This window comes from Impatiens glandulifera, chromosome 4, assembly GCF_907164915.1.
Source record: "Impatiens glandulifera chromosome 4, dImpGla2.1, whole genome shotgun sequence".
In the NCBI taxonomy this organism is placed as follows: Eukaryota; Viridiplantae; Streptophyta; class Magnoliopsida; order Ericales; family Balsaminaceae; genus Impatiens; species Impatiens glandulifera.
This window is the reverse complement of record NC_061865.1, coordinates 6,780,630-6,851,987: the sequence shown is the minus strand read 5'-3', so window position 1 is coordinate 6,851,987 and position 71,358 is coordinate 6,780,630. Positions and strand designations below refer to the sequence as shown.

The following is a 71,358-nucleotide window of genomic DNA, read 5'->3' as shown; positions in this document are numbered from 1 at the left end:
AATATGCTCCTTTTGTAACTATACTAAATCGTCGCGACCAGCTATAATTTGATGTCCATAAGGTGACTTTGGAATAGAGAGGGCCCAGAAAATCTACGAGACAAAGGTTGTTGGTGAAGAGGCGGCGACGGCGACTGCTGGTGAAGAGGCGGCGACGGAGACTGCTGGTGAAGAGGAAGAAGGTCGATGATGCGGCTGTTGTTGGTGAAGTAAAAAAAATTTACTGAGTTTAGGTTTGTTTGAAATGAAAAAAAAAACATTAAAAAACTTTAAAAAAATATATATAAAATATATATGTAGATGCCACGTGGATACAAATCTAACCCCGTTAGATGACTTCTGTTATCTTATTTATTTTTGACACTTTTTGACAACTTTATATACAAAAATAGAATTTTGCAACTTTATAAATAAATTTGACACCTCGTTCCAACTTTATAGATAAAATTGACATTCTTCCCTATGATCTTTCGGTTTTATCTTTGTTTTCTTCGGTTTTATCTATGTTATCCTCGGTTTCCTTTGATTAATTTCCAGTGTGTTGGTGCATTAATGGAAAGTAATATTTAATTAATGAGGTAACCCCCAACCACCTGAACAATTACTATCCAACCAACTTGGTCACTTTACAACCAAATCCCACCTCGAGCTCCGCATTAAATTAAAAGTAACTCCTTCCCAATGCGTTTTGGAAACATAAATATTCTATTTCTTAATGAGACAAAACTGACATTCAATGCTCATATTTTCCCTCCAAAACCGACCCTATATAAAGGGCCATCGTCTAATCAATCCAACACATCCTAAAACCAAAACTATCTTGAAATCTCTTAAACTAACTTTATCTCTCTCAGCAAAGCCGTAATCATGCCGAGCCGAATCTTAGGAAACTTCTTGAGCGTCGATTTCGAATCATGTATGGAACAGTGGGACGGAGATCATGGAAAGGAGATCATGTTTGAATCTCTCATTGACACCGGCCTTCGAACCTTTCTCGAAGAATCCGGTCCCATACTCATTGAGGATGTCAAGACGTTCTTCAGAAGCGCTTGCATTAGAGGTAACTACATCGTCTCTACGGTGAGAAACCATACTTTCTGGCTTGATGAAGCCGAATTTGCCCACTTGCTCAACTTGCCCACAGAAGGGTTCTCTGACTTTCCAACCCAGGAGGGAAGTGCGGCATATGAACACGCACTATTCTTCTCTGGAACCGATGTTCCGGTGGAAAACTATGGGTTAAAAACCCGCCTCGCTCATCACACTCAACTCCTTCTTGAGATTGTGACCCGGTCTATTATCTGTCAATCTCCAAATCAGCGGTACTCTAAGAACACATACAACATCATGACCCATATTGTTAGCAAAACGGCCATAAATTAGTCAACGGTCATTTTTCAGAACCTGAAGAACATGGTGCTAACCAAGAAAGGTCTCGGTTATGGCCCTCACATCAGTAAGCTTATTCTCAAGTACCGGCCAGAGTTTGGACCGGGCACACCAGCATCTCCCTCAAACATCCTTGACATGGATGCGGTGGAAGAAAAGTTTTCTAAAGTGGTTATTACATAAGTTGTATCTTTCCATCTTATGTATGTCTGTTTTCACACCGATCTATCTTTCGGTTTCTATTCTGTAATGTTTCTTCAATACAATTCTATTTCAGTTTAAATGACCGGGTCATCTTAATATTTTGAATATCTATCTAAGTAACCGGTTAACATTGTCAAAATAACCGCGCTCTTATCCGGTCTTAAAGAAAACCGCTTAAACTCAAAAGATTGCAAAATTCTGCTTATTCAAAATAACCGGTTAACTTTTGATAAGCAAACTCTCCAGTTACATTAAGAAAAACTGCAGCATTAAACGATTTCAAAGGAGAGATTACGTCATCAAAGTCAACATCAAAAATTTTGGAGGGAAATCTCCTGCTCAAAACTTCCCACCTCATGGCTTACCGCCCATTCAATTGTCGCCGTTTCGATTACCGCCGTTTGGTTTCCCGCCCACGGTTTGCCGCCTATTCGGCTTGGAGGGAAAATTCCCGCCAAATGTTGATGGGACGGTTGGGTTTCCAAACCGCACTTATAAAAGGGGCTCTTGCCCATTTCATTCCACTCTCACGCGAAACAGCTTTCTCTCTCTATGCTCTCAAATTCTCTCAGCGGTTATTTACTCTCGTGTTTTTCAAAACTCTCTCAATCATCTAAGATGGGGCACAATTCGACTTTGTTCAAACACATGACTCAGGTGGATTTCGAGGAAATCCGACAAAAGGGGACGCCTGCAGCAAATGACGTTCTTAACCGGATAACCGAAGCCGGACTTGAGTACTTTCTCGGCGGTCCCCATGTTCTATATAGAGAGGCGTTTGAAGAATTCTTCAACACCGCAACTCTATCCGGCGACAAGATCACCGCGACTGTCAGCGGTACTGAATTCGAGTTAACCGAAGAATCGGTTGCGGAGAGCCTACGCCTTCCAACAGACGGCCAAAATGCAGTGTTGGATCTAGAACTAAAAACGTTCGAGGCAACATGCCAGATTCTCTCAACAACCAAGAAGGAACCGGTGAAAATATCCGGTAACAAAGCGACACTACGACCGGAGTACATACCGCTTTGTGACATCTTCACAAAGTCGGTTCAGGCAAGAGGCGGAAATTACAACAGCCTCACCAAAGCCAAAATCGAGATGTTAGTCGGTTTGATACAAGGTACAAAAGTCAACTGGGCGAAGGAAATATTCCACAACTTAAAAGACATGGTGAATCCGGACACAACCCGGTCATGGGGATACGCCATCCCCCTTGGAAAAATCTTGCTCCATCATAACATCAACACCGGTCCTGGTGTCATTATCCCATCAGGAAGGTTAATAATATTCAAACACTTCCTGGAGAGGAAGCAGCCGGCCCCCGGTTCCACAGGTAGCCGAAAGAAGACATCCGCCAAGAAATCGGCCCCGGCAAAAGAAAAGACCGGAAGCAAGGGCAAGGAGAAGATGGTATTCTCGGAACCGCCAGCACAAACAAGAGAGGAAGAGTCGGCTTCCACGTCTGAACGAACCGACTCTGAGAAAACCGATGATGAAAGACCGAATGATGAAGAGCATTCGGGTCCAAGTCTCGATAATACCGGTACGGGCGCAAATCCTGAGAACGACGAGGCCGATGAAGAAGGCAGTGAAGAGGAGGAGGAGGACGACCAGACGAAGGCCGATATTATAGCGCGCCGAATCCTGGAGGCCATTGAACTGCGAGTTCAAGCGGTTGGCGAATTATACCAGGAATGGCACGAGCACCGATTCGACAGACTTTACAAACACATGTTACCGGGCCTAACCGACGAAGAATGTTTCCGAAGGCTGAAGGAAATAGAGGAAACAGTCATGAGCCTCACAAACGTCGAAACTATTCACGAAGCCTTGGGCCGAACCACCATCATAAGACCGCGAGCCCGGCTACAGAAGCTAACCGTACGAATCCTGAAGATTAAGGAAAGGTACGTCGAGGGAACACCGGAGGCTAACTTACAGCTCTTGGTGTTAGAAAAACTTGAGACAGCGAAAGGGGAACTCGCTGAAGAAATTGATCGGCTGGAGGTGGTGTACAGACAGCGAGAAAGACCGCACTCTCCAGCTCCTCAGACCGATAACGGTCAAATTCATGGTGCAACACCTCCTCGGGCGGATCCGGTGATAAACGAAACCGACAAAAGGATAGAAGCTCCCTTCACCGAGCAACCTGGAGTCTCCGAACCGGGCATTACAGAAGAAAGGGTTAGGTTCCTCCTTCAAGAGTTTGCAGACTCAACGGTTCACCCATTAGAGGAGAAAATGAAGAGAACCGTGAGCATGGCACTCCGGTTCGCCAACAATATGAGGAATAAACTCGTAATGACAAATGACCGGATCTCACAAATCGAAGCTGACTACCGGGAAGAAGCGGTTTTGCGCAACAACCATCTTCAGCGAACCGAGGCCTTGGAGGTAAAGACCTCAGAGATAAAGGATGGCTTGGATCGGCTTGAAAGGCAAACCGATCAACGATTAATAGAGGTCACTGAGGATCTAGTCGGCTCAACACTTGACAGGGTCTCAGAACTGGAAAAGAAGAATGCGGGTCTTGAAGACCGCAACAACAAACTCGAGGCCGACCTCAAGGCGCTCACCGCACAAGTTGATGAATTACTCAAGGCTAAGGTGAATGCGGATATTGCGGTTGTGGAGGCAAATGCCCGAGCGGCTAAGGAAGTCCAGGATGCGCTGGACGAAGAAGCGAGAAGAGAAAAGGAGCCACCGCAACTTACTGAAGAAGAAAGAGCCGAGCGAGAACGAAGGACAGCGGCTAAGTATCCAGACCTTGCAAAGTCCATAGCGGTTCAAGCGGCCAAAGATGCAGAGCGGCTAAATAATGAAAGACAAAGACTTGAAGACTTTGCAACCGCTCACAAGAAGAAGAAAACGACGGCCCCTTCCTCTTCGGTTCCGGCAAAACGGAAAAGGAAAACTTCAAAGAAGGCTCAAGTAGCCGGGCTGCTGGATGGGATCACTGACACGGTTATTGAAAGTCAACCGGACCAGGCTACTCACACCGAAGATGAAGATGAAGAACATCTGACGGAGCGTTCTACAAGACAACGAGTATCCGAATCGGCCAGTCAACCGCAACCGGTTAAGAGAAAACGGAACAAGGATATGATGGCCAGCTTCAATTTCTCCGACTCAGAATAGGGGCTCCCTTTCCTTAACTATGTTTATCTTAGTGTTTATATATAACATTTTCCCTTTTTCGGTTATTTCTCTATATATATAAAGTTATTTTTGAAACCGGCCAATACTTGCATTTCTACATGGTTTTGATAATTTTAAATAAAATAATCAAAAAGGGAGAAATTGATAAGATAAAAGATAAGACTTTTCCAAAATTTTTCCAAATTTTTCGAAAAATTCTCCCAAGTCAGTTTCAAAAATCCGGTCAAAGAAAGAACCGGCATACGTTTGCAAACTTACATGGTTTTGATAATTTTAAATAAAATAATCAAAAAGGGAGAAATTGTTAGATAAAATTAGACCGGTTCACAGAACTTAACATAAATAAACCTTCCATTCAGGAACAAGGAACCGGACCGGTCAAACAAAAGAACCGGCTAAGAAGACTAACCGGTCAAGCTACTAAACTAACCAGGAACACTTGGAACATGACCGCACAAAGAAAGGATCGGCCAAAGCTAAAAACCGGAAACATCAGACAGCCGATCAGCCACAAGGCAAAGGAATAACCGGAAACTGTCCGGTTAAACCAATCACACCGGAAGCCATCCGGTTAAGTCAAATAACCGACCAGTATAAGAAGACAAATCGGGTATCTGTTGAGTATGATACCAAAGGAATAGACTGAACATTTCCATATCTATACAAGTCTGAGGAAAGTCTGCAGGCTGCAGAAAACAGTCCTATAGAATCTTTCCACTTTCAGGATAAATCTGAGGCAATCTTCCAAGTACAAGCAACTGTCTAACCAACAGTTACCACATTGAGTAAAAGACAAACCTAGCAGGTTTGACTTACACACCGGAAGAACAGACTGCAAAGTTTGCAGAGTTGACCGCCAGGTCTGAACAGATGGCCGCAGAGTCTGAATCACTGAACCTCTGCTCCGCCAATCAGATTCAAGAAAGTGAAATATGACCGTTGACATATTTCACCTATAAAATGAGAAGTTGAAGAAGAGTAAATGAGCGACACACAGAGAGACACAAGCAATATAGCGAGCATTTAATTTACAAGTGAAAACAGTGTGTTCTATCTCTAGAGAAAGCCTAAGTGCTAAAGTTGAAGTGTGTATTTTACAATTTCGGTGTAAATTGTAAGGGTATTATCGAGCAGGAAATAAGTCTCGATCGGATTGTACTTGTATTCCTTAGTGAATATCCTTCTCGCGGTTTCGAGAGGAAGGGGTGACGTATGAGCTTTATCTCCGAACATCCATAAAACCTGTCTTGTTATTTACTTTCTGTCGGTTCCATTTTCTAACCGACCCGTACTAACTTACCTACACCGCTTTAACCTACTTAACTCTATCTAAACCGGACCGCCAGCTTACAAAAACCGACCCATCAATCTTCAAACCTTCATCATCCGAAACTGGTTCTGCCTATCATACTAGTGTGCTGCTTCAACCTGAAACAAACCTCTTCCGCGCTTGAACCTAGTTCAAGGGTTTGTGACAGTTTGTGTAGTATTGAAACCCCGGTATTAATCTCTAACAGGATTAATCACCACCCTTTGTGTGAAACCCACTAACCGGTCCAACCTCGGTCCTCCAGCGGCGACCTAGATCCTAACAGTCCTGATCCATCTTGTGAATCTTATGTTGACCAAGATATGGTAAACCTATTGACAACTGATGATGATAAATGAAAGTATGCACGTTATGTTGTTCAATCTTATGTTGAAGACAATCATAGGTAATTAATATGTTCATTTGTATGTTATTATTGTGTACATTTAATTAGGGGTGATCAAACTGATTAACCTAACAGATTTTGTAAAATTAGAAAATATTAATTCAAGATCTACAAACATGAGTGAGAAATTTGTGTGTGAGAGAAATGAACCTCATATTTCTACAAGTCAAAAAACACTGAGGCATCCTTCCTTTAGTGATGTTTATTCTTCTAGTTCTAGTTGTGATAATAAGATAAATAATTCTATTTGGTGGTCTCATTGGATAGAATGGATGATATAAATTATGCAAAATGCAAATATTGTGTTACAAAATTTAGTTGTGCGACAAAAAATAGAACAACTCCTTTAGCTAATCGTATCAAGAGATGTAAGCAATTTCCTGCTAATATGGATAAGAAGCAAAAACTTATGGGAGTTGAAACAAAAATTATTGTCCGTGATGATGATGTGTTTAAAATAACCATTCTTCCGTCTTGTTAGCAATTTGATCAAACAACTTGTAGAAAGGCCCTTGCTAAGATAGTTATCATGGATGAATTGCATTTTGATTTTGTGGAACATGAGACATTTATATACTTCTGCAAGTGTTTGAATCATGTATTTTCAATTTTATCACGCAAGACCATTGCTAGAGATTGTTATAGTTTTTCATTAAAGAAAATCGAAAGTTGAAAGTTATTTTTAAAACACTCTCTTCTCGAATTAGTTTGACAATAAACGCATGGACTTCCGATCAAAACTTGAGTTATATGTGTCTTACCGCTCATTTTATTGATGACAATTGAGTTTTAAATAAAAGGATATTAATTTTTGTCCTCTTGTTGGCCATTATGGGCATTTGACAGGTTGAGGTGTTGAAAAGTGTTTGATTGATTGGGGACTTAAGAATATTATGACTATGAATGTAGACAATTCTAGTTCTAATGATTTGGCAGTTGATTATTTGAGAAGAATACTTAATCATTGGGAATCTAGTATTTTGGATAAATAATTTCTACATATTCGTTGTGTTGCTCATATCTTCAATTTAGTTGTAAAGGATGATTTTAAGGATATAGATGCATCTATTTTGAAAGTCCGTACTGTATTGAGATATGTTAGATCTTCTCCTACAAGACTTCAAAAGTTTAAATCTTGTGTAGAAAAAAAAGAAGATAGAAATTAAAGTTTTGTTTGTTTGGATGTTGAAACAAGATGGAGTTCAACATATTTGATGTTTGAGTGTGCTGTGAAGTTTAAGAAGGCATTTGATAACTTGATATTTAGGGAGTCCTCTTGCCATAAGGAAATGATGAAGGTGGGTGGAGGTCCTAATGATGAGGATTGGAGAAGGGTTGGTCATTTCTTTCCAATTTTGAAGGTTTTTATTATGCTACTTTAATGTTATCCAGTTCTCGTCATGTCACTTGTAATAGTTGTGCACAAAATGTATTTGTCATTGGTTTAGAGATTTATAATTTGTGCAAAATTATAATGAAGGATGTAGGAAAATAGCACAACAAATGAAAGTGAAGTATGATAAGTATTGAGGTGACATTCTTAACATCAATTATTTGATATTTATCTCTATGTTACTTGATCCAAGGCATAAGATACATCTAGTTGACTGGGTTGTGCGTAATTTCTTTGATGATACCAAAAGCACACAATCTTGATTTTGAATGTGAAGCTTCTTATTGATGAAATGTTCAAGCTCTAAACTTCTTCAATACCTCAAGATGATGACAAGCAAACAAACTCCTCTTCAAATAGTGCATTGGAAAATATGAATGAAATCGTCAAAGGGAAGTTATGGATTTTACAAAGTTGTTGACTTCAAGGTTTCAAATGGAGGTTGGTTTTGAACATGCTCAAAGGAACAAATCTAAGTTGGATAAGTATCTAGAAGAGACGTTTAAGAATAATTGTGAGAATTTTATAATTTGCCTTGGTGGAAGGATAATCAAAGGAGATTTCTTATTTGTAATGATGGCCCGTGATGTACTTGTTATACCTGTGACAACTATTGCTTCTGAGTCGGCTTTCAATACCGAGAGTGACGTTCTTGACTTATTTCGTACTTCTTTAATCCAAAAATAGTTGAGCCCTTATTTGTACCCAAGATTGGGAATGTACAAGTATACAACAATGGATTGAGGAAAGTTTGGCATCATTAAAGCAACTTGAAGAAGGTTTAATCTTCTAATTATTTTATTTAATTTTTAATTGATTAATATCTTTTTAAATTTACTAATATTGATATTTATAAGTTGTTCATTGTTGAGTTTTTTTAGGAATGAAAGAGTTAACTATAGAGCAACCAAATTTTATAATTGATGGTGATTATGACTTAAGTCTATCATACTAAAACTAAAAAAAATCGAGGTACATAACATTAAATGAATCGTTGAGGTAAAATAGGTGAGTTGTTGTGATATTGTGCCGTTTTGTTTATTGAATAATATAAGCTCAAACATTTTGGGACACCCGGAGATGAAGCCACTAGAGTAGACGGAACTTGAAGCCATTGCCCACTAGAGATTGCAAGTATTATTAAATATTGGGTCACTTAGGTGGATCAATGTATTTTTGCTTAAAAAAATATTAATTTCATTTTGGCATTTGATTATATTTTTTTTTGTCTGTATTACAATTATGAGTTGAATTCATAACTGAAATCCTTAATAGATCAGTTTCTAATTTTTAGCATATAAAAATATTAAATATGGAAAAAAATATCAAATAGGGGTATTCGGTTGGTCGATCTGATCCGGTGTTTTTGGATCGAATATAAGGTCGGATACAGATTGTAAATTTAAAAAAAAAAAGACAACTTATAAGGAGAGAAACACAACTTATAAAATATTATTTTAAACTAATATTTGAATATATAAATCATTTACTAATTAACTTATTTATATTTAATAATTTTTATATTAAAAATATATTCTTAAATTTAATTACTTACAAAATTAATATAATTAAAAAGGTTTGGATAGATGAGAGAAAAATATTGCACCAAAAATTACAGACCCTAATACTATTTTCACTTCATTTTCATAGGTTATTTAATTATGTATTTTTTTTTAATTATAAAAGGTTAATAAACACTAATAAAATACATGTATTTACCTATATAAGAATATGAGAAGTTGGGTCGGTATAAACCGAAAATAAAGGTAGATTACATTTGAGTCCGGTTCGGGTGTAAATTAGGGTTTGTTTGCCGCCCCCTGCTTCCTCTCTCCTTGTACTATATAACTCTGCAATTCATCCATACCGATTCAATAATTCTTTCTCTTTCCTTCTATCTGAATCTGATCTTTCTCTTTGTGTTTATTATAGTTAAGCTTCGCTATCTGATCGGCGAGATTTCTTCAGTTCTCGATCGATTCGTTCCCTTGAAGCTATATGAATCTGTGTTGTTCTTTCTTTCCATGTATCTCCTCCATTTGTTTACATTCAATTCAATGGAGAAAGAACAGTTGGGCAACTACACTTTCTTCTATATCTTGTTTTGGAACGGTGATGAGCCAAACAGACCTGTAATGATATGCGGCAATGATCGCAATACATAAACATCTAAGGGACTGAGTTCCGTTGCTTGTAGCTCTGTTTTTCATAATGATTTTTCTTTAGATTGTTGCTTCATGTGATTGAAAATATTGAGCTTGACACCCTAAAATGTGTGTTTGGCAACTGTAATTGAAGCTATATAGACTTGTTCCTCTCGCTATCCAGTGTTGCAATTTAATGGAGCATTTGGACGTTGGGGAACTACATTTTACTTCTTTCATGTTTCTTTTTTATCATAATGATCATCTTATACTATCAGGTTGGAAATTCTATCATATGGGTTTGAGCATTTGAGATTATATATTCGATTTGGAAAGAGGGTATTGTCTTCATGGATGAATTGAAGAAGCTTTTGAATGTTGTAATCAGGTGATGTAGAGAAGGTCTGAGTGATTCTATGTTTAACATGTGGAAGAAGTTGTCTGAGCTTGAAAAGATGAGCATTTGGATGTTGGGGAACTAAGTTTTACTTCTTCCTCCTTGTTTCATTTCGATTTGAAGTGTCATTCATTATTATGATCATCTTATACCAGGTTGGAAATTCTATCATACGGGTTTGAGGATTTGGGATTATATATTGGAAAGGGAGTATTGTCTGCATGGAAGATTTGAAGAAGGTTTTGAATGTTGTAAAGAAGCAGTTCTGTGAGTTATTTGTGTTTAAGATGATTTATAAGTTGTTTGAATTTAAAAAGATGATGGAAAGATTGCAGTTATTTTTGCCACCATCTTCAATTGTTTTACCTATGTTTGATGATGTTGGGTCGATGTTTTTAATGATATTTGTATGCTTGAAACATTGAGATTCTGGAATGCATTTGGGACACCTTCTGCTGCTGAAGTTGCATCAAAATCATTGGCAGCAAAGGCTAACCCTGAGCCATTTCCAAGATCAAACCGAATTCGTTATGAATCTAGATGAATGAACTACTACACTGTTTGTTTATTGAAAGTTCGGATAGATGATTACAGTCTTACAGATAATAAAAAACTAGTTAAGTGGGTTGACAGTATTCTCTCTCCTATTATTAATTATTTTCTCTCTCCTATTATTAATTATTTTCTCCCTTATTAAATAATTTCTATCATATAAAATAATAAAAATAAGAAAAAAGAGACCATAAAAAATAAATAAATAATATTTGATAAATAAATGAATTAAAAAAGTCATAAAAATAAAATAAAAATAAAAGAGATAAATTCATAATTTAACTAATCAGAGTGATATTAATTAGGGTTTAGTATTTAGTATTTAGGGTTTAGAGTTTAGGGTTTAAGATTTAGGGTTTAAAACCGTTAAATGAGAGATAATAAATATCAAATAAATGAGTAAAATAATAATCGTGAGAATATAGATAAATGAGATAATTTAATTTGTAGTGATAGAGAGATAAATTAATTAATAAGAGGAGAGAGAATATTTATTATTATTATATTTTTATTTATTTATTAATTCCACTTGTCGGCCACATACACCATCGCGCTCCCAGTCGCTGTCTCATAGTCGCGCTCTCTATCATTCCTCTTCATCAAATAAGGGTTCATTTGACTTTACTTACATTGGTAATATTGTATGTTATAAAATTTTGAAACCAAAACATAATTACTATTTTTCATCTTTATTTGGTTATGAGAATCCATAGATAAGGGAATCAATCTAATAATAGATTACTTTTCTTTCATCTGTCACAAAATGGTCTTTGCTCGAGACTCCTCAATGAATGTATAGAAAAAAAACATTGATTTTGTGGCCTTTCTCTAAAAAAAGAAAACAATGAAACATTGATAATGTATGTGTACCATGTTAAAGAAATTGATGACTCGTTTGAAAATACTTTTTGGCATGGTCTAGATCCGAATCTAGATAATTAAGAATTCATAAAAAAAAGTTCTAATATATGTCTAACTAAATTATGTTTTAAAATAATTTTATTTGGATTTACATTCAGACAAAATATTTATAAGAAAAAAAAATATTGATAATGCATAGTCTCAAACCACGTTGTAATCCTCCCATAAAACAACTCAATTCCTAAATAAAAAACATATACAGAAAAAAGTGTAATAAAATAGGATTGTTGTGAAATCTTATCTTAAGTGAGTTTGTTAAGGCTGTCCGTCACGGGAAAATACAAAAAGCATCGCTAAAAGTCATAATATAGTCGTTAATAATATTAGCTTCGGAGAACAAAATTGTCGTCATTCGTCGCAAAAACGTTTGTCATTAAAAAATAATGGATTTTATCGACGGCGATAGGTCAACGTTGATAATCAATATATCAATGACGGTGAATGGAAAATTCCGTAACTGATAATTTTAAATAATAGTGACTGCATTGTGTTTACGTCGTCATTCACTTTTTGAATAATAGCGACGACATTGATTGAATAATAGCGAGGACATTGATTGAATAATAGCGACGACATTATGCTATGCAGCCATTTATATTTTAATTAATAGCGACGGAATTCTTCTGTCGACGTCGTTATTATTAACGTCGGCATTTCCTTAATGCCGTCGCTGATAGTCATTGCTATTGAGTTTTTGACGTATTTCTGATTCTAGTTATCAACATCGGTATTCCCTTAATATCGTCGTTGTCATTGTTAATTTTTTTTTTTTTTTTTTACTAAATTACTCTTCCCCTCTATATTTTGTTTAATAATTTATTAATATTTAAAAAAAGAAAAAAAAAATTGATATTTAGATTAATAAAATGATTGATTAAATATTTGATATAAAGTTGATTTTTGAGATAAAAATATGATTTTATCTCAATAATTAAATATCAACTGGACCAATGTTTACTATTAAGATTTTATCTCAATAATTAATCAAATTTCAACAAGACCAATGTTTACTATTAAAATATATTATCTTTGCACATGGAAAATGAGAAGAATATTAGGCATGGGCTAAAATGTGTATTGAATTGAATTAAATCAATCTAAAAAATATATAAATGAACCTATTTAATTGAATGAAATCAATGAAATAACCAAATAATTTCAATTATTATTCCTCAATCTAATAATCGAGAGAAAGGCAGTATGTCATGTACTCATGTATGACGTTCTCCTCTGAATTATTTCACCTTTTGCTTTGTTTATTATTTGAAAATGAAGATAAGGTCTTTTTCCCAAGGCAGGATCCCATATAAAATCTCCCATAAACCACACCAAAAACATCAACATTTGTATCAATCTCAATAATTGATTAATGGCAGTTAAAGGATCAGTAAAACTTCTGGGTTTCTCAGTAAGTCCATACGTAAACCGGGTTCAGATTTCCCTCAATCTCAAATCAATTGACTATGAATATCTGATAGAGGCATTCGGCACAAAGAGTGAGCTTCTTCTGAAATCAAACCCGGTTCAAAAGAAAGTGCCAGTGATGATCCATGACGACAAACCCATATACGAATCCTTAATCATAGTACAATACATCGACGAGCAATGGACATCCGGTCCGACCATCCTCCCAACCGACCCATATCATCGAGCCATTGCCCGTTTCTGGGCTGCCTATGTAGATGACAAGGTACATTTTTAATGCATTATTATACATTTAACCCATTACTTACTTTTGATTAACTTTGGCATGCTTCAGGTGTTCCCTTCTTTGGTAGAGTATCGCAAGGCGGCGGAGGAAGAAAAACCGGCTGCATTGGAGAGGGTGAAGGAAGGGTTTGCTTTATTAGAAGAAGCTTTTGTGAAATCAAGCAAAGGGAAGGCGTATTTTGGAGGGGAGAATATTGGGTATTTGGACATTGCCTTTGGAAGCATATTGGGATGGGTGAAAGCAGGGGAGAAGATGGCTGGTTTGAAGTTTCTAGAAGAATCCAATACACCTAGTCTTGTCTTGTGGGCTGAGAATTTCCTTTCACATGAGGCTGTAAAGGGTGTCATACCCGAGAATGACGCGATTATCGCTGTTGCAAAGATGCTAGACGGATCCAAGAATTGAAGAAAATATGGCTTTGTTTTGCAGCCATGGCCAAGTCTCAACTTAAAAATTAAATAAAATGGTGTAATTTGCTTCTATTTTAATTGCAGAGTGAGCTCTTTCTTGTATCCTTAATAATAAGGAAATTTGATGATGAGGTTATTTGATCTGATGGTAAATTGATAAATTTATTGCGCTCGTGGTGATTTTATTTTTTTTGACGATTTTGCCCTTGTCGCGAAACGCTAAGTCACTTAGCGTTTCGCGAAGTGACGACATGTGAAATGTCCAAATTGCCCTTACTATTTAATATAACCTCCGTACTTTTTTTTCATTTTTTTCTTCTCCTTCTCTCTCTTCCCGCTCTTCTCCTCCTTCTCTCTAAACTCCAGCGGCGGCGGCGGCGATCTCGTCGGAGATCTCGGCGGAGAAGTTCGTTCGAAATCCACTATGAGCTCGACGACGTGCACGAGCACTGTTCCAATAGGTACGTCTATTTGAAGCATGTTTTATTGATGTTCGTTTTCTGAGATTGATTAGGGTTTACTTCCCGTTTCGCTAAGTGCCCAGCGATTCGCGAAGGACTTCTCGTTTCGCTAAGTGCCTTACGATTCGCGAAGGCCTTCCCGTTTCGCTAAGTATTAATTATCCGTCTCTAAATCAAATCATGTTTTTATATTGCAACTGAAGTTTTCGTTTTCTATAATGGAGAGTGGAAACTTGATGCTGATGGAATACTGTATTTTGATGCATCTTCAATCAAAACATTTGATTTACCCCAAAATACTCGTTATGCTGAATTACTTGATATACTCTACGATAGACTTAATCTCCAGATATCAGCATACGATTTAGTGCTCCAAGTGAAGTATGATATTCCGAATATCAGAAATCCAAAACCTGTTTTTATTGATAATGATGGGGATTTGAACACATATCTATCACGCTTGATTTTGGGTCGAACAGTGTCACCATTGTGTGTATCTGTAGTGGAGAAGTCAGCGTTTACTAAAGAAAATATACCACTACTTACATACCCAACTCAAGAAAGTATACTACCACCACAACTTACTCAGAAATTTGTTCCACCTGTTGTACCCTTGGAATTCTTTGTTGAAAGTCAAAATGAAGCCGGAGAAACCTCTTTGCCTCACATCCCACTTACTCAGGACTTGCATGTTAATAGTGGTGAAAAAGCATCAATACCTATACAACCAAGTGCAAGAAGATCATCATTGGGTACACCAACTAGTGCAAAAAGGCATCAAATGGTACACCAACAAGTGCAAGAAGATCATCAATGAGTACACCATCTAGTGCAAGACGATCTTCAATGGGTACACCATCGACAGACCCGACAGACACATCACCGCCAGACCCCACATTTGCGATGGCATTAACTAGTGAAACCGTATTGGAAGTTGGTTCGTTCTTTGAAAATAAAAAAGAACTTCAACTTGCTCTATATAAATATGCGATGGCCAATCATTTTGAATTCAAAGTGGAGAAGTCAAGAAAAAATCTTTGGGAACTCAAATGTTTGGATGAGACATGCAAGTGGAGTTTGCGGGCTGTGAAAGGTAAGTTTTCTGAGATGTTTGAGATCCGGACATTTGAGCATCAACACTCATGCTCAACTTTGTCGAGGCCCAAGAAAAAAATGTAAACACCAGCATGGGTTATTGGGCAGTGCGTGAAGAGCAAGTACATGGACCATCATCATAACCACTTGCCTAAGAAAATAATTGAAGACATGCAGACAACTTATGGGATATTTTTGACTTATAATAAGGCATGGAGGGCAAGGGAAAATGCTTTAATAGCGGTGCGAGGGACGGTAGAGGATTCTTATGGAATACTGCCATCATACCTTTACATGTTGGAGAAGTGTAATCCTGGTACCATAACCGACATACAGACAGACGAGCTCGGTCACTTCAAGTATATGTTCATGTCCCTAGGCCTCTCAATTAGGGGTTTCAAATCCTTTTGCCGTCCTGTATTATGTGTTGATGCTAGTTTTCTTAAGCACAAGGTGGGTGGTCAATTATTGGTGGCTATTGCATTGGATGCGAATGAGCAACTATATCCTGTCGCATTCGGCGTTGTTGATTCAGAGAATAATAACTCCTGGACTTATTTCATGCAAAAACTAAGAGACGCAATTGGATTAGTTGATGATCTCGTCTTCGTATCCGACAGACACCCAAGCATCGCTAATGCCTTGTGTGTTGTTTTCCCAGAAGCAGACCACGGTGCGTGCACATATCACATAAAGATGAATATTGTGGCCAAATTCAAAAGTGATAAGTGTCATGCGGAGTTTGATTCGGTTTCAAGGGCATACACTGTCCACGAATTTAATCGTTGGTTTGAGAAAATCAAGGTTAAAGATCACCGGATTGCTGCCTATTTGGAAGAAATTGGGTTCCCAAGATGGAGTAGAGCATTTTTTCCCGGTAAGCGATACAATCAACTGACAAGCAATTATGCTGAGAGTTTCAATAGTCAGAGCAGGGAAGCCAGAAAGTATCCCATTTCAGAAATGGCTGAGTATTTAAGATTCACAATACAACAATGGTTTAACGATAGAAGAGAAAGAGCGTCTAATCACGAAGAAGTTTTATCTCCAAATTATGAGAAGGTGTTACGTGAGGGATTCGAGAAGGCCAGATTCTATACAGTCCAATTCCTTAACCGATTCGAGTTTTATGTGCATGACAATCAGTCCCATTTCAAAGTCAATTTGAAAGACATGAACTGCACTTGTAGAGTATTCGAAGTTTCGGGACTTCCTTGTACGCATGCAATGGCTGCTGCCCGTAGTCGGAATTTGGTTTCTTATGACTTCTGTTCAAGGTATTAATATCTAGCTCACGTGTTCATTCTGTTTAACCAATTAATAATTCGTTATATTTTCCCTACACACAGGTATTACACAACTGAGTGTTGGATAAATTCATATGCCGAGACATGTTATCCTCCCGGTGATGAAGAAAATTGGGATGTTCCCGAACATATCAAGCAACGTTCGTGTCTTAAACCAAATGTGAAGGTTAAGAAAGGCAGGCCACAAACAAAGCGTAGGTCATCCCAGGGTGAGGTCCGTAAGATCCCGAGACGATGCAGCTCATGTGCTGGGCTTGGACATAATAGGGCAACATGCAAAGCAGTTATGCCTGCACCATCTACTGCACGAGCTTCATCATCTAAGCAGCATGACTCATCATCTAAGCAGCATGACTCATCATCTCAACAATATGAACCTTTAGTTTGATAGATACTATGTTGTAATATATGTTGTTAATTGAACTATGGTACTGGTATGTTGTTAATTCAGGTTTAATGTTTATGTTGTATGTTCTAGTAGTAGTAGTATATGAGTAGGGAAACGATGAGTATTAACTTAGCGAAACGGGAGGCACTTAGCGAATCGGGAGGGACTTAGCGAATCGGGAGGGACTTAGCGAAATGAAAAGTACTTGGCGAAACGAAGAGTACTGGGCGAAACGAAGAGTACTTGGCGAAACGAAGGCTACTAACTTATCTTTTTTGTAGGTTGAAGGGTCAATTTACAATACATCAATTTACACAAAATAATTTACAATACATCATCCAACTTCCAAAATATTCATCAAGGTTTACAATACATCAAAATAAGTTATCCAATTTACACAAAATAATGTTTAACACATGTTCTCTTCATAACCATGAAGTGATGTAAATACCTTGTCAAATGAAGTTCATGATTAACTATAAATAACAAAAAATCTTGATACTTAGCGAATCGCGAGGTATACTTAGCGAAACGGTAAGTCCGTAGCGAAACGGTAAGTCCGTAGCGAAACGGTAAGTCCGTAGCTAGCGAAACGGTAAGTCCGTAGCGAAACGGTAAGTCTGTAGCGAAACGGTAAGCAGATCTGAAACGGAAACACATACGCTCTTATCAGACAGAGATTTTCTGCAAATATGAACAGATAACAAATAATAACCTAACGAAATGCTCAAACATGAACCAATATGAACCATATAAGAAATAAGAATCAACCAAAACGGAGAAAATGATAGACATAAAGGAAATATGAAAAAGTTTTTGAAATGAAGAAAATGTAAACAAGAACATAACTGTTAGAATGAAGATCTACCTCGACGCCGTTCAAATAGTTAGAATCGGAGAACTCACATAAACCCTAGTATAAGAAACCTGCATGCAAAATAGATCTAGGGTTAGAAATCGGCAATAGATAAACATAAATGAATTAGTTAGGTTAGAAGAGCTTTGATCGGGTTTGATTGTATGGATATTGGAGGAAACAGAGACGTCGTCGCCGCCGGCCGCCGTCGTTGCCGGCCACCGTGAGTGAAGGAGAGAATTGGAGGAAGAGAGAGAAAAAAATTTAGGGAAATGAAATTATTTGGGTATTTATACAAACCTCTAATCCACTTCGCGAAACGCTAAGTGACTTAGCGTTTCGCGACAAGGGCAAAATCGTATAAAAAAATAGAACACCACAAGCGCAAAAAAAATTATAAAATTCCACCAGGTCAAATAAACAAGTTTGCAAGGTCATTTCGTCAAATTTCCCTAATAATAATAATAATAATATTTGTTTCTATGTTAACTGTTTCTTCAAAATAAATATGCAAATGAATTTGATTGTGTAGACTATGGTCAATAGATTTACCAAATAAGCCATCAAACCAACATGATGTTTCTTTGATTTAATCTTACTTACAAATTGAATCATCCTAACCAACCGGTTAGATTTTGGGACCATACTATCTTATTTAGGCATTTAAGGGAGAAGATAGTTACATTTTCATCACTAAATGATAGTATATTTATTACAAATATAAGTTAAAAATATATTGATAAGGCATTTAAGGGAGAAGATATTTTTTTAACTTATATTTGTAATGAAGCCGTAGAACCTACCAAAGAATAAACCTGATAGAACATTTCACTCTTATCTTTTATTTTTCATTCCTCTTTCTCCATAGTAGGAGGGGATGATGGGTGGTATGGACACAAAATGAAAAATGGAGATTTAGAGCCACTAACTGTAGCGAATGACTAATACTGTAGCGTGGGAATGACTAATGACAATTTGAGAAATTCACAAATAGACCTGGAAAATGGAAAGACAAATGGTGATTTTTGTTTGGGTATGGATCTGTAAGGATTTTAAAAATGCTTCGGGTATCTAAACTTTTTTTTGTTCGATCCGGAAATTCGGTAAAAATATCAGATCGGATCGATATTCGAATTCGATCAATTGGATTCAGATTTTTTCGGATCGGATCGGCCGGATAATCGGATTAAATTTTTCGGATCAAATTTTTTGGTCAACCTGTTTTTTGACCGAGATCCAAGAACTCAACTTCCAAGATATTTATTTGATAAAAGACTTACAAAAATATTAAAATAAAATAATAAAATATAATATAATAATTTAAAATAGAGAATTTTTTTAATATTTTTTAATAAATTAAGTGTTTGATAGATGAAAAAATAATTAAATGATATTAGATTAGATTGATTTATTTAAATAATTCACTTACAGAGATTAATTTAATTTTTTTTATATATTAAAATAAAGATATTTAAGATAAAAATTATTAAATTTATTACACTATTTATAAGATTAGGCTTGGATTAAGCTACATATTTATGTTAGGTTTGTGTATGAAACCCATCCCTAAAAAATAAAAATTATATTAAAAATGTGATATAATTATATAACCTTCTAATTTTTTAATTTAATTCACTTTTTTTTAATTTATAAAAAATGAAACAAAATTTATGTTTATCGATTCGTTTTATTTCTATTTTTTTTAATTCATCTTAAACAAAAATTAAAACCCCTGAATTTTTTAATGCATAATGACTGTTTCGCTACATAAGAAAAAAAAACTCCTAAAAAACATTATTAGAAGAGAGTAACGTTATGAGGTTCTAGTTCAAGTTTTCTTTTATATATCTAGAAAAACTTAGAGCGGGAAATTGGATGAAATGACCCTACAAATAAGGCTATTTGCATCCGTGGTAATGTTTAATAATTTTTGATCTGATGACCACTTTTTTTTTTGACGATTTTACCCTTTTCGCGTAACGCGAAGGGACTCCGCGTTTCGCGAAGTGAAACGGTATTGATATATATACTCAAATTTTTTCATTTCTCTCATTTTCTTTCTCTCTCCTCCTTTCTTTCCTCCGGATTTTGTCGCCGGCGGCGTAAACTCCGGCGACGTCGACTATTATGAATGAAATCTACAAGATAAGAAACCTAATCCCCGAATCTATGTTTATATAACAGATTTATGTTCTTATTTGTATTTCTTAATGAAACCCTAACCCTAAATATGTTCTTTTTGGTGATATTTGTTCATATTGAATCATATTTGTTCATATTGGGTTATATTTGTTCATATATGTTCATATTTGTTCATATATTGGTTTATTAGTTCATATTGGTTCATCTTATTGATTGTTCTTTTGGCTGTGATGATATTTGCAGATGATATCGTTTCTGCTAGTTACTTAACGAAGCGTTAAGTACTTAACGAAGCGTTATGTACTTAGCGAAGCGTTAAGTACTTAACGCTTCGTTAAGTACTTAACGCTTCGTTAAGTACTTAACGCTTCGTTAAGTACTTAACGCTTCGGCACGCGCGCGTAGGAAGACGAAGAGGCGCGCGTATATGCACGCGCCATACCATATATTTTAAAAAATAAAACATTTGGACATTCATTTCTTTCCCTCTTCTATCCTCTCGATTCCTCTCTCTCTACAACCGTCTCACTGAAGAACACATTGACAAGGCCGATCTTCCCGTCCCCCTCGTGTCCTCCCTCTCTATCATTTATTCCCCATAAATCTCAGGTTAGTTTTATTTTGGTTGTTGCATGTCTTTTTTTGGTTATGGGTTTTCATATTTGCATGTTTAGTTTTAGGGTTTTGGCTGTTTCAGTTTATTTGGTTAGGTTTAGCGTTTAATGTTTGTTTCTGGTTATTGATTATTGCATTATATTTGCATGTTTGTTTCTGGTTGTTGGTTATTGTTTCTGGTTTAGGGATTCGCGAAGTACTTAACGAAGCGTTAAGTACTTAACGCTTCGCTAAGTACTTAACGCTTCGTTAAGTACTTAACGCTTCGTTAAGTACTTAACGTTTGATGTGGTCTATGTATATGATCTTACATTTTTGTTGTTGTTCCTTTTGTAGATGGAAGAAACCACCGTTCCTGATTTCCCTGGACGGATTTCTTGGAAAAGCGCCCTCTGCCTTAAGAAGATTGTAACGAAGTTTGAGGAAATGGATCTTGTGGAGAAGGTGTACAATACCCAATTCCGATATATAGTCTCTGCGCCAGTGTTGGAGTTCTCAGGAACTATTGTACATCACATGTTGCTTAGGAGGGTAACCTCAACCTCCAAGGAGATTACTTTCAATATCAATGGGCAAGAACTTGTGTTTGGTATGAAAGAGTACGCCTTGGTGACGGGCCTAAACTTCGGAAGGTTTCCTGAGGTGAACGAAGAAGAATGCCGAGGTTGTCCACCTCTGTTGGTAAAATATTTTAAAGGGAAGTCGAGTGTAGTAATGCAAGACTTGGAGACTGCTTTTTTGAGATGTAGAGATAAGGAAGATGCCTGGAAGATGGGGCTGGTATGCTTGATTTGCCTGTACCTATTTTCATTTGACCCAAGGAGGGTGGTATTTGCCAAAATCCTCCACATGGTCGAAGACGAGGAAAGTTTCCTCCGATTTCCTTGGGGGAAAGTGACCTTTAGAGCCACCCTCAAGGGTTTGAACAAGAACATGAGACATCTCAGTCACAAATATTATAAGAAGAAGAAGAAGAGTACTACTGATCCTTATGCTCCTTTTGCTTATAACATTTATGGGTTTGCACTGGCATTTCAAGTGTGGACATATGAGGTCATCAAAGGTTTTGTTCCTAAATTTGCTAGAAAGAATGAGCTTAATGATCCTCTACGCCCAAGGTTGTTAGTCTGTCATTCCAACAGGAAGAACACCTTGATCGAGATAAAGACTATCCTGGAGACAACGGATCTGACTGAGATGGAAGAGTCCTCCATGGAGAAGAGGTTATACAGTGGTGAGGACTTTGAACAAATAGATGAGTCAACTGATGAATTTTTTGAGGGATTTACAGAAGGGAAGTTATTGAAGGAGGATTATGATGATGAAGAGGAGGGAAGTGAACCTGAGGATGAACATGAAGAACCTACTTCCAAACCAAACACCCGGAAGAGAAAGGCTGCGCTTAATCTCAAAGAAGCCGTAAACCTGAAGAGGAAGCTTGCTTATGAATCTAGTCCTGCCCACATTCCTAGCCCTCCATCCGCTACTAGTCCTGGATTACCTCCAACATCTTCTGTTGGATGTAAATGTGAAGAGCTGAAAGAGGAGGTAAAAGCGCTGAAGGAGGAACTCATCAAAGAGGTGAAGGAGGAGCTCAAAGAGATGAAAACAGCTTACGAAGAAACTCAAACAAATCACAAGGCTTATATGAAAAAGTTGGTTGTTAGTATGTGCGAACAGTTATTAGCCAAATCCAACCAAAGGATGGCCACTTTAATTGTCAAATTAGATAGTATGGAGGAGGAGAGGAAGAAGAAGAAGAAGAAGAGCAAATTGGAAAAGAAGGGCAAGACTGAGGTGAGATGAAGATACTTATCGCTTCGTTAAGTACTTAACGCTTCGTTAAGTACTTAACGCTTCGTTAAGTACTTAACGCTTCGTTAAGTACTTAACGCTTCGTTAAGTACTTAACGCTTCGTTAAGTACTTAACGCTTCGCTAAGTACTTAACGCTTCGCTAAGTACTTAACGCTTCGTTAAGTACTTAACGCTTCGTTAAGTAATTATCTTTTGTTGTTCTTAACTAACCACACTGTTGTTTTATTTTTGCAGGAAGGGAATGTGGAGGAGATGAAGACGAATGACATGGAGATGAAGGATGGGAAGGTGGAGGAGGAGAGTGAGAAGGTGGAGGATATAACTGAAGTAAGTTTTACTTAGTGAAGTCAAATATTGTTTCGGGAAGTAAACGCTGACCACACTGTTGTTTTCTTTTTGCAGGATGGGAAGGTGGAGGAGATGATGACGAATGAGATGGAGATGAAGGATGGGAAGGTGGAGGAGGAGAGTGTAAAGGTGGATGGTGGGGAGATGTTGCTCTCCGATATGATGCAAGAAATAATTGAGAAAAAGAAGGATAAGGTCAAGGTTGAGAAGGTTGAGAAGGTTGAGAAGAAAGCCAAGGTTGGGAAGGTTAAACTCAAGGTTGGGAAGGTTGAGAAGAAAGTCAAGGTTGAGAAGGATGCCACGGATGGGAAGGATGAGAACGATGGGAAGGATGGGAAGGATTCGAGGGCTGGGAATGATGAGAACGATGATGATGACTTCCAATTATACAACACTCCACCTAAAGGAGTAGTTCCCAAAAAAAGAGTGAGGAAGCAGAAGAAAGATGAAGACTACACCAACCCTTGTTTGTCAAAACAGCCAAAGACGAATGATCCATTAACTATCAATCCCCTTCAAAAATTTGATGATGAGTTGTTGGTTCAATTACAGAATTGGTTGAAAGATGAAGCTACCAATGATGAGACAAAGACTGTGTTTACTTGCGAAGCACGAAAGAAGTTGTTTGTTAGAGTTCTAACAAAGTCCACATGGCTTAAAGATCCTGTAAGTCTTGCATTTCATATTAATTCTTTAACTTATGAATAAGGTTTTTGATATATGCTGCCTTTTGTAGGAAATCGACGCAGTGTGCCACTTGTTGCGCAAAAGGATTGAGCAATATCCCAAGACATATAAACATTGTAAAGTATCAATAGGGGATTGCTTATTAGCAGATATGATGAGGCGAGAGTACCCGAACTATAAAAAAGATCCTGAAAATTTTCCAATATCAGACGTCTTTTCTCAGTACTTCTGGGGAGCGCCTCATAGACATATGCCAGAATGGCCACACGTAGACGATATTTACGTGCCTTTGAACATTGGCAACAAGCATTGGGTACTGTGCGTCGTTCGTGTACAAGATAATCACATTGACGTTTATGACTGCGACTCGAGTATTTATAGGAATCTCGATCCATACATGAGACCTTTGTGTGAGATGTTTCCACGAATATATGCAATGGGAGCCAGTGATGCTGAGCTAAAACGGTATCCTAATTTCAATTTCCAGAAACTGACATATAAAAGGTTGCCACACCCAGTCAAAAATGCAGTCGCCAAAAATGGGGAAGTCCCTAGAGCAGAAGAAAGTGGGGATTGTGGTGTATTTATGCTTATGCACATGGAATACTTGACTGCTGGTTTAGGTGTAGAGAAGGTGACTTCCAATGAAATGGACTTTTTTCGACAAAAGATGGCGGTCCGGTTATTTCATCAAATTACAGAACCTTAGTTTGTATTGTAATCGTTTATTGATTTTTGGATAGAACTTGACTTGTGCTTATGTATTCTGAACTTGTATTACTTTTTGGGTAGAACTTCAACTTAAGTTACATTTCATGTTAAAATATTTTTAGTTTTAATGTAGTCTGGTTTGTTGGTAGTCTGATATTTTAAAAACCAAAGAATTGAACATATAAATCAATGTACCAAGTAACTAACTTAAACTCACTTAAACCCAGTTTTACTTAACGAAGCGCTTAACGAAGCGTTAAGTACTTAACGAAGCGTTAAGTACTTAACGAAGCGTTAAGTACTTAACGAAGCGTTAAGTACTTAACGAAGCGTTAAGTACTTAACGCAGCGTTAAGTACTTAACGAAGCGTTAAGTACTTAACGAAGCGTTAAGTGCTCCTACAGTAAACAGATAAACTAGATACAACATACAGATTACAACTTATCCGATTACAACTTATCCGAGTTCAACTTATCCGAGTACAACTTATCCAAAACATAATACAACTTATCCAAAACATAATACAAATTATCCAAAACATAATACAACTTATCCAAAACACTTATACAACTTATCCCAATCCCAATCAATCTAAAGGCTCATATTGTTGAGATGATGGCTCGTGCTGTTGAGAAGATGAGTCATGATGCTTAGATGATGATGCTTTTGCAGTAGATGGAGCAGGCATGACTGCTTTGCATGTGGCCCTATTATGTCCTAGTCCACCACATGAGGTGCATCGTCTCGGAGCCTTACGTACCTCACCTTGAGATGACCTACGCTTTGTTTGTGGATGCCCTTTCTTAACCTTCACGGGTGGTTTTAGACATACTCGTTCCTTGATCATTTCGGGAATATCCCAATCGTCTTCATCACCAGCAGGGTAACATGTCTCCGCATATGCATTCATCCAAGATTCAGTTGTGTAATATCTGTAAGATTGGAAAATAAAACGATTAAACAATTGGTTAAATAGATTGAACATGTGAGCTGAATAATACCTTGAACAAAAGTCATAACAAACCAAATTGCGGTGACGGGCAGCAGCCATTGCATGAGTACAAGGAAGACCAGAAACTTCAAATACCCTACAAGTGCAGTTCATGTCTTTCAAATTGACTTTAAAATGAGACTGATTGTCATGCACATAAAACTCGAATCGGTTAAGCGATGATACTGTATAGAATCTAGCCTTCTCGAATCCCTCACGTAACCACTTTTCATATGTTGGAGATAACACTTCTCGGTGGTTGGACGCTCTTTCTCTTCTCTCATTAAACCAACCTTGTATTGTCACTCTTAAATACTCCGCCATTGAGGAAATGGGGTACTTTCTGGCTTCCCTGCTCTGACTATTAAAACTCTCAGCATAATTGCTTGTTAGTTGATTGTATCGCTTACCGGGGAAAAATGCTCTACTCCATCTTTGAAATCCAATTTCTTCCAAATAGGCAGCAATCCTATTATCTTTAACCCTTATCTTGTCAAAAAAACGATTGAATTCGTGGACGGTGTACGCACGAGAAGCCATATCAAACTCCATATGACAATTATCAGTTTTGAATTTCGCGTTGATATTCATCTTTATGTGATATGTGCACGCACCGTGGTATGCTTCTGGAAAAACAGCACATAAGGCATTGGCGATGCTTGGGTGTCTATCGGATACGAAGACGAGATCATCAACTAATCCAATTGCTTCTCTCAATTTTTGCATAAAATAAGTCCAAGAGTTATTATTCTCTGAATCAACAACTCCGAATGCGACAGGATATAATTGTTCATTAGCATCTAATGCAATAGCCACCAATAGTTGACCTCCCACCTTGTGCTTAAGAAAACTGGCATCAACACACAATACGGGACGACAAAATGCTTTGAAACCCCTAATAGAGAGGCCTAGGGACATGAACATATACTTGAAGTGCCCGAACTCGTCTGTTTGGATGTCTGTTATGGTACCAGGATTATGCTTCTCCAACATGTATAAGTATGAGGGTAATTTTTCATATGAATCCTCAACCGTTCCTCGCACCGCCACTAATGCCATTTCCCTAGCCCTCCAAGCCTTATTATAAGTCAAATTTACCCCATAAGTTGCCTGCATGTCTTCAATTATTTTCTTAGGCAAGTGATTATGGTGATGGTCCATATACTTACTCTTCACGCACTGCCCAATAACCCATGCTGGTGTTTGCATTTTTTTCTCTGGCCTAGATAGAACTGAGCATGAGTGTTGTTGGTCGAATTTCCGGATCTCAAACATCTCAGATAATTTACCTTTCACGGCACGCAATCTCCATTTGCATTTCTCATCCAAACATTTCACATACCAAAGATGTTTTCTTGACTTCTCCACCTTGAATTCAAAATGATTAGCCATCGCATATTTATATAGCATCAGTTGTAGTTCTTTTTTATTTTCAAACAAGGCACCGACTTCCAATACAGTTTCAGTAGTTAACGCCAACGCAAATGAGGGGTCTGTCGGTGATATGTCTGTCGGTGATATGTCTGTCGGTGATATGTCTGTCGATGGTGTACCAAATGATGATCTTCTTGCACTACATGGTGTACCCAATGATGATCTTCTTGCACTAGTAGGTGTACCCGTTGATGCTCTTCTCGCACTATGTGGTGTAGGTATCGATGCATGCAAGTCCTGAGTAAGTGGGATGTGAGGCAAAGAGTTATCTCCGGCTTCATTACTTTCAACAAAGACCTCCGAGGGTAAAGCTTCTGGTACAATTTTCTGAGTAAATTGTGGGAGAATACTTTCTTGAGTTGGGTAGGTAAGTAGTGGTATCTTTTCTTTAGTAAATTGTGACTTCTCTACTACAGACACAAACAATGGTGACACAGTTCTACCCAAAATCAAGCGTGATAAATATATGTTCAGATCCTCATCATCTTCAATAAAAACGGGTTTAGGATTTGTGATATTCGGAATATCATACTTCACTTGCAGCACTAAATCATAGGTAGATTTCTGCACTTGAAGTCTTTCATGGAGTTTATCAATTAATTCAGCATAACGAGTGCTTTGGGGTAAATCCAATGTTTTGATTGAAGAGGCATCAAAAAACCATATTCCATTAGCATCAACTTTCCACTCTCCATTATAGAAAACGAAAACTTCGGCTGCAAGATAAATTGGAAACGGGATAATTAATACTGTGAAATGGAAACCCTTGGCGAAACGGGAAGTACTTAGCGAAACGGGAAGTACTTAGCGAAACGGGAAGTACTTAGCGAAACGGGAAGTACTTAGCGAAACGGGAAGTACTTCGCGAAACGGGAAGTACTTCGCGAAACGGGAAGTATCATCAGATGAAACCCTAAACAACGCAGTGATTCGAAAATGCATAAATGAACAACAATAAACTTGAAATACATAAACTTACCAATTGTTACAGTGCTTGTGCTCGTCGTGGAGCTCATTGAGTGCCGCCGTTGAACTCCGTCGCCGGCGAGATTAGAGAGAAGGAGGAGAAAAGAGGAAGGGAAGAGAGAGAAGAAGAAGAAAAGAAATGAAAAAAAGATGGCCGGATTTTATTATATAGTAAGGGTATTCTGGACTTTTCACAGCGTCTCACTTCGCGAAACGCGAAGTCCCTTCGCGTTACGCGAAAAGGGTAATTTCGTCCAAAAAAAATTAAGTGGTCACCAGATCAATTTCAATTATCTGGTGACCACGGAGGCAATTTGCCTTATTTGTAGGGTCATTTAGTCCAATTTCCCCTTAGAGCTCATATAAGTTTAGGTTTCTTTTATATATTTAATAACTTTTTTATATTAAAAATATATTCTTAAATTTAATTACTTACAAAATTAATATAATAGAAAGGTTTGGATTGATGAGAGAAAAACATTGCACCAAAAATCACAAACCCTAATACTATTTTCACTTGGTTTTCATAGGTTATGTAAATATGTATTTATTTTAATTCAAAAAAATTAATTAACACTAATAAAAAAAAAATTGATATTTGGTATTTACCTATACTTGTAAAAATATGAGAAGTTGGGTCGGGTTATGATGAATGGGTATAAACCGGAAATAAAAGTAGATTACATTTGGGTCTGGTTCGGGTGTAAAATCCGTCACCCAGTCTGTAAATTAGGGTTTATTTGCCGCCCTCTGCTTCCTCTACTATATAAACTCTGCAATTCATCCATACAAAAATCAATAATTTTTCCTCTTTTCTTCTATCTGATCTATCTCTTTCTGTTTATTATAGTTAAGCTTCTCTATCTGATCGGCGAGATTTCTTCAGTTCTCGATCGATTCGTTCCCTTGAAGCTATATCAATTTGTGTTGTTCTTTCTTTCCATATATCTCCTTCATTTGTTTACATTCAATTCAATGGAGAAAGAACAGTTGGGCAACTACACTTTCTTCTGTATCTTGTTTTGGAACGGTGATGAGCCAATCAGACCTGTAATGATTTGCGGCAATGATCGCAATACATAAACATCTAAGGGACTGAGTTCCGTTGATTGTGTTTCATTGATTGATATTCTTTAGATTGTTGCTTCAGTTGGTTGCACATATTGAGCTTGACACCCTAAAATTTGTGTTTGGCAACTGTAATTGTACTACATTTTACTTCTTTCATGTTTCATTTTGATTTGCTACGTCTTTTTTATCTTTATGATTATCAGGTTGGAAATTCTATCATATGGGTTTGAGGATATGGGATTATATATTGGATTTGGAAAGATGGTATTGTTTTCATGGAAGAATTGAAGAAGTTTTTGAATGTTGTTATCGGGTGATGGAAAGATGCAGGTTTGTGAGTGATTCTGTGTTTAAGATGATGGAAATGATTTTTGAACTTGAAAAGATGAGCAGGACGTTGAGGAACTACATTTTACTCTTCCATGTTTTTTTTCGATTTGTAGTGTCCTTTTCATCATTTTGATCATCTTATACCAGGTTGGAAATTCTATCATATGGGTTTGCGAATTTGGGATTTTATATTGGAAAAAGGGTATTGCCATTTGTCTCCATGTAAGAATTGAAGAAGCTTTTGAATGTTGTATACAGGTATTGGAAAGAAGCTGTCTGTGAGTGAATCTGTGTTTAAGAGGACTGAAAAATTACATGTTTTTTGGTATTATCATGTTGTGTTTTGGGTGAGAATTCTTTACTGAGTTTATCAAAATTGTATGTATGTTGTATTTTTAAATTGTTTACTGAATTAAGGATATTTTATGTCACATTTTATGACTTTAATCAATAGTCAAATAAAGTTAGTATTTTGTTATTTTCACAATCTCATTTATGTAACTTATTTCAGTTGAAAATTGGATAAAAATAGTCAGAATTTCCTTGTATCTGATGTACCTCTTTGTGTATATAGTTAAGCTTCTTTATCTGATCGTCGAGATTTTTCAGTTCTCGATTGATTCGTTCCCTTGAAGCTATATGAATCTGTGTTGTTCTTTCTTTCCATATCTCCATTTGTTTACATTCAATGGAGAACAGTTGGGCAACTACACTTTCTTCTATATCTCGCTTTGGAACGTTGATGAGCCAATCAGACCTGTAATGATTTGCGGCAATGATCGCAACACATAAACATCTAAGGGACTGAGTTCCGTTGCTTTTAGCTCTGTTTTTCATTATTGATTTTGTGTTTCATTGGTTAGATTGTTGCTTCATGTGGTTGAAAATATTGAGCTAGACATCCTTTATGTGTGTTTGGCAATAGTAATTGAAGCTATATGGACTTGTTCCTCTCGCTATCCAGTGTTGTAATTTACATGGAGCATTTGGACGTTGGGGAACTACATTTTAATTCTTTCATGTTTCTTCTTTATTTGTAGTGTCTTTTTCATTATTTTGATTATCTTATACTAGCGGGTTAAATCCTATCATATGTGTTTGAGCATTTGGGATTATATACTGGAGGATTAGAGCATTTGAGATTATATATTGGAAAGAATTGAAGAACCTTTTGAATGTTGTAAACGGGTGATGTAGTGAAGCAGGTCTGAGTGAATCTATTTTAAGATGATGCAGAAGTTGTTTGAACTTAATAAGATGAGCATTTGGATGTTGGAGAACTACACTTTACTTTTTTCATGTTTCCTTTTGTTATGAAGTGTCTTTTTCATGTTAACATCATCTTATACTATCAGGATGGAAATTCTATCACATGGGTTTGTGGATTTGGGATTATATATTGTCCGCATGCAAGAATTGCAGAAGCTTTTGAATGTTGTAAACAGGTGATGGAAAGAGGGTTTGTGAGTATTTTGTGTTTAAGAAGATGGAGAAGTTTGAATTTGAATAAATGATGGAAAGATTGCATCTTTTTGGGTATTATCATGTTAATGTTTTGATGAAAATTCTTTAACTGAGTTTATCAAAATTGTATGTATGATCATTTTTTAATACTGAATTAAGTGTATGATACAAATTTTGTGACTTTAATCAATAGACAAATAAACTTCCATTATGTTATTTAAAGAAAATGAGCTCAATGTATGATCAATTTCTTATTAGTGCATCAAAGTAAAAAGAAATTAGAGTATAAAATTTCCAAGGATCAAATGAGACATGGATTGACTTATTACACAACTTGTTAAAGGTTTCATATTTTGAATTTTTTTATTGGGTTTACTTTATGTTAAATGTATATGTTTTGTCTAGACCATTTCTTATATGTTTTTTTTTTTTATTGTATCATTTGTATTTTAATTTAAATAGTGAAAATCAATTGTGAAAAATATATGTTAAAATAGAGTAAAATGTATTTAATTGAAAAGTTAAAAAATTATCAATGCTAAAAATTACAATGATTAGAAGATAAAAAGTTAAACTAAACAAAACTTTAACCTCTATCATATATAGTCTTTTACATCATTGACTCCATTTGTTACCATAAGATATAAGAATTATTTATATCAAATTGCACTCCTTCAAATATAAGACATATATTTTCTTAACCATGTAGTCCTCAAATCATCTAATTTTATTCTTAAGCGTTCAAATTCTATGTCATTATTAATTTCCTTGTATTAATAAGTTTGTCAGTTTCAATCTTCTCTGCAAATCATGTCTCAATTTATTCACCAAAAGTGATATACAATCAAATTTCAATAACCGAAATTGTTTCCAATATTTGTTTTCTCATTCTCAGAGTTTTCAACAATTAGATTCATCATGAGGTTCTAAATTTTAAAACTTAATTCTTAAACCTATGTATCTAGCTTCTTCCTTCAAGAAATTACGAATTGTATTCAAAACATTAAAATTGTAAAAATATGAAGCGCCTGTAGCTCAGTGGATAGAGCGTCTGTTTCCTAAGCAGAAGGTCGTAGGTTCGACCCCTACCTGGCGCGTTTCTTTTTCTTCTTTTTTGTTTCTGTTCTAACACAAATACAATTTATTCTTCCTACTAAGTTATATGACATAGTATTATTTGTTTTCATCAATAACTTGATTGAATTTGCTTCATAGTTACCCACTTGATATATTTCATGGGGGGTGGTTAGGTGTAATTTAATTTTCAAGCTATAATAATTGACACATCTTATTGATAAAGGTCACATAAAAATCTTTGCTGCCTTTATTATTATTGTAAGTTGGATTATAAGCATTCTTCAATTGCCTTTTGATTATCTCTGTTCATTTCATGGTATCAGTCACTAGAATTCTTGGTACTAAATTCAATTGGGAAAGATATTGGTTATATTATTTCACCTAAAGAAGCCAATATTAACTTTGTCTTCATTACCCAAGAGGTCTAAGTTGCATATACTAAGCCTCTGTTTAAGCTGCAATCAATGGAAGGTGCAGTTGAAAAAAAAAGAGTTTTGATCATATGATGTTGGTTGAAATTGAGAATGAGCCACAAGATTTTGCATAAATCCATGATTTTATTTTATATTCTTACCCAAAATTTGATATTCATAATTATCTGGGTAAGATTTATCTAAATGATTTATTTGAAAGGTTTGATTTCAGTTGGAATTTGGTTATTCGCCCTTCAGTATAGTTTTTGCCATATTTTATTATCTCATAAATATGAGTTAAAGATATATGGATATATCAATTTCCTATCAAAAACAGATAATTTCTCTTATTTGTACATTGTTTTTTTAACAAGTTTATTTTATATTATCTTTATCTTTGTTAATGTCTTGAATTGAATGCACTTATTTTTTTTTTTTTCTGATTTTGGTCCATTAATTGTTTTTTTCTATTTATTTTTGGTTGAATTTTGTTTTACAAGGTAAAATTTCTCATTCTATGTTTTTTCCATTACAAGTCTTCTTCTGTAGTACCATAATTATTTAGTTGTATTATTTTGTACATGATACTTATTGTAGAATAATCTTGTTTTAAAGGCTCAAGTACATATTGGGTTATTCTAAGTTTAAAAATTCATGGGCTCTTCTCCTCTTAATTGGATCAATATTTGATTTTCATTAATGTTATTTTAATCAAACATGTTCTTTACCTCTTGTATATTGATCCCAACTTCTATGAATGATTTATGATTTTTTTTTTTTTTACTTCTCATATGGTTGAAACTATCACAAAAAACGATTTGTCTTGTGATACATTATACTTTATATGTGGATCTTCCTGAGAATTGGTCGGCCTACATTTCTGGTGAATTGATTCATTCATCGTAATAGATATTTCTAGTGCAATAAGAGGTGGATATCCCAACCTCACTAAAGTCCTGGATTTGAGTCTGTCAGGCGTAGGGGTGAGCAAATGGGTAAACCCAACCCGTATTACCCAACCCATATTCAACCCAAATTAAATTTACCCAACCCATAATTCAACCCATATTATTTACTAATATGGGTTGGGTATGGGTTGGGTTGAGTATGGGTTGGGTAACCCAAATTATTTTATTTTTATTTTTTTATTTAACATGTATTTGACTCATTTAACACATTTTTATTCGTTTAACACGTTTTTCACGTTTTTGACATTTTTAATATGTTTTTCACACGTTTAACACGTTTATGAAACGTTTAAAACATTTTTGGCACGTTTAACACATTTTTGACACGTTGAACACATTTTTCATGTTTTTGGCATATTTAACACATTTTTAACACGTTTAACACGTTTTTGACACGTTTGACACGTTTTTGACACGTTTGACACGTTTTTTCACGTTTTCGACACATTTAACACATTTTGGCACGTTTAACACGTTTTAACACGTTTTGACACGTTTAACATTTTTTTTTCACATTTTTGACACGTGTCACACGTTTTTGGCACGTTTTGACACGTTCAACACGTTTTCCACGTTTTGACACGTTCAACACGTTTCCCACGTTTTTGACACGTTTTCGACATGTTTAACACATTTTGACACATTTTTGGCACGTTTAACACGTTTTAACACGCTTTGACACGTTTAACATATTTTTAACATTTTTGACACGTTTTACACGTTTTTGGCACGTATTGACACGTTTTCCACGTTTTTGACACGTTTTGACACATTTTTTCACGTTTTCGACACGTTTATCACATTTTGACACATTTTTGGCACGTTTAACGCGTTTTAACACGTTTAACACGTTTTGACACGTTTAATATATTTTTCACATTTTGGCACGTTTCACAAGTTTTGACACGTTTAACACGTTTTCCACGTTTTCCACGTTTTTGTCACGTTTAACACATTTTGACACATTTTGGCACGTTTAACACGTTTTAAGACGTTTAACACGTTTTGACACGTTCAACATATTTTTCGCATTTTTGACACGTTTCACATGTTTTTCTCGTTTTTGGCACGTTTTGATACGTTTAACACGTTTTGACACGTTTAATACGTTTTTCACATTATTGACACGTTCACACGTTTTTCACATTTTTGGCACGTTTAACACGTTTTGACACGTTAACACGTTTTGACACATTTTCCATGTTTTCCACGTTTTGAGACATTTAACACGTTTTTGACACGTTTTCGACACGTTTAATACGTTTTCGACACATTTAATATGTTTTCGACACATTCAACACGTTTAACACATTTGACACGTTGGACACTATTTGCATGTTTAACACGTTTTTAACACGTTTCACACATTTTTCACGATTACGACACATTTAACACATTTTGACACATTTTTCACATTTTTGGCACGTTTAACACGTTTTGACATGTTTAACATGTTTTTCACGTTTTTCACATTATTAACACGTTTAACACGTTTGTAACATGTTTAACATGTTTTCACACGTTTTTGGCACGTTTAACACGCTTTGACACATATTCCACGTTTTTGGCACGTTTAACACGTTTTCCTCGTTTTGGCACATTTTGATACCTTTAACACGTTTTTGACACGTTTAACATGTTTTTCACAGTATTGACACGTTTAATACGTTTTCACATGTTTAATGTCAAACGTGTGAAAAACATATTAAACGTGTCAAAAATGCCAAAAACGTGTTAAATATGACAAAACGTGTTAAAACTTATCAAAACGTGTTAACGTGCAAAATAATATGTTAAACATGTCAAAAATATGTTAAATGTGTAAAATATGTTTAAATGTCAAAAACTTGTTTAACGTGTCAAAAACGTGAAAAATGTGTTAAACATGTTACAAACGTATTAAACATGTTACAAACATGTTAAACGTGTATAGAATGTGAAAAACATGTTAAACATGTCAAAAACGTATTAAACGTACCAAAATGTGAAGAACGTGTTAATGTGTGAAAAACGTGTCAAATATGTCAAAAACGTGTTTAACATGCCAAAACGTGAAAAACATATTAAATGTGTGAAACACGTGTTAAACGTGTGAAAAACGTGTGAAAACATGTTAAACATATCAAAAACGTGTTTAAATGTTAAAAACGCGTTAAACGTGCCAAAAACGTGAAAATCGTGTTAAACTTATCAAAAATATGTTAACGTGTTAGTTATGTTAAAAACGTGTTAAATGTGTCAAAAATGTAAAAAGATGTGTTAGATTTGTCAAAAACGCGTTAAAAGTATTAAACATGTCAAAAACATGTTAAACATGATAAAAACGTGTTATTAGTATGAAAATGTGTTAAACATGTTAAAAACTTGTTAAACGTGCCAAAAACATACAAACGTGTTAAACGTGTGAAAAATATGTTTTAAGTGTGAAAACGTGATAAAAATATTAAAAACGTGTTAATCGTGTGAAAAACGTGTTAAACATATCAAAAACGTGTTAAAATGTCAAAAACGTGTTAAACGTGCCAAAAACATGAAAATCGTGTTAAACTTATCAAAAACGTGTTAAATATGTTTAAAACGTGTTAAGAGTGCCAAAAACGTGAAAATCGTGTTAAACTTATCAAAAACGTGTTAAAATGTTAAATATGTTAAAACGTGTTAAACGTAAAAAACGTGTTAAACTTGTCAAAAACGCGTTAAACGTATTAAACATGTCAAAAACATGTTCAACGTGACAAAAATGTTAAAAATGTGTTGTTAGTGTGAAAATGTGTTAAATATGTCAAAAACGTGTTAAACGTGTCAAAAACATGAAAACGTGTTAAACTGTCAAAAACGTGTCAAAATGTGAAAACGTGTTAAATGTGTGAAAAAGTGTTAAACGTGTGAAAAACGTGTTAAACGTGTTAAACGTGTGAAAAACATGTTATAAGTGAAACGTGTTAAAAATATTAAAAACGTGTTAGATGTGTGCAAAACGTGTTAAACGTATGAAAAATATGTTAAACATGTCAAAAACGTGTTCGACTTAAAGTTGGAAGATGGTTAGTTTATATTGGATTAATAATAGAGAATTAAACTAAATTTATATAATTTGGGTAATTTGGGTAACCCTAACCCAACCCAAATTAAACTCAACCCATACTCAACCCAACTCATACTCAACCCAACCCATACTCAACCCAACCCATATTAACCAACCCAAATTAATATTTTGGGTTTGGGTTAGGGTTGGGTTTGGGTAAACCCATATTATGCTCACCCCTAGTCAGGCGTCAAATTCTGTGCATAGTTAAAGGAGAAGCAATTTAAAAAAAAAAAATGTCCTTAGTTACTTTCTTATTTGTCTTGTTTTTTTTATATATATCATTAGAGAGGTCCTAATGTTATTTATGTATCATCTTATTTCAGAGTTTTCCTAACCAGTTAGAGAAAGACATACTAAGGAAACATTGGGCATTTCAGTTTAGGTCCAACAATATATATTCCTAAAGAAACATTTTGATTGTTATAGTTATGGATTCATTTTTCAATAATATAATGTGGTAAACATGTCTAAATGTTAAAGAGTACTCAAAGGTTAATGTCATAAGCTTAAGAAATGAAAGGAAAAACAGAAAATAATTGATCTTGTTTGTTGAAGATCATTTTGTAAAGATGTTATTTTGAAACTGTTGGATTTTTAATTTGATGTTTATTGTCTTTTCAATGTAATTGTTTGTAAGCCTATTTAAATCAACTTTATGCAAATCAGAATTGAATTGTTTGATCATTAATGATTCTTCATTATGATATTGAAGAAAAACATAAGTTAGTTTAAAGTATCTCACTTGAAAAACGTTTTGTTCGATTAGTCATAATTTTTAAATTTTTTCATTGCTTGAAAATATAAATGTTGTGTTTTAGCTTGAAAAAGGATGTTAAAAAATAAAATGTTGAAATTAATGATTGTATATGCTTATAATACCAGTACAATTCTTTTGTTCCAATCCCTTCACAAACTTTATTAAAACTTATGCAGATGAACAAAATACCCTTAATATTTAAATATTCTAATATATTATAAAATATTAGTATTTAATTAATAAGTTAAATGATTTAATAAAAAAGAAGAAGTAAATAGTTTTTGATTTATAGTCTATATCATGTCTTTAGTTTTATCATATATTTTAACTATGTTATTGTTTCACTATTGAATTTTAAATATTAAATTAGGTATACATTATATTAACTCATTAAACTGTTTAAGTGATAAAATCAAATTTAATGTCTAAATTATTTTCTAGGGTAACCTGTACTATATTAAGAATTAGGAATTTAGGTATATAAAAAATTGTATTAAATATGGGTCAATGGGAGTTTCCAGCATTAATATTCTTTTCAAATTTAAGATTTAGTCAACATAAAAAAAACTTGTATTATGAGTGAAAAAAAAAACATTGAGAAAAAATAGTGTAGAAGCTATTACTAGAAGTCATGGTCAAACTATAATTATTCTATTCCATTAATAATTATAATTATTTGATGAAAAGTTTTTCTATTTTTTTTTTATTTTTATAAAATCCAGTTTTTATCCCAAAATCCAAACATCTTATCTACCATCAAATCAAATAATTTTATTATATAAATACCAAAATTACCCTCTAAATTTATCTTCTCTCTCTAAACAATCATTCTCTCACCTACACCATATCCTCTAAAATCAGTCTTCTAATTTTAAAAACCAATTTTTTTCTAATTTTTATCAAACAATAGTTTTTAGGATAAAACCCAATAAAACCCAAATTTTTTTTCCTCAAACAAGCCCATAGATTAACTCTTTCTATCCACAATTAAAAATAAAATTCATATTTTTACAGTTCTTTATAATTTTAAAAAATATATATTTTAATTAATAAGGATAAAAAATAATCATACATTAACAATAAATAATATATAAAAGATTAATACTCTTGATAACATAATTATAATGATATAAACAAATCTGATTAAATTACTTTTTCAAACGATTTGATCAAGTTATTTAGAATGTTTTTTTTTTCCAAAAGATTGATTAAAAAAAAATATTAAGCATCCCCTTTATTAATTTTTTTTGCCACTTCAATAACAATTAAAGTTTAAACTAAATTTCCCTATAACTATGCATTTCTCCCTATCTATAATTAAAAATAAAATAAACTTCATATTAACTATCCCTATCCATAATTAAACATAAAATAAAAACCATATTATTATCTCTCCTTATAATTTGTATATATTTTTTAATTAATAAGAATAACAAAAAAAACCATAATTTTTATCTACTTAAGTATTTGTGATAACATAATTATAATATAAAAATAAATAGCTACTCAAAATACATTTTTAAAAAAATATTGATTAAATATAAAAAAAATTAATATTTCATTCACTTTAATTAAAATGTATATTACAAAATATTAAACTGCCCCCTATTAATTATTTGTTGTCATTCCCCTACATCATTCCCCTACAATTAATTAATTTTACAAAAAACCAACAGTCCCCATTCCATCTCTCTTATTAAATAAAAATCTATATTATTATCTTTTCTTATAATTAAAAAAAAAACACCTTTTCAATAATAAGGATAAAAATAACAATCTTAAAGTTAAACATAGTTAATTATTTTTTCTCTACTCCAAATTAACACTAAATATCCATATTTTAATTGATAATTTACTCTTAATTTATATAAGCATAGTACATATCAATATTTATATATTTTACCATAAATTATGATTAGTATATAAAGAATTGAATCACCATAAATAATTAAAAAATAAATTGTTTTAAGGCATTGTTATGTGTAACAATTATTAATACATATAATATTTAGATTCTTTGCAAACTATAAATTTGTTAATAAATCTCAAAATAATTAGGTATAAAATTAGTATAATTATTTGTTTATATAACAAAAATAAAAATAAATAAAAATAAAATAAAAGTCATCATCATCCTAAGTACAAGTACCAAGTAAAAAAAGTGACTGGTCCCCTATTTTTTTTTTATTATATCCAAATATCCAAATATCTATATTATTATTATATATTATATTAATTATATATAAGGGCCTTATATATAATATTATTTTAAACCCTAATTCTTAAATATTTCCTTCTTCTTCATTCTTTTATTTTCTCTCTCTACCAGCTCTCTCATGAACACTAAAAACTCCATTTTCGAAGAATGGGCAAGAAATTAACTTTCTTGTAGACCAAAAAATGGGGAAGAAGATTGAATCGTTCGCAATAAATGTCTAATGGATTGAAGAAATGCGAAAAAAGGTAAAAAAAAAAAAAAAAAATTGTTCAGGCCCGCATAGTATACACTCGGCCCAGAGATTCAATTAGCTTCTTCTCTTTCTTTCTTTCTTTCCTTCTTTCTTTCTTTATTATCTTTCTTCAGAAAAACCCACCGCCGTTTCATCTTCTACAGTCTTAAAGCGGCAAACCCACCACCGACTTCTCTTCAGATTCCAGTTTGGTTTCTTCCTCCGGTCTTAGTCGTCTCAGAGTGTCCACTGTCTGTTGGGTATCGGTACATTTCTTGTCTTAAACCTTAAACTGTTTCTAAAGTGATTGGATTGTTTGTTTATGTTAAATTTGCTGAATTGTGATGTTAGTTTGTTAATTTTAGACTCAGGGTAGAGGACAGATCATCTTAGAGCTGAATTCTGATTACTTTTTATGTTTATTCAACATAAGGAGATCTGTTTTTAACATATCAGTTGGCATTGAAGAGACAACAAGTACTGTTTTTGATTGTACTGTAACTGTTGTGTGTTAGCCTGTTTTTTATTATAATGTTTGTGTATTCCATTGCTTTTAGCTCTGTATTTTATGATAATGTTTCTTGATTTTGTGTTTCATTTATGGGTATTCTTTAGATTGTTGTTTCAGTTGGTTGAACATATTGAGTTTCACTCCCTGAAATGTGTGTTTGGCAATTATAATTGATGGATATTCTTTAGCATTTCGAACGTTGGGATACATTTTACTTCTTGCATGTTTCTTTTTGATTCGTAGTGTCTTTTCATTATGAATTCAAAGAACAAAAATTATTTGTGATGGTTTGGAAGTTTGTGATTATCCTGTACTGAAATCACTTTTCTAATCTTTATTTAGTTCTGCATTTTTATTTTTTTACAGGAGTTTCAGTAATTGTATGAGGAAGGGCTATCTATGATACGACATTTCTTTTTCATTCAAGAAAATGGCTTTGCCACCTTTTCAAATGGCGACCGAGATTGAAGAAGATATTGAACAAACAAGAAAAAACAAGCGTAGAAAGTGTACTAATCAACCAAAGATTCTTGTTGGTGACACAATTGAGGTAATGCGAGTGCTCTTTTAGATCTTTTTACTTTTTGTGTTTTTCTACTTTACGGGTTTTTGTTATATTAGTCGTCGGCTGGTATTCCTTTATTTGTATTTTTCTTTCTTACCATCTACAAGCTTTTACATGACCAATCTAAACATCCTTTATTGTTATTTTTTTCTTACCATGTACACTGTTTTGCATTACGAAATCATTTATTATTATAATTAGTTTACCAATGTAAACATCTTTTAATGTGAATGCCTAAACGATTATATTGTTAAAATATTCCTGAATGATTTTACAGTTTGACATGCATAAACTAATTTTGTTTTTTTATAGATTAAATGACTTTTGTTAAAGAAAAAAGTTCATGACTTCATGTCTTTTTATGGAAACCTATACAGGTAAGGAGCACGGAGGATGGATTTTTAGGCTCCTGGCACAGTGGGAGAGTAATTTCTTGTGAATCTCAAGCTATAACAATCGAGTATTATCACATTTTGTGTGATGATGATTCAGGAAAGAAATTGATTGAGCGCGTGAAGATTACTCCTGCTATCGAAGGAGTTTTTTCTGCTCTTCCATCTTCATACAACTACAAAGGCTTGATAAGGCCATTGCCCCCTCCTTCTGATTTTGATTTGTGGAAGTTAGAGTATGGACATTGTGTTGATGTTTATTACATGGATGCTTTTTGGGAAGGTGTGATATTCGATCACAATAATGGTTCAGACGAGCGGTTAATTATATTTCCAGATATCGGTGATGAAATGTCTGTGGGAATTCGCAGCCTACGAATATCTCAGGATTGGGATGAGACCAGCGGTGATTGGCAACCACGTGAAAAATGGTTATTTCTTGAGTTGGTTAATGAATTCAGTAAAGAATGGCCTTTGCATGTTTCTCTGAGGGAGATATGGTATGCAGTTCGAACAAAAAAGAGTTTTATGTATCTTAAGGGATGGACATCGACTATAAGGGATAACTGGAAACAGGTGATATCCGAAGTTATTATTGATTATCAATCCCTTGCTTTGAAACATGTACTCCAGATGTTTGATACTGAATTTGACAACGAGCAAGAAATTTCTGAAGGATATCTTGCTGATTTTGTAACAAACACCACGACTGAAAGTGTTGTCTTGAATCTGACTGATCTCTCATTTGAAATTGAATCGAAGACTGATTTGGCTATATTAAAAGAAGAAAATGATGGATCAGATAAATCACAACTTTCCTCCAATGCTCTACCAAAGCCTACATCTCTTGAATTAGTAAGCAATGATAGTTCTAAACCGTCTACAGAAATGATTGATAATGAGTGGTCAATTGCAGGAACAGATATTGTGCCATTTCATCGGTTTGACTTGGATGCAGTTTATAAATACTGTCACGTCTCTAAAGGTGGAGGAAAAGCCGATTTAAAAATTAGAGTTAGGCAGCATTTAGCTTCACTTGGATGGAAGATTGAGTTTTTAAGGGATGCAAGAGGAATAATTAGAATGCGTTATACATCCCCCGAAGGGAATGTCTTTATGTCACTTGTTCTTGTCTGTAAGTTTCTACTTGGATCCATATCAGAAAAGGGTCCTCCACCCGTAAGTTTTCATTCTCCAGTTTCTGAAAAGTTACAAGAAAATCTCCAAGTATCTGTAATAAATTCTCCTAAAGATGAAGAAGTCTTTTATGGGTCTGAATATAATCATGAAGCTTTGTTGAAGTATATTTCAATTGAAGCCCAACATAAGAATGATGACCATACTTGGTACAGGAAGCCTAATATTAAAGATATTCAGTTAAAAGTACGAAAGCATCTCACTTCTCTTGGATGGAAATTCTCGTATACTACTAAAAGAGGCAAAAAGGAATTACAATATATATCACCAAGGGGGACGGTATATATGTCTCTTATAAGAGCATCCAAGAAATGTATGAATGATGGAATTGGTTCGCCAAAAAGCTTCTTGACAATACAAGGAAGCTTCTCTGAATCAAAGGAGGTTGTTGTTCAACATGAAAGTACTTTGGCTAGTCCTTCTGACATATTGTGTATAAATGAGAAAGTTACACAATCATCAAAATCCAGAAAGGCATTAGCAAAAAAGGATTCTAGACATTTGATTTGCAAAAGAGTTAGACAGAGAAATCCTGCCACTTCTTCCTGTCCGAATCCTCAAACAGTATTGTCTTGGTTAATAGACAATAAGCTTGTGTTGCCTAGGACTAAAGTATATTATATTGACAGAGAAGATCAACGTCAATTAGCTGAAGGAAGGATTACACGAGAGGGAATAACGTGTGCTTGTTGTTCACATGTTTTTAGCCTAACTAAATTTGAGATTCATGCTGGCAGAACTAGCCAAAGTCCTGCGTCAAATATACTTCTAGAGGATGGAAGATCTATTTTAAAGTGTCAAACACAATTGAAAGACCAGAATAAAATAAAGAGTTCGATGAAAAAGTCTCAAGAGACACTGGGTCATGATATTTCAAGTGATAACATAAACGATTATATATGTTCTGTCTGTCGCCTTGGTGGAGAGTTAGTTTTGTGTGATAAATGCCCCTCCTCTTATCATATTAGTTGCCTTGGTCTTAATGTGAGTTTTGACAAATCATTTTATCGTTTATTTTTATTTAATCTTTTTCTTATTATCTAATCTTCTGGTTTAAATTTTTTTTCTTTTTATTTAGGATGTTCCTGATGGCGACTGGTTTTGTCCATCATGTTGTTGTGGATCTTGTGGGAAAATCAAATATTCTGAAGATTCTAATGAAGTGGAAAATGATAATTTTATCTATTGTGATCAATGCCAACATAAGTGTATGATATCTAACCATATCAAACCTTATCAAAGAATTATTTTTATTTTATTTATTATGAATATATGTCTGAAAACTGCAATTGATCCTGTGAATTATTTGTTCTCCTATATTCTAATGAGTGACTAATTTGTGTTTTTTAGATCACATGAAGTGCTTGAAAGAAAAGGTCCATACAAATTCCGAAAATGTCCCCATGCAAAGTTGTTTTTGTAGCAAAAGATGTGAAGAGGTATGTTCTGTCCATTTGAGTTTGTCTTTTGTATTATGTTTCATTTTTTCAAAAATACTATACAGAAATAAATTTATTTGGCTTTTTAATAATTTTGGTGATGTTATTTTGCAAAGAAAAGTGAATAAAAAAAATGTTAAATATATTTCAAAATTATAAAAATGATATCAGTCACAAGAAAGACATTAAAGGAAGTAATTTAGGATTTAACGTTGAATATATCAAACATGGTGAACTTGTACCTTTATTTATTAAATGTGTCACTCAGAGTGAAATGAAGTTTCATTTTTTCAATTGCAGATATCTTTCGGACTTGGGTCACGTTTGGGAAAATATATTTCAGTGGGTGAAAATTTAACATGGACATTATGGAAAGGTGGGTATTCTCCTGATAACGAAGCTGAGAGTTATGGCAAGCTGAATGTTGCTCTTAATGTGATGCATGAGTGTTTTGAGCCTGTTAAAGACCCTGAAACTCAAAGAGATCTTGTTGAAGATGTCATTTTCTGTCGACGGTTAAACATCTATCTTGACTTTTTCGTTCCTAGCATAGTTCTTAGTGTAATGGTTTTAATTTTAATGTCTTATTTGCTAATTATGTATTTCCCAGTGTTTGATAATGTAACATGAACTTTATGCAGATCTGAGTTGAATCGTTTGAACTTTCAAGGATTCTTTACTGTGATTTTGGAGAAAAATGATGAGATGGTTTCAGTGGCTAACGTTAGGTATCTCACTTGAATAACCTTTCATTTGACCAACTGTTTTTATGATTCTTCTTTTTTGGCGAGCTATAGGTTTTTAAACTTGTTCTTTGTTTCAAGGATTCATGGAGAGAAAGTTGCAGAAATGCCACTTGTAGCCACTAGGTTTCAGTATCGCAGATCAGGAATGTGCCGCATCTTGATTAATGAGCTTGAAAAGGTAATTTTCTTGCTTTGACTCGAGTAATGTTTAAAAAGAAAATGTAAAAATCAATGTGTTTATACTTTGAATTATAATACATCAATACAACTCTGGTTATTCCAACCCCAAACAAACCCAGTTTTACAAAAACTAGTTATTTTTTATAAATCTTGTTTGATGTAATAAAATGTTTTATTTAAGTTCTGCAATAATCAAAATACCCTTAGTATTTATTATTTTAAAATGTTATGATACAGAGTATTTTAATTAATGATATGAGTTTTTAGTTTATTTCTTATTTGTACAAGTATATAGCCCATATCAATGTTTGTACTTTTTATCATAGATTCTGACTTTTCTAATAATTTTTCATTCTTAACTTTCAGATGTTAATGGAATTAGGTATTCAGAGAATTGTATTACCAGCAGTTCCTAGTGTAGTCAACACTTGGAAAAACGCATTTGGATTTTCTGAAATGAGAGATTGGGAAAAATTAATGTTCCTGAATCACACCTTCCTAGATTTTCAAGGCACTGTCATGTGCCAGAAGATGTTGCGAAACGAGTCTTTACTCCAAATACAATTATTCCCTTCCTCAGAAAGCGAGATAGAAGTTTGTAACATAGCTCCCGAAAGCAATGGTATGCATTTGGAGGCCAATAAGAATAACAAAGCTGAAGAGAATAGAATATTGAAACAAGATTCTTCTTCAAAGTATGTGTTATTGTCTTTTATTTCATTTTTATTCCTTAATTTTAAAAAGAATGAATTTATTAATTTTTCTAATATGAATGGCAGCAAATGTATTCCCCACCAAGAGGTATTTAGTAAGGATAGCTCAGTTGTTGCAAGTGCAGAATTAGGGGTGCAAAAGACCCAATTTACTAGCTTCGTCAAGTTTTACAAACGGAGATGCAAATTTGACGACTCAAAGGCTTCGCGAGGTATATTAGATACAACTCAATTGTTTTAGGGAATGTATTCCCTACCAAGATGTATTTAGTAAGGATAGCTCAGTTGTTGCAAGTGCAGAATTGGGGGTGCAAAAGACCCAATTTACTAGCTTCGTCAAGTTTTATAAATGAAGATGCAAATTTGGTGACTCAAAGGCTTCGCGAGGTATAATATAACTCAATTGTTTTAGCGAACCTTTTTTTACACAAACACTTACACGATATAATATAATTGTATTTTGTGGAAGACTAGCTGGTTAGAGTACTCCAATTTCAATTTGAATTTTTGGGGAAGTTGATTTGCAATTTCTTTGATTATCTTCAGATAAATTTTCTTGAGGATAATCGGTTTTTTTTTCTTGTAGAACACTTGTGATTGTTGATACTTTTTATTTGCATAATTTGATAGATTCTAGGTTCTTTGCTACTATATTTAAAGGAATTTCTTTCATTTATATGAATTTTCTCAAGTATATAAGCATCCATTTATAAGAATATGGATATACATTATTTATTTAATTAAAAATATATAAGAATATGTTATGTTTTGATGTTTAATTTGTATTTAGTTTTTGATATAATTTTATAAAAGTTATATATTAGGTTTTAATATATTTTTATTTAGTTTTTTTGTTAATTTAAATATTTATATTTTTAATTAGACAAGAATGTTAATTATTTTAATTAATTTTCTTAAATATTATAAATATACAATGAAAAAGTATTAAAATCATAAATTATTTATTTTTACTTTATTTATGTCATGCATTTAAAAAAATTAAAAAATTAAAGTCATTAATAAATTTATAATTTTATAATGTTGTTACTTTGTATGAATTAGTTAAAGGGCATTTTTAGTTTTCTTTCATATAAAATAAATAATATTTTACAAGATTTATTTGACGGAGTTATTTAATAATCAATATAAAAATTACTAATTAAGTCCTAATACATATTTATATTTATGTTTAAGAAAAATAAAATATATTTTTCTTATCTACGTTATCCTTACTTATAATATGTTAATAACTATATTTTATTTTTAGAAAAGATTTTTTAATAGTTAATTACCTTTCCATAATCTTTTGATTATCAATGATAACATAAAAAATAATTAACAATAAATAATACATAAAAATAGTTAATTAAAATATTATATTTTTATAATGACGGATTACAAATAGAAATTTAATATTTTATCACTTTAATAATATAACTTATCAAATATAAAATATTTTAACGCAAAAAATTGACCATTTTCGAAAAAAAGTTTTCGAACTCAATAGGCGTGCCCATAACTCATATTATTCTCGAGAGAGACCAGTAATTAAAAAGGTAAGTTTGACTAAATTGCTATCAAAATTATCGATTTAGACTAATTTTAATTTTTTTTTTGTTAGAGTCGGCACATAATTTTTTTTAAGAAATTAAGAAAAAAAAATCCGTGTGTTGAAACGCATTTTAGAGATTCTGTGATTGGTCGGGTGCTTGGTATCACGTTAAGTCTCGAGTGAGACGAAGAACCAAAACAGTAAGTTTGACTAGATTTCTGTCAAAATTATCAATTTAGACTAATTTGACTTTTTAGCGTTGTAAACCAATTTACTTCTTGAGAAACTAGGAAAAAAAATTGTGTGTTTAAACACATTTTAGAGATTCTGTTTTTAGTCCGGTATTTGGTTACATTTCGAGTCTCGAGTGAGAGAAACTAAAATGGGATATTTGACTAGAGTGCTAACAAAATTATCGATTTATATGACTTTGTCTTTTTTAGAGTAGTCACAAAATTAATTATTTGAGATTTTAGAAAAAAAAACATTTTACGTATTCAAATACATTTTAGAGATTGTGTTATGGATCCGGTGATAAATGGTATCGACGCTATGTCTCACGTGTCCGTCAATGATTGTCTCTACTTTAAACTTTGGTAATTTAAAAAATATTATATTATACCTTATTTATTTGTCATATCCTAAAAATATTAGTAATGATACTATATTTATATAATTATGTTCCTAACATGCGTTACGTCATTGTAATGAGTCATAAACCTAAAATATTAAGAAAATTATAAGTACCTATATGCATCAATTTTAAGCATGGACACTCGCCGCCTTCCTTGTAAGAGTTCTACGGTAGAAGAACAGATAATGACTATTTATACCTGAACAAATGGTTATCTTGATTCGTTATCAATTGGACATGTAAGGAAATTTCTTGTTGAGTTACGTACTTACTTAAAAAGTAATAAACCTCAGTTCCAAGAAAGAATATCTGAGACCAAAACGAGAAGGAAGCATAGGTTTTTTTAAAAGAAGCCATTCAAGTACCGCTTTCGAAACAAGCATAAAGATATTTCTTTCTTTTCAATTATCTTAAAAAACTATAAACATATAGTGAAGCGTGAAAATGGTCCCTATAAAATAAATAAAATGTTAGAAAATGTGTTTTATATATATATTATTTTAGAAACTTTTAAAATTAGTTAAGGTAGATTAATACAAATATAAAAAATAATAAATTATAAAAAACATTCTGGCCCTAAAGCCAACTGGAGGGTTAAGTTTCAGGTGAACTAACATACAATACCAAATGCAATCCCCTAAACACAAAACAAGCATTTAACGACTTTGAAAACGTCAAACCTAAAACCTTTTTTTTTTCAAATGAAAACATAGTATTCTAACACAAAAACCTTAACCGTTCTTCCTTCACATTAATCGATCTTAAAACAAGTTCAGGGTAAGTTTATCATGTCAATAATACACTAGACCACAACACGGATTAAAAAACGACAAAAGAAAAACATGTACATATGATTTATAATAACACTTTTTTGTTTTTTATATCGGGTTTTTAGTTTCTAAACAACTCATACATTCATGTCAATCCATATTATGCATCTCATAAGGAATTATAACTCATTGTAATATACAAAGAATAAGCAACTGTAGCACCAAGAACACATTTCTTTTTCATTATCAATTTTTTTTAAAAAATGCTCATATACATGATAAATGCAGAAGAGCATAAAGCTTACATAACTTATTATATTTATTTAATATTATATAAAATATAATTATTTGAACTAAAAATAAAAAAAAGAAGAATAATTTTTTTGGCATAAGATATCCAAATCTGAACCGGTTTGACCTTCAATCTTTTTTTCCATGAAAAATCAACACAAAACCATTAATTAATAAAATAGATATAATTTTTAATTAGTTTAAAGTCATTTAACATATTTAAATTATAAATCTATGGTGTAGGGTGCACTATAAATATTTTGAATTGAAAAACTCATATAATTATTAATTAATATATTAATATGAAAACTAAATAAATATAGTAATCATAAATTTTTTTAATTTTTAATTTTCTTGTCATTTTGTTGTTGTTATGATTTTTTTATTTTTAATATAAATGATTTTTTTAATATATATATATATATTAAATCTATATTTAAAATATTTATTTTTTAATAAATTAAAATACATACAATTATTTATTTTAATAAAAAAGTAAAAAATTTATTTGTGAAATAATATGAAAAATTATGTATTTATATAAAATCAGTGATAAATAGTTACATACTCAAGATTTAGAATTAGGGTGTATTTAAAAAAAAATAGATGAATTTAAAAAAAATAACATAAAAATTTTAAATAAAATAAATTAATAAATATAAGTTTTATTATTTTTTTAATTATATAAAGAAATAATAAATTATATTGAAAATTTTAAAAAAATTAGTGGTATTTTCAATTTTAAAGTGTAAAAAAAATAAATTAAAAATTATATTATATAATATAATTAAATATATATAATATAATTAAATTTTTGTTTATAAAATTTATTGATTCAGGTTACAGAGATATGTAGTTAAAGACGAGATATTTGACTAAATGGTTTTAAAAATGAGGTTATTTGACTTTTTTTTTTGACTCCTCATCAAAATTGTGTCGGTGACATTTTTATATTTTTTTACGAAATTTTTCTTATCGCGAGACGTCCTCAATCACGAGATACATAATCGGCATTCGCAACACAATTTTTTTTTTAATTTTTTAATTTTTTAATTTTTTTTTCATCTCGTGAATGCCGGGTGCGTCTCGTAATCGACGGTTGCGTCTCGCGACAGAGACAATTTCTTCAAAAAAAAAAAATATATATATATATATATATATATATATATATATAAAAGTGTCACAAACTTTTTATTATGAGGAGGTCAAAAAGTCAAATACCCTATTTTTTAAGTCTTTTAGTCAAATTTTTGGTTAAACACTTATTATTTTAATATAATTAAATTTATTTTTTATTTTTAAAATTTATTAATAAGATTGATTATATATTTCATTATTTAAGTGATAGATAATTAACTTTTTTATATCGTTAATTATTTAAAAATATTATTATTTTAAAAATAATAATAATAATTTATTATTTTAAATTAATATAATTAAAGTTGATTAAATCTTGCATTATTAATATTATTATATATTTAATTTATTAGTTATAAAATTAAATAAGAAAATGAAATTTAAAATATATAATAAATAGTTATTACTTTAATAATATAATAAAAAAATTATTTATAAAATTGATTAATTCTTGTATTGTTAATATTATTATATATTTAATTTATTAATTAATTAAACTCTCTCTTCTTTTATATATATATATATATATATATATTTAATTTTTTATCTTATTAATTAATTAAAATTGAAGTATTATTATTATATATATATATATATATTTATTTATTGAAACTAATTAAGCAATTTAAATTGAAGTATTATTATATATTTATATATTGAAACTAATTATGCTTTAAGGAAACTTTACTAAAATAATAATAAAAATATTATACATAATATAATATCTTTATAAGATCTTCCAAATATAATAATATATATAATACCATATTTCAATACGCAATTTATCTTCCAATATTCTTGAATTCCATCTAAAGATTATTTAAAAAAATATAAAAATATAAAAATTTATTTGTGAGATAATATGAAAAATATATGTATTTATATAAAATTAGTGATAAATATAATAAGGGAGAAAATAAAAAAATATATGAAAATGATAATGAGAGATAAAAAAAAATTAGTGATAAATTTAATGAGCGAGAAAATTAGTGATAATATGAAAAATATTATATATAATAATAAGAAAGAAAATAATATTGATTGATTCTTGCATTGGTAAGGTTAAATAGATATTTAATTTATTAACGGTGATCATATCTTGGATTGAGCTCAGATTTCAACCCTAATTCAAATATTAATTTGAATAAGTTAATTTGAGTTGGATTGAGTATGAGTTGAGTTTAATTTGGGTTGGATTAGAGTTACTCAAATTACCCAATTTAAATAAATTTAATTTAATTCTCTCTTAACAATTTAATATAAACTAACCATCTTTAAACTCTAATATATTTTCTTAATTTTTACTATGTTAACCTTCATTACATATTCAAATGGAAAATAATTAAAATTTTTAAAACTCATTAATAATATATTTATTAATTATAGTCTAGTCATATCGAACTAACCTATCATTATTATTCTAAAACTCTTTAATGAATTAATTTGTTTATGAAAATTAACAAAATTTATATATTCAATACTTTATTTAATATTAATGATTTACATATTATTTAAATAATACATATCTCACCTATTATTTCTTTAACTAATTTAGTAATTAAAATATCAAATTAATTTCAAGTAAATCAAAATTATATCAAACTAATTTCGAGTAAATAAAAATTATGTTAAACGAATAAAAAACGTATAATAATGTCAAAGACATATTAGACGGAGCAAAAACAAATTAAATGGACCGGAAATATTAAATATGTCACAAATATATTAAATGGGCCAAAACGTGTTAAACATATCAAATACGTGTTAAATATGTCAAAACGTTTCAAACGTGTTAAACGTGCCAAAACGTGTCTAAAACGTGTTAAATATTTTAAAAATGTGTTATACATATCACTAGAAACATGTGAAATAGATTAAAACGAGTTACATATTTGTTACAACTAAAAACGTATTAAACGGTAAAAATAGGTTAAACGAATCAAGTAATAGTTAAACAAATTAAAAATATGTTAATAAGTTAAAACTGTATTAAATTAGGTAAAACAAATCAAATAATTATTAAACGGATTAAAATGTGTTAATCGGGACAAAAACATGTTAAATATTAAACTGAGTTAAAAACATAATAAATGTATTATCAACTAAAATTTAGTTTAAGTTATTTTAATATTTAATATGGAAGGAATAAGTTGACCAAGTTTAATTTAGGCTTGATATTAGTTGAGTACTCATTTAAACACCCCTCTTATATATATATATAAAAGTTAAACCCTTATTATTATAATTAAATTTATTTTTTATTTTTAATATTTATTAATAAGGTTGATTATATATTTCATTATTATAGTTATAGATATTTAATTTTTTATATTATTAATTATTTAAATATATGTATTTGTATTTAAAAATAATAATAAATATTTATTATTTTAATATAATATAATTAAAATTTATTAATTCTGACCTTGTTATTGTTATTATATATTTAATTTATTAGTTAGAGAATTAAATAAGAAAAGAATTTTAAAATATATAATAGATATTTATTATTTTAATATAATATAATATAATAATTTTTTTTTATTAATTATTGTATTTGTATTGTTAAGATTATAATATATTTAATTTATTAATTAATTAAATTTTCTCTTAATATATATATATATAATAATTATTTAACTTTTTATATTATTAATTATTTAAATATATGTATTTTATTTTTTAAATATATAATAAACACTTCCTATTTTAATATAATTAAATTTATTTTCTATTCTTTAAACTATTTAAATTTAAGTATTATTATATATATATATAGAAACTTATTAAACATTTAAGGAAACTTTACATAGAAACTTATTAAACATTTAAGGAAACTTTACTAATTAAGTTTTTAAGGAATTTTACTAAATAATTAAGAATAATGCATATTATACAATAATATAATATCCTTGATATTCCTAATATAATAATATATATAATACGCAGTTAAGGTAATAAAGCTGCACTTAAATTTATTTAATTCTCCTACTTTTATGTTCTAAAGGTTTGTTTATTTAAATTTATTCATCCTCTTCTTCATGTTCTTCAATTTGCATGACTAATTTGATGGTATTCTTTAATTTCCAGATGTTTGATGCTCAATTCGATGACGATCAAGAACATAGCGATGTCTTGAATCAAAGCGATATCCTAGTAAGTAGCGGCGGCCGTTCTAGACAACATAAGAAAAGAAAAGATAATGGTTGGTCAATTGCTGGAACAGACATTGTGCCATTTCATAAGTTTGATCCGGATGTCGTGTATAGATATTGTAATTCCTCGAGTAAAGATGGAGGAAAACGCGATTTAAAAACTAGAGTTAGGCAGCATTTGGCTTCACTTGGATGGAAGATCGAGTTTCAAAGAGATGGAGAAAGAGACATGATTAGAATGCGTTATATTTCGCCCCAAGGGAAAGTTTTCATGTCACTTGTTCTTGTTTGTAAAGCTCTGTTGTCATCCGTAAGTTTGCATTCTCCGGTGGTGGTTTCGAAGAAGGTACAAGAAAACCATGAAGAAGTTGTTTATGAACGTGAATATAATCATGAAGCTTTGGCGGAGTATATTTCAATCAAGAAAGATGATCATGCTTGGTATAAGAAGACTAATGTTAAAGATATTCAATTGAAAGTTCGAAAGCATCTCTCTTTTCTTGGATGGAAATTTTGGTATTCTACTAAAAGAGGTAAAAGGGAGTTACAATATTGTTCACCAAGAGGTAAGATAGATATATCTCTTATAACAATATGCAAACAATGTATAAATGAAGGAGTTGGTTTGTCAAGATCGAAGGAAGTTGCTGTTCAACATGAAAGCATTGGGAAACCGCGAAAGGATTCTGAACGTTTGATTAGTAAAAGAGTTCGACAAGGAAATTCATCCACTTCTTCGTGTTCGAATCCTCGAACTGTATTGTCTTGGTTAATAGACAATAACGTGGTGTTACCTAGAGCTAAAGCGTATTACATTTCGAGAAAAGATCAAAATCAGTTAGCTGAAGGAAGGATTACGCGGGAGGGAATAAAGTGTTCTTGTTGTGAACAAGTTTTTACGTTATCAAAATTTGAGTCTCATTCTGGCACAACTAGTCATAGGCCTGCTGCCAATATATTTCTAGACGATGGAAGATCCCTTTTGGAGTGCCAATCGCAATTGAGAAGACGCAATGAGTTAAAGAGTTTGAAGACAAAGCCTAAAGAGACAACGAGTGATGATACTTCGGGTGATAATAGAAACGATAACATATGCTCTATCTGTCGCCATGGTGGAGAGTTAGTTTTGTGTGATAAATGCCCGTCCTCGTATCATATCGAATGCCTTGGTCTTAAGGTAGGTTTTGATATTATTGTTTATCCTTATTTAGTCTCTTTGCTATTATCTAATCTTCTTGTTTCGAAACTATTTTATTTATTTAGGTTGTTCCTGACGACGATTGGTTTTGCCCTTCGTGTTGTTGTGGATCTTGTGGGAGGCATAAATTATTTGAAGATGCTAATGAGGTGGAAAATGAAAGTTTTCTCCATTGTAACCAATGCCAACACAAGTGTATGATATCTAACTTTATTATGAGACTATTTCATTGTATTTATCCATATAAATATGTTGAGAAATACAATTGATCTTGTGAATTATTTGTATATATTCTTATAAGTGATTGATATCAGGGTAATATGTGTTTTTTTAGATCATGTGGAGTGCTTGAAGGAAAGGGCCCATGCAAATTCTGAAAATGTTCCCATAAAAAGTTGTTTTTGCAGCAAAAAATGTGAAATGGTATGTTTTCAGTCTATTTGAGTTTGTCATTCATTTATTAAATTTGTCATTCATAAATTGAAATGAAATTTTCATCTTACTCGAATGTAGATATTTTTGGAACTTGAGTCGCGTGTGGGAAAATGTGTTTCGGTGGGTGAAAATTTAACATGGACATTATGGAAATGTGGGTATTCTAGTGATGGTCATGATAATGAAGGTGAAAGTTATGGTAAGTTGAATGTTGCTCTTAATGTGATGCACGAGTGTTTTGAACCTGTCAAAGACACAGTAACTGAAAGAGATATTGTTGAAGATGTCATATTTTCTCGAAGGTTAAACATTTCTCACTTGACTACTTTTACCTATTAAAAATAGATACATCATTAACATTATATGTTCTAGAGATATTATTTCCAAATTTTTGGAATTTTACTTTCGATATCGTTGTTTAATATGTCATGTAAAATGGATTTTATGCAGATACGAGTTGAGCCGTTTGAACTTTGAAGGATTTTTCACTGTAATTTTGGAGAAAAACGATGAGTTAGTTTCAGTGGCTAACATTAGGTAACATACTTGAATAGTCTTACATTTAACAAACTGTTTTCACGAATTTTCTTATGACGAACAATAATTTTAATTTTTTTAAGGATTCATGGAGAGAAAGTTGCAGAAATGCCACTTGTAGCTACAAGATTTGAGTATCGCAGATCAGGAATGTGTCGTATCTTAATTAATGAAATTGAGAAGGTAATTTTTGTGTTTTAACTTGAGGAAGAATGTTTAATAAAAAAAATGTGAAGTTAATCCTATACTGTTTATCACAGATTCTAACTATTATTGTTTGATTCTTGATTTTCAGATGTTAATGGAACTAGGTATACAACAAATTGTTCTACCAGCCATTCCTAGTGTAGTGAACACGTGGAAAAACGCATTTGGATTTTCTGAAATGACAGAACCTGAAAAATTAATGTTTCTGAATCACACATTCTTAAATTTTGAAGGCACTATCATGTGTCAGAAACAGTTGCGAAACGAGTCGTTGATCAAAGTACCGTTACTCCCTACTTCAGGTTCTTTCCCGTTATTATTTTCAATTTAAAAAATTTGGAATTAAAGGTTTTATTAATAACTATTTTATATACTTTTTTTTTTTAATCAGAAAACGTGACAGAAATCTATAAAGTAACATTTGAAAGCAATGATAAACATGAATCTTCCTCAAAGTATGTCTTTCTATCTTTTCATTTCACTTTTTTCATGAATTTAAGCAAATGAATTGATTAATGTTTCTATAAATGGATTGCAGCAATTACATTCCCCTACTTGTTGCAAATGCAGAACTCGAGATGGAGAAGTTCAAATTTGATCGATTCGACAAGGTTTACAAACGAAGAAGACTCGAGTTTAGGGAACTCAAGGCCACACGTATAGACACAACTCGATTGCTTTATCAATAGTTCGATTATGTATAACATTGAATGTTTAGGCTTTTTCAATGCCTTGTTTATTTTTGTACTCTTGATTTAGTTTTATTTAAATAAAATTGAATGTTGATTATTATATAATGAAATATGATTGATCAATGAGTTTATGATATATTTAAATAATAATGTTAATTAATAAAGTTCTTTATTGTTTTTGAACAACTGGTCGGTTAACAAAACTGGATAACCGGAATTAGTATCGGTTTTATCGGTTCCGCTTGGTTAACCAAGTTTAATCGAAAACCCTAAACCCTAAATCCTAAACTTCGCATTAATTAGGATTTGTATAAAATGTTTAATCAATTTGTCAAACAAATTTTGCGTGCGAACTTCAAATTTGAAAAACGATGAAATGAGATTGGGTAGAGAAAGTTTAGTAAACAAGAAACTTCACTTGGTATTGTTTTGATGACTTTGGTTTCCCTAGATCTTACAATATTGTATTGATACAGTTGATTTTGTTAGGCTTATGTTAATGGAGACCAGCATCACAATGTATTATAGGAGATTTTGGATTTTCATATGTACTTTGTAACTTTGTTCAACTTTCTGTATGCATACATATGAAATGTCAATTACATCAAGATGGAGAATGACATGATTATTCCTTACAATGTGACAATAATCCTGCTTTTTGGGGGGTCTTTTTAAAGCTAGTTGTGTTTTAACATCTGTTTTGAGGGTTCTTGAATTCATTGCAGGAATTCAACATGGTGAATGAAGTGAGTGAGGGCATTACTATTGAAGAAGGAAAGGTGAACTTAGAATGTGATGCTTCTTTCCCATTGTTTGATATGCTTCTCTTTCTGTCCAATATAAGTTGGTAGTAATTTTGTTAACTTAAGAGTTCCTTTTATCTATTGATGGTAGTATTTGCATCAAGGGAAGAAACTATTCTTTGGATAAAGATGGCTATTACAAATAATTCAGACAGTAATTGAATGTAATTTTTTAGTGTTTACATTGTTAGCACCTGAAGAGACCTAATTTCAAGTTATATATAACTTATAGCGTCACATCAACGTTGGACTTCATCGCAAAAGATATGCGTTTTACTGTCCTTTACTAAGTTCAAACTTGATAGAAAATTGTTAAGAAAATGGCTGCAATGGTGTTTATAGTGATGTCTCTTATGGTTTTGACTCTTTTGTCATGTTGTTCAGGAGAATCGGATTTTTTAACAATTCCAAGTTTGTTGAATCTTAATATGTTTTTTATTTGGAACTATCTCTTGAAACTTTAGTGAAATGAATAAAGAAGAGAAGAATGAAACACTTGTTCTTCTAGTAATTATAGTTGTAGGCCATTAGTACTTCTACCTGTACATTTCCTTCTGAATGCATTATATGTATCAATTCCAATTTTTGCTAATCTTTGTTTTCTTCAGCACCTTAAGATTGTTGAAAATACAGCTGGCTAACTTTCTCGTTGGTAATTTTTTTCCTTGGGAACATAGCTTGAATACATGCTCAGGGGATTCTAAAGCTTCGATGTAATCTTTCAAGTTTCTCATCGCATATATAGTATCATCGCATAGTAGGAGAGGATCAGCTGATGTTTCAGATATGATGCTTCTGAACTCCCATACGAAGATGCATGCTCCACTTACTTAAGTGAACTTCTCCATAACTTATTTTATAATTACATTTTCTTCATAGTAATCTATGAATCCATAAATCTTCAACTCTCCATTTATTTTGTAGGATCCACCTCTTATGACAGAAGACATGCATGAAGAAAGAATACAAGCTGTTGAAGCTTTGGGTGATTCATTTGTTTGTAAGCATGTCTGTCTATCTGTGTGACTTCATTGATGAACTCATTGGTTTATTATGATTGAATCTTCATTGGATCATTATTTGATTTTCATTAATGATTTTGTAATCAAACATGTTCTTTACCTCTCGTATATAGACCAGAACTTCTATGAGTGATTTATAAATTTCTTTTTACTTCTCATATGATTGAAACTGTTACCAGAAACTACTTGCCTTGTGATACATTATACTTTATAAGGGGATCTTCTCGAGGGTTGGTCAACCTACATTTCTAGTGAATTGATCCATTCATCATAATAGCTACTTGCATCGGCTTTGTTTTACTTACTTACTAGTCTTGTTTTTGATATATATCCTTAGAGAGGTCATGATATCATTTATGTATCATCTTATTTCAGAGTTTTTCTGCGCAGATGGAGAAATATATACTATCTTCAGGTAATTGATCCATTCATCGTAATAAATTCATATAAAATTCTTATTGTTGTTGTCGTGTCCTTGGTATAATAAATGAATGTCTTTCAATTGCAACTAAGTTATATGAATTTTTCCAATTATTATTGTTTCATTTATATAAAACTCTTTTGAATTGGACAATTAAATCAAATATGCTGAAAATCATTGGCAGCAATGGTTAACCCTGAGCCATTTGCAAACTCAAACGAATTCGTTAAGAAGGTAGATGAATGAACTACTTACCACTGCTTGTTGAATGTTTTAGATTATGGATAAAAAATACATTGTAACAGTTGGAACTTGGAACTGATATTGTTTTGTTTTTCTAAGTCAGTTCAATCATTTTTTAACAAATACATTTTTTTCTATTTATTTGCAGTCAATTCTTAGCTTTTTCATCTCTTATCCTTATTCAATCTCTGATTTTTTTTTTTTACAAAAGTGGTATAAGTAAAAACCTTCAACTAGATCATTAGAAATAGTGTACAATATGGCCATACAATATGGTACTTGGCCATCATATTACATCAAATAATTCATAGTTCATATAGCTTTACTCTTTTTATTTTTGTATTTATGACCAGAGTTTATTTTCGGGGTGACTAGCATGACCTTATAGTCATTTAACTTTTGACATCAATAGCATTGTATGTTATAAGGTTTAAACCAAAATATTATTATTATTGGTCCTTGTTTGGTTCCGAGAAGCCATAGATAAGAGGATCGGTCTGATAATAGACTACTTCTCCTTCATCGCTCACAAAATGGTCTTGCTTGAGGCTCCTCAATAAGCTATCCACTAAGTGTATCGGAAAAGCCCCTGATTTCTTAGGCTCTCTGTAGTACTTTCCCAACACTGATTTCGTCGCATTCGTCTAAATGAAAAAAACAAACAAACATGATGATATGTGTGTTCCATGTCAACAAGTGCTAAAATGATGTAGAAATTGAAGTTGATTTGAAAATATTGTTTCCAGATATAGATGAGAAGTTGTAAATAATGTTTTGAAATGTGTCTAACTAAGTTATGTTTTCAAATATTATCTCATTTGGATTCACATCCATTTTTTCAAAGAAATTTACTCTTTACCGCTTCTACGAGGTGGTAGTGTGGGATTTGAGGGAAGAGGTGGTGGATAACATGTGTGCCAATGTCATGATGGATGCGGTTTATCAATCCATAGTCTCGATCCACTGTCGTCAATCCTCCCCTAAGATAACTCCATTCCTAATAAAAAAAATTCACATATGAATGAAATAGGCTATAATAGAATATGAATGTTGTGAATTTTTACCTTGCCACGATACCAAGGAAGTTTGTTATAGTGACCGTGATGATGTAAGTAAGTGACGAAGTCCAACCACATAATGAACACCTACAAACACAATCCAATATGAAAACAACTATGCAAATTAGTAATGATTTCTTATGAAGACTCATTTAAATTATGTGATATTCTTGATTTTAGAAAGCTTACCAAGTAAGGAATGATATAGAGTCTTAGTAATTGAAGAAAGCCTATTATTGTGTAGAGTTTGAACAAGAAAACAACCATTAGTGTCCAACAAACGGTTGATATAACCACATGATTCCTTTCACTATGATGGAACAAGTTGTTGTTGTAAGGATTGAAATGTGAGCCCGATTTTCCAGGACTTCGCCACAACTACAATAACAATGTTGTTTACGAAAATTTCATAATGAACTTCGCATTTTCAAATAAGATGTTCCTTTTTCTTTTATATGAATTGATATTTCAGAGATCAATTCATTCTTATCATCTATTTATAAGAAATTTAATTCTCTAATTGACATATTGATGTAAGTTTATCTATGTGGTTATACACTCTTTGATTTAAAATCATCATTTTACTTATATAGTTATACCATAGGCATCAAAATATATACATATTTATTTTTGGAGTGAGAAAAAATATGGCCATTATTTGCACTATGATTCAAAGTTTTGATAAAAATAGCCCTTTTCATATGTTAATAAATTTTTAATTAATTCAATCACTTTAATACAAAATGCCAAAATTCACCCACTTTTTAATTGTATGATTTTCAAATGTAATTATTTTTCAAGAACTTACAATATAACAGTGACTTGTTTCTTTTTTGACATCTTATTGTTATTGTTTTCTTATCTCTCTTGTATTGTTTTTGTTCAAAGGATTCTTTATTGATTTTTGTGACCTTTTTATATAAGTAAACTAGTAAGAATTAAGAGAATTTATATGAAAAAGAAGTTAAATAATAAGACAAATGAAGAATAAGACTCACCAGATAAAGAGGGTATGCAAAAAGGGGAAATGGAGCTCTAAACCTGAAGAACTTGCCTGAAAAACCCATCTCCTTGTATACTTTCTCAGACAACTATACGATACGAAACAACTTAGAGACTATAATCGACGATAATAATGAATTTGAAAAGAAATAAGTACTAACCGGCACCCATGATTCATCTTTTTCGATGTTTCCATGGTTTTGGTGATGAGTTCTATGGCTTATTCTCCTGCATTTGCCACAAAAAAAATCGACCAAAATGATTTATTATCTTTCTTTTTTTCTAAACTTACATTTAATCGAAACCTACCAGCCGTGGTAAGGGACGAGTATCGAGCTATGTAAGATATGCCCAACTACACTATTTATCGTAGGGTTCTCCGAAAAACTCCCGTGGCCACTATAAGTAAAGGAAATAAATTTTAGCTAAATTATCTCTATATACATATTTTTATAAAGTAAGACTATTTGTCACAAAAAAATGTTATATATCTATAATACCAGTCATGGCCAAGAACAAAGAGTGCCCAAAACATTGTCCCTTGTGCAGCCCAATAAAACGGCCAAAATGCCCAATTATCGAGGTAGACCGCCAATACAATTAACCCAAATACGACGAATATGTCCCTAACGACGTAACCGAGGGATCGCCATGTGTCCTTCACCCAACAGTGGTTAGGTATGGCTGACCTGATTTCCGAAAGCCTAAATGGAGGAGGAGAACTGGGATCGAACTCGGAATCACCCATTTTTTTTTATTAGAAACTCTAATGTTCATGTGTTTATATAGAAAGTTAAGAAGGGTTATTATATATGCAACATTCTTCTTACAAATGAAATGACTTGTTGTGTAACTAAGAAGCTTTGTAACAAATACTCTATTATTTTTATTTTGTATAAAAGTGTGACTCATTTGTGTGTCAATATAACACATGAATAAAGAAGAATATAGTTGGATACTTATAAATTTAAGAATTCTTATACTATTATTATTTTCATATCAAGAATGATATGCTTATGTGATTGTTACATTAAACACTTACAATTCTAAAATGACTTGTTTTGATATAATTGAAATTTAATCATTTTTACTTTGATTGCATATATATAAATTAAAAGAAAAAATTCAATTGAATTTGGGAAAGAATTACTTAATGAAATTTCAAAATAAAAATGATAAACAAACAAGCACTAATTAGTTATCTAGTACATTATATTATTATGAAGAATGTTATTGAGAGAGGACCTTCCATATTTTGCCTTCAAGTTAAAATAATGGAAGCATTGAAAGAGATGGACAATTATTCTATTTTATGCATAAATAAGAGAAATATAAGTTACCAAATCTTATATTAATTTAATAATTGAATATTTTATATGCATATTTAGAAAAGAAAATCCAATTACTAATTAAATTTTATACATTTTACATTTATTTGTTACTATTTTTATATTAAATTAAAACTCAAATTTCCCAAAGTTACTTTTAAATTTTTTTTTTATAATTTTTTTAACATTAATCTTTATAATTATGATATTTACTTTAACTTAAAACATTCTAATTTAGAATTAGGTGAATCTTTGATCTATTAGGAATTATAATATCTATTTAAACTGTTCAAATTCATCATATAAATATGAGCTAAAACTAATATTTGTATATAGTTGAGCCAAAAGAATGTGACCTAAAAGAAGTTTCTTAATCAATCATTAAAATATATTATTATTGTCTCCTTATTGATAAAAAAAGATTATGATATTTGTTTACTTCATCTATAGAGAAATAAAATAGGTCACACATTGATCATACATTATGTAAAAACATTTGAAATACATAAACAACAAGCGCCTGTAGCTCAGTGGATAGAGCGTCTGTTTCCTAAGCAGAAGGTCGTAGGTTCGACCCCTATCTGGCGCGTTAATTTTTTTTAAAAAAAATTCAGAACTTTCGAACTTTCTGTAATAGAATTCTTAAAATCTATTTTTATCTCTTATATACAATGGGATGATGATTGTCCATGGAGTGAATGATATATAATTGAAGATCCTATAACATGTTTACAAAATATTTATATATATAAAAGAATTTAACTATTAAAATAAAGGATTAAGTATGAAATCTTGGTTGCAAGATAATTGTATTGAGGTGGAAAATCTTAGATCGCCCTCATTGAAATGATAATATGATTCTAATAACTTTCTAAATTAAAAGGAAAAAAATATTATTGTTTGATAATTGATGTAAATTTTACTTTGAGCATATCTTGGTTGAATCGTCTGAATTTTGAAAGTTTGTAATATGATTTTTAGAGAAAAACAATGAGATAGTGAGTGGTTAATAGTTAGAGATCTCATTTAAACTATCTTCAATTTAGTTGATTGTTTTTTTGTTTCTTTTAGGCAAAGATTTGCATATATATATATATATATATATATATATATATATATATATATATATATATATATATATATATATATATATATATATATATATATATATATATATATATATATATATATATATATATATATATATATATATATATATATATATATATATATATATATATATATATATATATATATATATAGAGGAGTATAAAGTCAGACCATAAAAAATTCAAAATAGTTATTGGATGCCCTATTTTCGATGTGCATGTTCACGAGGAAGAAAGGTTTTTGGTGACAAGGGGTCGTGTGGTCCGATTGGTGAACGAACAGCCTCAGGTGAGTTTTAGGGGTAAAGCGACACAAAATATTGTGAGAGGGTTGGGGTCAGTTGAAGGGTCACACTGACCATCATTCTTCAATTGGCTTTCTCGGCACCCCTAAGGGCGCCTCACGCGTCCGGGATGTTCTGCGGTGTACTTTGAATGTCATAAAGGGTGGGCCCCAAAAAGGGGGTCAATTCTCAACTAGAGGAGGGAGAGATCTCCGGTTGGCACACAATTTAGGGAAAAAAAAAAAACTCAACCGAAGTGGCGCAACCGAAACCTCATGCGGCCAAAGTAGACCTTTGCAGCAGTGGTAGGCGTGATGTTTGGGTAGACTAGACGAAGACGATTAATGTCAGACCCAAATCTTTTAAAGTTCAAACGTGAAAGGCACGCCCCAAAGTTATAGTTATCTTAGAAATGCAGAACAGAAAAGAAGAGCGACTAAAGTAGACTTGATCCAATTAAAGTTATTATGTTGGGCTTGTCAGACGTCAGCTTGGAACCGGGGCATCTCGGACTTGAACCTAATCATGGTGACTTTTGGTGTGACTTCAATTCTCGTGAAATATATGTTTCTCTCTATATAAAATTTAAAATAATATTTATCATACCAATTGATAAGTGTATTAGACTATTAGTCGATGAAGGAATTCGACGACTCATTGAAGGTCGGTCAATTAGTATTGAGAATCTACAAGTTATTGTGTCTGAAAACATCATAAGACCCCACATAAATAAGGAGTGTACTTAGATTCGATTGTTTAGAATGCAACAAATATATGGAATAATGATCTTTTTAGTCGGGCCGGTGAAAATATTGGGGGATTTATTTAGATCAATTAAGTTAGAATGAGGGTGCATCACTCCGATTCACATATTCGTTACATGGAATTTATTTGTGTTGATAACGAAACATAAATGTATAATGTGATGGTATGACATTGACGTCCTATTGCCGTGTCTCTTTCGTTTGGAATAAACAAATCGGATATGCCTGTGTTAATGTCGTCGATAGTCGATGATAACCCATTTTACATTGATCGGATATGTATAACTAGCTTTGCGAATGTTGAAAGACTAGTTGTTGAGATGAAAAATTCGAAAAAAATTAAGTAAAAAGGATGTCATACAGTATGACGAGAGATTAAATGAGACATCATGTGTTTCGTGAGGCTCTCTATAATACATATCAATTATCATAAAGGGGAGTGTGGACATGTGATTGCTAGGGATCAAGAATGGTCACCTCATTTTACTTTGTTGAGTTTAATCTAAACGTAATTCATACCACTCTTCTTTAATCATGAGATCGTGTAAAATGTTACAGGTGGTGGAGGGTCAAAAGTTGAGGTCATCAACCCTATTTTGGATTTGTTGTTCGAATAAGAAATGATTGATGAGGTAAAAAATGGATGTTGGTCACCTATGGAAGACACAATCCAAGCCACCCCTATTATAATTTTATCTTGTAATTAAAAATTATGAATAGCTAGTTTTATTCACGATATGTTGGATTATGAATCAATTAAATTTGGATGTTAATAAGAATATATCAATAAAATTCTAAATATATGATGTTGAATGAAAAATTTGAAGGAGATCCTTGGAGGTCCTTGAATTAGAAACTAAAACCTAATATGTCCGAGATCTCGTCCCTTTCGTATATTTTTCACTCAAACTCTTTTTTCGACGAACAACTATCAAACTATCAACGTTGTCAGCTGAAAAAGCTAAACGATGTATGAAAAAGAGAAAGCGTGTCTCGAATCCCGAAAAATGGTTAATCCAATTTTTTAAACTTAATTTAAAATTTTATTAAAAACTTACTTTTTTTTAATCAAATTTTCACTTAAACAAATTTCATATATTTTAATCCCATCTTTTATAGTTAATAAAAATAAAATATTTTTATTTTTTATAATTTTTAAAAGTATTTATAATTATAAAGGATTCACATAGACTTAGTTTAAAATTTATAAGTATTTATAATTATAAAGGAAGTTGGAATGGAGTTAGAATTTTATTTATTTATTTTAATTTACTTAAAAGATATTATTTTAATATTTTTATTAAGATATTAATTTAGATGAAATAATAATTTCTACTAATTATAACTGATTAACTAAATATTTTTGAAAGATAATTAGGACTTTAATAATTCAAAATTAGGACTTTGAATAATTCAAAAAAGGTCATTTTTATCTCTTCTCTTTGTTAATAATTTCTCATTCTTCTCTCTATTAATAATTTTATTATTTTTATCTATTAATTTATAAATATATATTTATATATTTTATTAATTAATTTTTTATTTATATATATATATATATATATATTAATTAGAGGAATAACATATCAAATGAATAAATCAAATAAAAAAATATAAATATTTATATGTTTAAAAATATATATTATATTATATTTTTGAGAGAAATAACAAATAGAATTAATAAATTAAATAATAATACAAATTATTTTTAAATATATATTATATTTGATAAATATATATAAGAGAAAAAATTAAATATAAAAATTATTTTTTTTTTATCCAATTAATTATTTCTCACCTATTAATTTTTTAAATATATATATATATATATATATATATATATTTACAAATTGTGAAAATTTAAGTTACAAAATTCAAAAAGAGAATTAATTTATCATGTTTTAAACAGTTATTTTTAATATTAAATTATATTATTTTTACTCTAAAATATATTTTATTTCTAATTTGTCTAGTAAATATGAAATTAAGAATATTAATTATTAATTATTAATTATGAAACATAAAAATTTATTATTGATTGATGATTAAGAACTATTTGAATATATATATATATATATATATATATATAATTCATATTCTTTAATTAGATTATGAAATCTATTGACCTAAAATAATAAATTAATGATATAATGTTTCTTAATTAATTATAATACAGTTAACCAATTTTTATTATTAACTTTTTTTTAATAAATAATAGAATAAATTATTAAGTACAATAAAAAAAAATTATATTATATTAAAAAAATGATATATATATCATTTTAAAATTATTAGTTGACTCATTCCTACAAATCTGTTGCTATACCCAATCCTATCATTACCCACATTATATAATTTAAACCTTAATACTCTTAGACCATGTCAAAGATTTTTACCTAAAATCTAACAATTACTTCATTTATTTAAAGCAATCAAAAAACTTTTTTTATTTAATTATTTAAAATTAGTTTATTATTAACGTAAAGTATGGATATTTTGTCAATAAACAATCCAAAAAAAACTGATTTTTTCCCTAAATGTTATGAAATATGGTTTTTATTTTGAAAAAAAGTGATATTTTTAGCCTCCTCTGTTTCTTTATCAACTCAAACATTCCCCTTCTTCCTCTGGTCATCGTCTCCCAGTGTTCACTGCCTACTTTGCATTGGTACGTTACTTTGATTCATAGCCCTGCTTAAATTGGACATTGTATTACTATGAATCAATTTAACAGCCCTAACTCTGTTTTTCATTATTATGTTTCTTGATTTTGTGTTTCATTAATGGGTATTCCTTAGATTGCTTAAGAAAAAAACTTTCCTGCATTATCAAATGGCGGCCAAGATTCGAGAAGATATTGAAAACAAACTTAGGAAATCTATTAATCATCCAAAGCTTCTTGTTGGTGATACAGTTGAGGTAATAATCCAAAGCTTCTTGTGATTGTTGTTTTTGTTATATTATTATTGTCTGTTTGTATTCCCTTATGGGTATTTTTCTTTCTTACTTACCAACCAATATTGTAATAGTATTGATTGTTGAAATCCTTATAATATTTGTTAAGGAAAAGGGTTCATGACTTCATGTCCTGTTTATGGAAAAACTTGTGCAGGTAAGGAGCTTGGAGGATGAATTCTTAGGCTCCTGGCATAGTGGGATAGTAATTTCTTGTGAATCTCAAGCTAGAATAATTGAATATTATTATATTTTGTGTGATGATGATTCCGGAAATAAATTGATTGAGCGTGTGGAGATTACTCCTGCTATCGAAGGGAATTTTTCTGCTCCCTCGTCTTCAAATAACTACAAAGGTTTGATAAGGCCATCGCCTCCTACTTCTGATTTTGATATGTGGAAGCTAGAATATGGACATTGTGTTGATGTTTATTACATGGATGCTTTTTGGGAAGGTGTGATATTTGATCATAATGATGGTTCATTAGAGCGGTTAATTATATTTCCAGATATTGGGAATGAAATGTCAGTGGGAATTCGCAGTCTCCGAATATCTCAGGATTGGGACGAGACCAGTGGTGATTGGAAGACACGTGAAAAATGGTTATTTCTTGAATTGGTAGATGAATTCATTAAGGAATGGTCTTTAAATATTTCTGTGTCTGAAATATGGTATAAAGTTAGAACACATGAGAGTTTTATGAATCTTAAGGGGTGGACATCGACTAAAAGGGATAATTGGAAACAAGTCATATATGAAGTTGTTTTTGATTATCAATCCCTTACTTTGAAACATGAATTCCCGATGCTTGAATTTCCTATGCTTGATATGCTTGATTCTGAAGCTGTCAACAAACAAAATGTTTCTGATGTCATTAATCTATTAGATTTGGATATACGAAAAGAAGAACATGATGGATTAGACAAAGCACAACTTTCTTTCGATACTTTACCAAACATTCAACCAAAGTCGAAAACACTTGAAGTAGTAAGCAATGATAGTTCTACACAGACTAAAGAAAAAAAGTATAACAGGTGGTCTGTTGCAGGAACCGACATTGTGCCATTTCATCAGTTTGATCCGGATGCAGTATATAGATACTGTCACAATAGTAAAGCTGAAGAAAAAAACTGGGGCGATTTGAAAATTAGAGTTAGGCAGCATTTGGCTTCACTTGGATGGAAGATTGAGTTTCTAAGAGAAGGTGGAAAAGGAATGATTAGAATGCGTTATACTTCGCCTGAAGGAAAAGTTTTCATGTCACTTGTTCTTGTCTGTAAAGCTCTGCTTGAAAAGGGTTTGCCACCAGTAAGTTCTCATGAGCTTGAAAAGCGTTCGCAACCAGTAGGTTCTCATTCTCCGGATTCTAAGAAGTTACAGCAAAAACTCAAAATATCTATAGTAAATTCTTCCAAAGATCAAATGGTCTGTTATGAGCCTGAATATAATCATGAAGCCTTGTTGGAGTATGTTTCAATTGGAGCTCAACATAAAAACGATGACCATAGTTGGCCTAGAACGCCTCATGTTAAAGATATTCAATTGAAAGTCCAAAAGCATCTTTCTTTTGTTGGATGGAAATTCTGGTACATTGATAAAAAGGGCAAAAGAGAATTACGATATTGCTCACCGAAAGAGAAGGTATATATGTCCCTTATAACAGCATGCAAGGAATGCATGAATGAAGAAGTTTGTTCGCCAAAAAGCCTCTTAACAAAACAAGAAAACTTGTCTGAATTGAAGGAGGTTGTTGATCAACATGAAAACACTCTAAATGAAGAAATTACCCAATCTTCGAGATCAAAAAAGGCATTAGGAAAAAATGATTATGGACAGGAAAATCCTGCCACTTCTTGTTCTCCAAATACTCGAACTGTATTGTCTTGGTTAATAGACAATAATGCGGTGTTGCCTGGGGATAAAGTGTATTATATTTCCAGAAAGGATCGACGTAAGTTAGCTGAAGGAACAATTACTCGAGATGGAATAACGTGTGATTGTTGTGGACAAGTTTTTACGTTAACTAAATTTGAGGCTCATGCAGGCAGCACTAACCATAGACCTGCTGCTAATATATTTTTGGAGGATGGAAGATCTCTTTTAGACTGTCAATCACAATTTAAAAACCGCGATAAATTAATGAACTCGATGAAAAAGTCTAAAGAGACTAAAAGTGATGATATTTCACATGATTATATATGTTCTGTCTGTCGCCTTGGTGGAGAGATAATTATGTGCGATAAATGCCCATCCTCGTATCATATTAGCTGTCTTGGTCTTAAAGTGAGTTTTATTTTGATAAATCTTGTTATCGATTATCATTATTTAGTCTCTTTATTATTATCTAATTTTTTGGTTTCAAAACTTTTTTTCTTTATTTAGGATATTCCTCGTGGCAATTGGCTTTGTCCGTCATGTTGTTGTGGATTTTGTGGGAGAAGTGAATTTTCGAAAGATGTTAACGAACGAAAAAATGATAGTTTTCTTCATTGTAACCAGTGCCAACATAAGTGTAAGATACTAACTATATCATATAACTATTTTATTTTATTTTATTTATTCATGTAAATATGTAAAGAAATGATTTTATGAATTATTTGTCATCCTATGTTCTTATAAGTGATTGATAGACTCATCTCTAATTTTCAGATCATATGGAGTGCTTAAAGGAAATGGCCCATGCAAATTCTGAAAATGTCCCTGTGGAAAGTTGTTTTTGCAGTAAAAGATGTGAAGAGGTATGTTCATCTGAATGTTTGATTTCTGTATTATGTTTGAATTTGTCGAAGAATATTATGACAAAAATAATATAATGATTAGTGAATCGAAATTAAAAAGATGTTATAGGAATGACAAGTCACAAAATAAAAGTATCAAATGGAGGAATTTATGCTTGAAATGTTGAATAAATCTAACTTGGTGAACTTAAACAGAATAAAATAAAGTTTTCATTTTGCAATTGCAGATATTTTTGGGACTTGAATTACATTTGGGAAAATGTATTTCATTGGGTGAAAATTTAACATGAACATTATGGAAAAGTGTTTGTTCTAGTGATGGTCCTATAAGAAATTTGAGAGTTATAACAAGTTAAACGTTGCTCTTAATATTATGCATGAGTGTTTTAAACATTTTTATTTGGACTTCTTTTACCTATTATGAATAAATATAAAATTAACATTTTATGTTATTGTAAAAATGTTGAATTTATACTTCACTTTTTAATTATATTGTTTAATAGTTCATGTAAAATGGATTTTATGCAAATCTAGGTTGGATGATTGAACTTTAAAGGATTCTTCATTGTAATTTTAGAAAAGAACAATGAGTTAATTTCAGGGGCTAACTTTTAGTATAATTTTCATGCTTCTTCTCTTTTGGCGTGTCATAATTTTTAATTTTCTATTTTTTTTTTTAAGGATTCATGGAGAGAAAGTTGTAGAAATGCCACTTGTATATCGCAAATCAAGAATGTGTCACATCTTGATTAATCAACTTGAAAAGGTAATGTTTGTGTTATGATTTAAATAAGACTAATAAAATGTATATTAAACATATTCATATTAATAATTTTATCTTAAAATTTGATTATGTTATTTTTCCACTCTTGTTTTATTCTTGACTTTCAGATGTTATCGGAGTTAGGTATACAAAGAATTGTATTTCCCGCAGTTTCTAGTGTAGTCAACATATGGAAAAACGCATTTGGATTTTCTGAAACGAAAGAATGCGAAAAATTAATGTTTTTGATTAACACATTCTTAAATTTTAAAGGCAATGTTATGTGCCATAAACTTTTGCGAAAATAATCATTGCTCTCTTTCTCAGTTTTTTTTTTCATTACAATGTTCAATTTTTTTAATCACAAATTTAGCATTTATGATTTTATTAATAATTATTCCATAATATTTTTCTTAATTAAAAAAATCAAACAGAAGTTTATAAGCAATGGTATCCATTTTGAGACAAACAAAATGAATCAAGTTGAAGAAGATAGTATAATGGAACATGAATATTCTTCATGGTATGTCATTTTAGTTTCTCATTTCATTTTTTCTAAATAAATTTTAAAAAAATGAATTTATTAATGTTTGTAAATTGATGGCAGCAAAAGAATGAAGATTGTTTTTGTAAAGTTTAACAAAAGTATATGCAAGTTTGACACACTACTAGATTGTTTTAGGGTTCTCTTTTTTACAAACTTGATTTACTATATATATATATTTAGTGAAAGACTAATTTATGAAATTATTACAAGCTTTAATTTTGAATTTTTATAAAAGTTGGTTGGCAATTTCTTTTATCTCTTTCAGAACATTTTTTTTATCAGGATTATAAAAAAGTATTTAGTAACATGGTTACAATGGATTTATATGTGTTCTTTATTTACATAATCAAATAGATCTATGTTGTCCTTAACTTAATAAATGAATGTATTTCAATTGCTAACTAGTTTAAATGAAATTTTCAATTTTAATGGTTTAATAAAATGTATTGGTATTCATTTATATATTTTTGAATTTAACCGTTCAATAAAATATGCTTAAAATTTCTTATCTTTTTACTGGTATGGACTATGGAT

At 31.8% G+C, this 71,358-nt stretch overlaps 6 protein-coding genes, 1 long non-coding RNA gene and 7 other non-coding genes across 14 annotated transcripts; 12 read left to right on the top strand and 2 right to left on the bottom strand.

The window, feature by feature from the left end:
- Positions 1–9,968: 9,968 nt before the first annotated feature.
- On the top strand, positions 9,969–10,050 carry LOC124937136. Its single transcript, XR_007099247.1, has one exon. It is a non-coding gene; the product is annotated as a small nucleolar RNA SNORD25 (small nucleolar RNA).
- Positions 10,051–10,092: 42 nt separating this feature from the next.
- On the top strand, positions 10,093–10,235 carry LOC124937200. The gene has a single exon (XR_007099308.1). It is a non-coding gene; the product is annotated as a small nucleolar RNA snoR136 (small nucleolar RNA).
- A 2,971-nt stretch (positions 10,236–13,206) lies between these two features.
- LOC124936727 (glutathione S-transferase U17-like) lies at positions 13,207–14,122 on the top strand. The gene is made up of 2 exons (XM_047477246.1): positions 13,207–13,567; positions 13,637–14,122. Exons 1-2 carry the CDS (start codon positions 13,247–13,249, stop codon positions 13,991–13,993), a joined length of 678 nt encoding a protein of 225 aa, XP_047333202.1. The 5' UTR covers positions 13,207–13,246; the 3' UTR covers positions 13,994–14,122.
- Positions 14,123–28,840: 14,718 nt separating this feature from the next.
- On the top strand, positions 28,841–28,922 carry LOC124937134. The gene has a single exon (XR_007099245.1). It is a non-coding gene; the product is annotated as a small nucleolar RNA SNORD25 (small nucleolar RNA).
- A 1,028-nt stretch (positions 28,923–29,950) lies between these two features.
- Positions 29,951–30,032, top strand: LOC124937138. The gene has a single exon (XR_007099249.1). It is a non-coding gene; the product is annotated as a small nucleolar RNA SNORD25 (small nucleolar RNA).
- A 52-nt stretch (positions 30,033–30,084) lies between these two features.
- Positions 30,085–30,227, top strand: LOC124937199. Its single transcript, XR_007099307.1, has one exon. It is a non-coding gene; the product is annotated as a small nucleolar RNA snoR136 (small nucleolar RNA).
- Positions 30,228–31,706: 1,479 nt separating this feature from the next.
- On the top strand, positions 31,707–31,779 carry TRNAR-CCU. Its single transcript has one exon. It is a non-coding gene; the product is annotated as a tRNA-Arg (tRNA).
- Positions 31,780–39,588: 7,809 nt separating this feature from the next.
- Positions 39,589–43,436, top strand: LOC124934576. The gene is made up of 4 exons (XM_047475106.1): positions 39,589–39,701; positions 40,313–40,496; positions 40,889–43,084; positions 43,179–43,436. The coding sequence occupies exons 2-4, from the start codon at positions 40,377–40,379 to the stop codon at positions 43,434–43,436; spliced, it is 2,574 nt and encodes an 857-aa protein (XP_047331062.1). The 5' UTR covers positions 39,589–39,701; positions 40,313–40,376.
- A 63-nt stretch (positions 43,437–43,499) lies between these two features.
- LOC124936937 (increased DNA methylation 1-like) lies at positions 43,500–45,746 on the top strand. The gene is made up of 6 exons (XM_047477467.1): positions 43,500–43,539; positions 43,840–44,054; positions 44,181–44,267; positions 44,364–44,463; positions 44,832–45,160; positions 45,245–45,746. The coding sequence occupies exons 1-6, from the start codon at positions 43,504–43,506 to the stop codon at positions 45,417–45,419; spliced, it is 942 nt and encodes a 313-aa protein (XP_047333423.1). The 5' UTR covers positions 43,500–43,503; the 3' UTR covers positions 45,420–45,746.
- Positions 45,440–57,615, top strand: LOC124934575. Its single transcript, XM_047475105.1, has 12 exons — positions 45,440–45,565; positions 52,653–53,894; positions 53,981–54,089; positions 54,250–54,338; positions 54,429–54,652; positions 54,801–54,887; positions 54,971–55,070; positions 55,183–55,396; positions 55,486–55,549; positions 55,633–55,705; positions 56,512–56,565; positions 57,514–57,615. The coding sequence occupies exons 1-12, from the start codon at positions 45,440–45,442 to the stop codon at positions 57,613–57,615; spliced, it is 2,484 nt and encodes an 827-aa protein (XP_047331061.1).
- Positions 57,616–58,486: 871 nt separating this feature from the next.
- LOC124936938 lies at positions 58,487–59,276 on the bottom strand. The gene is made up of 2 exons (XR_007099181.1): positions 59,135–59,276; positions 58,487–58,919 (listed from the first exon to the last, which is right to left on the bottom strand). It is a non-coding gene; the product is annotated as an uncharacterized LOC124936938 (long non-coding RNA).
- A 30-nt stretch (positions 59,277–59,306) lies between these two features.
- On the bottom strand, positions 59,307–61,104 carry LOC124934574 (omega-3 fatty acid desaturase, endoplasmic reticulum-like). Its single transcript, XM_047475104.1, has 6 exons — positions 60,836–61,104; positions 60,645–60,734; positions 60,497–60,563; positions 60,332–60,424; positions 59,523–59,711; positions 59,307–59,420 (listed from the first exon to the last, which is right to left on the bottom strand). The coding sequence occupies exons 1-6, from the start codon at positions 61,081–61,083 to the stop codon at positions 59,307–59,309; spliced, it is 801 nt and encodes a 266-aa protein (XP_047331060.1). The 5' UTR covers positions 61,084–61,104.
- A 1,075-nt stretch (positions 61,105–62,179) lies between these two features.
- Positions 62,180–62,252, top strand: TRNAR-CCU. The gene has a single exon. It is a non-coding gene; the product is annotated as a tRNA-Arg (tRNA).
- Positions 62,253–66,652: 4,400 nt separating this feature from the next.
- On the top strand, positions 66,653–69,804 carry LOC124934573. The gene is made up of 5 exons (XM_047475103.1): positions 66,653–66,739; positions 66,933–69,059; positions 69,159–69,288; positions 69,426–69,514; positions 69,742–69,804. The coding sequence occupies exons 1-5, from the start codon at positions 66,653–66,655 to the stop codon at positions 69,802–69,804; spliced, it is 2,496 nt and encodes an 831-aa protein (XP_047331059.1).
- Positions 69,805–71,358: the final 1,554 nt, after the last annotated feature.

What these genes read in the sequence shown, in the direction of transcription:
- LOC124934576 (XM_047475106.1), top strand. Translation starts at nt 40,377, where the DNA reads ATGGCTTTGCCACCTTTTCAAATGGCGACCGAGATTGAAGAAGATATT. An exon ending in TTGTTGGTGACACAATTGAG is followed by an intron (nt 40,497 to 40,888) that starts GTAATGCGAGTG and finishes AAACCTATACAG; the next exon opens with GTAAGGAGCACGGAGGATGG. An exon ending in TTAGTTGCCTTGGTCTTAAT is followed by an intron (nt 43,085 to 43,178) that starts GTGAGTTTTGAC and finishes CTTTTTATTTAG; the next exon opens with GATGTTCCTGATGGCGACTG.
- LOC124936937 (XM_047477467.1), top strand. Translation starts at nt 43,504, where the DNA reads ATGCAAAGTTGTTTTTGTAGCAAAAGATGTGAAGAG. An exon ending in GTAGCAAAAGATGTGAAGAG is followed by an intron (nt 43,540 to 43,839) that starts GTATGTTCTGTC and finishes TTTCAATTGCAG; the next exon opens with ATATCTTTCGGACTTGGGTC. An exon ending in GATGTCATTTTCTGTCGACG is followed by an intron (nt 44,055 to 44,180) that starts GTTAAACATCTA and finishes AACTTTATGCAG; the next exon opens with ATCTGAGTTGAATCGTTTGA.
- LOC124934573 (XM_047475103.1), top strand. Translation starts at nt 66,653, where the DNA reads ATGGCGGCCAAGATTCGAGAAGATATTGAAAACAAACTTAGGAAATCT. An exon ending in TTGTTGGTGATACAGTTGAG is followed by an intron (nt 66,740 to 66,932) that starts GTAATAATCCAA and finishes AAACTTGTGCAG; the next exon opens with GTAAGGAGCTTGGAGGATGA. An exon ending in TAACCAGTGCCAACATAAGT is followed by an intron (nt 69,289 to 69,425) that starts GTAAGATACTAA and finishes TCTAATTTTCAG; the next exon opens with ATCATATGGAGTGCTTAAAG.
- LOC124934575 (XM_047475105.1), top strand. Translation starts at nt 45,440, where the DNA reads ATGTATTTAGTAAGGATAGCTCAGTTGTTGCAAGTGCAGAATTGGGGG. An exon ending in GCAGCAAAAAATGTGAAATG is followed by an intron (nt 54,339 to 54,428) that starts GTATGTTTTCAG and finishes ACTCGAATGTAG; the next exon opens with ATATTTTTGGAACTTGAGTC. An exon ending in GTTTCAGTGGCTAACATTAG is followed by an intron (nt 54,888 to 54,970) that starts GTAACATACTTG and finishes AATTTTTTTAAG; the next exon opens with GATTCATGGAGAGAAAGTTG.
- LOC124936727 (XM_047477246.1), top strand. Translation starts at nt 13,247, where the DNA reads ATGGCAGTTAAAGGATCAGTAAAACTTCTGGGTTTCTCAGTAAGTCCA. An exon ending in CTGCCTATGTAGATGACAAG is followed by an intron (nt 13,568 to 13,636) that starts GTACATTTTTAA and finishes GGCATGCTTCAG; the next exon opens with GTGTTCCCTTCTTTGGTAGA.
- LOC124934574 (XM_047475104.1), bottom strand. Translation starts at nt 61,083, where the DNA reads ATGGGTGATTCCGAGTTCGATCCCAGTTCTCCTCCTCCATTTAGGCTT. An exon ending in TTTGTTCTTGGCCATGACTG is followed by an intron (nt 60,735 to 60,835) that starts GTATTATAGATA and finishes CTTTACTTATAG; the next exon opens with TGGCCACGGGAGTTTTTCGG. An exon ending in AAGATGAATCATGGGTGCCG is followed by an intron (nt 60,425 to 60,496) that starts GTTAGTACTTAT and finishes CGTATCGTATAG; the next exon opens with TTGTCTGAGAAAGTATACAA.